The sequence below is a fragment of the Camellia sinensis genome, chromosome 15 (assembly GCF_055761805.1).
Source record: "Camellia sinensis isolate YWXY chromosome 15, ASM5576180v1, whole genome shotgun sequence".
Lineage (NCBI taxonomy): Eukaryota > Viridiplantae > Streptophyta > Magnoliopsida > Ericales > Theaceae > Camellia > Camellia sinensis.
The window spans coordinates 139,140,448-139,212,536 of record NC_138975.1 but is presented as its reverse complement, the minus strand read 5'-3'; the positions used below and the strand labels follow the sequence as shown (position 1 = coordinate 139,212,536).

The following is a 72,089-nucleotide window of genomic DNA, read 5'->3' as shown; positions in this document are numbered from 1 at the left end:
CTTAAATTCACCCTTTGGACTCAATTGACTAAAGAATGGTAGGTAAACTAAAATGAAGTAATAAAATTGAGATTAAAAAAGGTGCGAGATAATAACTTGTTTGGGTTCAATCGGACGTTAATTGAACCCTTGAGTCTTGAGTCATTTCATACTCATTACTGATGTAAACGGTTCAAGATTCATCGTTAACTATTTCCCTTGATCTTTCATGATAGGGAGGTGGTTTTGAGAGTCTTATTTTGTTGTATTTATTGAGCTTGCACACTTTGGTTCATAGGCCATCATACAATGAAATTGCTTCCATTGATGGTTTGTGAACCAAGCTTACTCCTCATTTGATTTGTTCATGATAAGGAGGGGTAAATTGTGCAAACAAACCCTTGAGAATACACTGTCTCTGCTCTATTTGCTCTCTGTTGTAGCAGGGAAGTTCCATCATCAGTGGCTGGCAGGCTCCTATTGGTGGTCGGCAGGCCATTATCAGTAGACGACAAGCCCTCTGTTGGCTACAAGTGCAAAATTCAGCAGTGTACTACCCCAGCAGAACAGAGTTGATCTGTAAGTGAAAATCAATGCAAGCGTCCTACTATGCAACAGAGACATTTAGCAGCAGAAACAATGCCTTTTTCGACTGGAAATCGCATCCATGCATGAGCCTTCCATCGATCCCCGGGATCCGTGTTGTCTATATTAGCATTGTGCTTAAAATAGTAGTTGTAATTAATTTGTTAGAATAGCTATTTCATTTCATATTGTAATTATTTTAATTAGCTAGAATAGTTAATTAATTCAGTTTGTAATAATTAGTTAAGTAATTTAGCTATTTATTCATTTCGTTTTGTAATAGTTAATTAATTAGTTTAGCTTTAATTAGTTAGCTAGTTAGTTCATTCGGACTTTCCTTCATGAGAGTGCAATGTTGTAATAATGTGTATGCCTTCCAACCTCACTTCTTTCTCCCTTTTATTTACTAGCTTATGATGGTTAGTTTAGGGACATCATGTTTTGTTTAGCATACTTCATGTTTGCATCCAGTTATATTGCATGCACCAAGGCTCGATTCATCATTCTCACTTGCATTGTTAGTTTAACATTATTTGAATATGTGCTTAGACCGCATGCTATCAAATTGTTTCATTTGTCATATTAATAGCCGAGCTTATTAATTGCATATTGCATGTGTTGCATTAGTCATATTGCCTAGTTAAGAATCATGCATTTTTCTATCTTATTTCTCTTTTGGCTTTGAGCACTAGATGAGCCTTTACTCGCTTTAGCATATCGCATGCTTGTGATTGTTTCCCATGTTTAGCATGCTTGCCATGAGGGTAAATGCTTAATTGATAAACTGTTTGAATGCCTGTGGATGAAGGTTGATTGCTTGAATTGGAATAATTTGAGTAATATTCACATGCGATCACTTTTTCAAGTGGTACATATGTGATAACCCTCACCATTGATTAGTGCTAATCTATGATTAAGCATGTTAAGTGACTGATTGACTGAAATTCTGAACTGATTGATTGAGTGTATTAGTTTAAATGCAAATCTATCTGTTTGACTGCTAAATGATCTGTTCATGTTTTATGTTTCAAACTGCAAATTGAAGGCCTTATCGGCTGCCGAATCTGAAATTGATTAGTGTTTCATGTTAATTAGAATTTATGTGATTTTATGGTATGTTTAATTCAAATTTGATTTGGTATGATTAAATTGGATTAAATAGTGTTGAATTACATTAGTTGCATTAATTACCAAAATGCCATCTAGTGGGCCACTTTTATTAACATCTTGAGGCTCAATTCATACACTTAGACATACCATTTCATCATCTCTTCCATTTTGGCAAATTTTGCAAATAGCATTGGGTACTGAACTAAGACTGAGTAGTGCGTACCATCCTCAGACAGATGGCCAGTCAGAAAGAACCATCCAGACTCTTGAGGATTTACTGAGAATGTGTGTCCTTGATTTTCAGGAAAATTAGGAAAGCCACTTACCGTTGGCTGAATTCGCCTACAACAACAGTTTTCATTTAAGCATTAGTATGGCGCCTTTAGAGGCTTTGTATGGCAGAAAATGTCGATCTCTGATTTGCTGGGCAGAAGTTGGAGATGGGCCTTTGCTTAGGCCCGAAATTGTACATGAAACCACTGAAAAAGTGAAACTGATTCAACAGAGACTGAAAACCGCACAAAGCCGACGGAAAAGTTATGCGGATGTCCGAAGGCGAGACAGAGAATATGAAGTAGGTGATCGCGTTTTTGTTAAAGTAACACCGATAAAAGGGCAGACCCGTTTTGGAGTTAAAGGCAAGTTAGCGCCAAGATATGTCGGACCGTACGAGATTATTGAAAAGATTAATCCGGTGGTGTATCAAGTAACGCTTCCTCCTGAAATGGAGCATATGCATAACGTGTTCCATATTTCAATGTTAAGGGATTACCTCTGGGATCCCTTCCACGTGATTGAGCCTACCCGTGTAGTGCTAAGTGACAACTACACTTATGAGGAACGGCCTATTCAGATTGTAAACAGACGGATCAAGAAGTTGAGGAACAAAGAGATTCCGTTAGTCAAAGTTGATTGGCAAAACCATGGTGGTGTATATGCCACTTGGGAAAGGGAAGACGATCTGATCAAGAGATATCCTGAATTGTTCCCACTGAATCTAGCGTTCTTCCAAAATAAAGGTAATTCGAGTTTGGAGGACCAAACTCTTTATAAGGAAGGGAGACTGTGACAACCCTCACCACTGATTAGTGCTAATCTATGATTAAGCATGTTAAGTGACTGATTGACTGAAATTCTGAACTGATTGATTGAGTGTATTAGTTTAAATGCAAATCTATCTGTTTTCACTGCTAAATGATCTGTTCATGTTTTATGTTTCAAACTGCAAATTGAAGGCCTTATCGGCGGCCGAATCTGAAATTGATTAGTGTTTCATGTTAATTAGAACTTATTTGATTTTATGGTATGTTTAATTGAAATTTAATTTGGTATGATTAAATTGGATTAAATAATGTTGAATTACATTAGTTGCATTTATTACCAAAATGCCATCTAGTAGGCCATTTTTATTAACATCTTGAGGCTCAATTCATACACTTAGACATACCATTTCATCATCTCTTCCATTTCACTAGACTCAACCGAAAGAGAGAGAGAGAGAGAGAGAGAGATAGGTGGCAACTTGAGTTCTTCAAAACTGGCTTGGAAAATTAGAAGATTTAAAGGAAATTTGTATACTTGAGCTTTCATTCTTGAAATTGAAGACATAAGGTAGGATATTCATCTTCTTGATTATGAATTCTAGTTGTACCTTGCATGGTTATTGAGTCGTTAGTGATCTAAGTCTAAAATTGGTTCTAACATGTTGAATTGAAGCTTAAATCATGCATGCATGTATACATTGTTGAATTTTGAGGTTGTTTTCTTAGAATCCTCACATGCATGTCCATAATTGGGTTATAGTCCACGAATTCATCATGTTTTGGAGTGAATTGACTCATTTGATCATGCATTGGAAGCTTTGAAGTTGATTAAATTCATGCATGTTGCATGTTCATCATGTTCTTGATGTTTATTTGAAAATGGGTTCAATTGAACTACCTTTGGGCCTTGATTTTGTAAATTGATCTTTGAAACATGTCATATTATGAGTTTTAAAGTGTTTTCCAGAAAATTAGCCCAAAAGGATCGAATTTGATGATTTAAATGTTGAGTTTCATGCTTGGAGACAAATCTAGAAATTCTAGATTTTGGATCCACGCTCGAGCGTACACTCTGAGTTCATGCAGTCCGCTCGAGCGAGTAAAGTAACGCTCGAGCATGGAATGCGTATATCCAGTACTTCGCATGTGTTTACATTCTGCTCGAACGAGGGAATACACGCTCGAGCGAGGACTTGTGTCTCACGCTCAAGCGGGGGTCGAGCGCCCGTCGAGCGTGAATTTCTTGCATCTAGTACTTTTGCAGTCCGCTCGAGCGAGGAAAGTCACGCTTGAGCTGAGCTCTTTTGTCTACATGTCCGCTCGAGCGTAGAAAGCCACGCTCGAGCGAGACCCCTGTTTTCTGAAAATTCTGAAAAGTGTTGTAAAGTGCATCTTTGCATCCTCATTCCATCCTAGGCATTCCTAGGCCTCGTTTAAGGCATCTTAATGAGGATAATGCTATAGAACCACACCGAGTCAAGATAGGGACTAAGTCATTGATTCCCAAGTGTGTAACATAGTGTGTGTTCGTTCTGTAACTGTGTAGGGTTGGCATCCAAGGATGCTCACTAGCCTATTGTAGACACCCCATTTTTGACCGACCTTAAGACTCAGACGTCACCGATTGAGCGCTTAGTGATGTTGCATAATGTGCTCGTTCAGAAGTTTCAGAGTCGCGGCTGTGAGCCTTGCCTCCGGACTTTCGAACCCTCTTCTGTGCCTTGCCTCGGTTTGCGAACCAGACTCGGCTTTCTCTGTTTCTTTTCCTGAGGGGAGGGAGAGGTCCGGTAGATCATCTCTCAGTGGCCGTAGGCTACATTCTGTGGCTGTAGGCCATTTTGCCCATTTCGGAGTCCGGTTTCCGGTTTTTCGGGACCGTTGGCCGTGTGCCTCGGTTCGGGAGCACCTAACCATCTCCGTTTGTTCTGATTTCTGGCATACTTCCTTTTTACTCCCTTTTGAGGAACACTGGGGTCTCAGAAACCCACTTCGTGGCCGAATGCCACTTTCGGTGCTTGACGACTCATTTTCGGGATCCCGAACTGCGTGTTTTGGTCCCCGAACATTCGTTTTGCATCGGTTTTTGTTCATTTTTGGCAGGTACCTCTGTTTTATCACCGGGAAGGCCGTAGAAGGGTGGGAGGCTAGCAATTATCTTGGCAACCAGTTATGTTCCATTTTCGCCCTCCGACACCCGTTTTTCGCACTTCCGAGCCAATGTTGAACACCTTGGAGCCATTTTCTTCAAACCCAAACCACATACTTGTGATGTACACACATGGGAGGACCCTAAAAGTTCATGGCCGGCCACTAATGTTTCTTGACCCTTTTGAACCCCACCTTCCGGGCCAATGTTGAACACCCTTGGGCCACTTTCTTGAACTTTGAACAACATATTTGTATTGTACACACATGGGAGGACCCTAAAAGTTGGTGGCCGGCCATTAATTCCATTTGAACCTTTTGAACCCCTCATCAAAATGGCTTGTTCTCTCTCCTGTTTTAGAGTTTCCAAATTCGAACCACAGGGTTGTGAAGATAAGACCTGGAAGGCCACCAATATGTGGTGGCCGGCCACTAAAGCCACTTGGCCTTTTTGACCCTTGGCCGGCCGGCTAGGGGTGGTGGCCGGCCGGCCACCTGCAACAAAAATAATGGGCTGGCCATGTTCCTCTCTCTGCACACTTTACAGCTGTACAGCTGTTTCCCCCCAGAAAATATCTATATCCGGGGGATATTTTGTGGGGGAACAAGAGCCTCAATTCCCTTGACTTTGGCCTAGAGTCTTCTCTCCCTCTCTTACAGAGATTGCTGGCCTCCCAACTCAAGAAAGAGGGTTAGAAGGATTGGTTGGAGCACATACATACATATCACCCCATTTGCTTCAAGTTTTGGGCTCCATTTCTTCATCATCTTCAAGCTCTACCATCACCACTCCATTTCAGCAGCAAGGGGAGGAACTCCAGCAGCTTAGAGTCATCAAAGTTGGTCCAAGAAGCAACAAAAGCATTGGTCTTCAAGGGTGAGTAGCATTCCCCCCCATTTTGGTCCATTTCTTGCACCATTTATAAGCCATACATGCTTATTGATTTGAACTCTGACCAAAACTGAAAAGGTCATTTTTTTGAGCTCATTTTCTTGTTTCATTAAGGGCTCAACCCGGTTTGAGCCCTCCATATTGCACTTGCTTCAATATCCTCCTTGAATGCTATTTTCTTGCATGCTTTGGCAGCCTATCATGCTTCTGTTTTTGGTCTTTTTACAGGCCTAGAAATAGTCTTATTTTGACCTTCTTAACATGTTTCATTAAGGGTCTTTGGCTGTTTGATGAATATTTTGCATACTTTGTGTTATAGCCACTTTTGAGCCTCATTTTGCATTGCATTTCTAGCATGTTTGTATACTGTTTTGGAGTTTTTACAGTTCTGTAAATAGTCATATTTTTGGTCCCTCTTCAATGTTGTAGAAGGGAATTTTTCAGTTTGGGCTTTGCATATACCACTTGCCTCTTTGGCCACCTTTTGGCCCTTTTTCTTGCATGGGAGTGCAGCCATACCTGTGTTTGTTTTTGGGGTTTTTACAGTTCTGGAAAACATCATATTTTGGGCCCTTCTTCAACTTTGTTGAAGGGCCCTAACCTGTTTGAGGACAGCAGCTGTGAGTTGCTTCTTAATCTCATGTTTAGGGCCATTTCTTGCATGCTAGTTTTGCACTGTTTTTGCTTGCTATTTGGCCATGTTTTGAACTGGAAAAATGCTTATCTTGGGATTTCCTCGCTTCTGTATTTTCATTGCATGTCCATATTGTGCATGTTTGGTATAGCTGTAGGCCATTTCGGGTGCCAAAATTCATATTTCGGGACTACTCCATGCATCGGGTGTACTTTCGCCTCGTTTCGGGGCTGTTTTCCCCCACATTTCAGTGCTTAAATTCCATTAGCATGTTTGCATGCCATTTCCATGCTATTGCATTGCATATACCATTGCCTCGGTTTGCGTGCCCGTGTGCACGCATTTCGAGGCACTTCATTTTCATTCACCGGCCTCTTATGTGAGTGCGGCTGAGGCTCTCTCATGTTAGTATAAGTCCATGTTGCATTCTATATGCCATTTTAGCCATTATTGCATTACATATGTCATTGCCTCGATTTGCGTGCCCGTGTGCACGCGTTTCGAGGCACTTCATTTTCATTCATCAGCCTCTTATGTGAGTGTGGCTGAGGCTCTCTCATGTTATTATAAGTCCATGTTGCATTTTCCATGCCATCTTAGCCATATTGCATTGCGTATGCCATTGTCTCGGTTTGCGTGCCCGTGTGCACGCATTTCGAGGCACTTCATTTTCATCCACCGGCCTCTTATGTGAATGTGGCTGAGGCTCTCTCATGTTAGTGTAAACCCATATCACATTTCCATGTCATTTACATTGCGTATGTCATTTTCTCGGTTTGCGTGCCCGTGTGCACACATTTCGAGGTATCTCATTTTCATAGCATTGTGCATACTAGGCTGTATCTTAGTTGCATTCATGCATGTCATGCATATTGCATCGTGTTCGGGATAGGAGTCAGCCCGGGCACGGGAAACGAGGTGCGTTTCATACTCCGAGTGACGGAACGTGTCTCAATTCCCAGTCACCGACACTCCGGATTACCCATGATGGAGTTAGGTTTTGTTGTGTTTTCATGTGCATTCATCCTATATTGAATTGTGCAATTCGACTCCTCGGCCATCATGCCTCGGTATGCGTGATTGGTGGCACGAGGATCGAGGCATGCATATATTTGTGAAAATACATTGCTTTGCCCCTTTCCTGCTCTCTGTTGCAGCAAAATGAAGAATTAGCAAATTTTCGGAGTCTGGCACGCTTTCCAAGAATAACTGCTAAACAGAGGCTAATTGGGGCATCCCAGTGGATTTCCGCACAAGGCAGCCTAAACATACAACATTCATCAGAAGCAAGGCAGTCCCCTGGCTTGCATGCCAATTTTACAGCTTTCTTAGTTAATTTGTTAATTAATTAGGAATTTGTATATTATTTGGACTGTAATATTTGGACTGTATTATTTTTTTTTTATTCGAGACTGTAATTATTTATTCGGGACTGTATATTTATTCGGACCCTCTGCGCGAGGGCACAACTGTAATAAGTGTGCGTGCGTGTGTTGTATGTCTTCCAACCCCACGTCTTTCTCCCTTTTATTTATCCGCTTATGATGGTTAGATTAGGGCATGTTTTAATTAGCATACAGTATGATAGCATGTTTGCATTCATTCATCTGTTGTGCATGCACCGGGCTCGGCGCACCATACTAACCGCATTGTATTTTCAATTCCAAATTGAATACATGTTAGTTGTAGCATTCCATATGCCATGATTAGAATAGCCGAGCCTGCTATAGTTGCATTCTGTATATGTTGCATTAGGCATTTCTGTATGCTTAGGATCATGCATGATTTCTAATATAGTTTTTGTTTTGGCTTGGAGTACCCGGTAAGCTTTATGCTTTAGCATCCTTGCATGCGTGTGAGTGAACGCCATGAATAGCATGCTTACCATGAGGCTAATTGCTTATGTGATATAACTGCCTGAATGCCTGTGGGTGAAGGTTGAGTTATTTGGATTGGAGCAAATCATTGACTGTGAGTTTTAAAGCCCACTAGATAGTGGCAAAACCATCTTTTCTAAGCCCACCTGAGGGTGGCAAAATCTGCATTTTAAGCCTACTTGCGAGTAGCAAACCATCTTTCAAAAATAAACATGAAATGTTTTGTTCCAATTCGGGCGACCCAGTCTATACTTGTATGCTGTGCGCATCACATAGTAACCTAGGCTAATAACCGGAATAAGAACACACAATGTTTTCAAAAATAGATATCATGGTTAGTAGAGGCCGATCTTTGATCGGGCGAGCGGGGGTGCTCATGAAGTGACCTTCCCCAATCGTACCCAAGTTCCCGAGCCGAGGCAACTTTGGTGATGACGGACACGCGGCCTTTGGCACCGAGTCAGGGTTTCCTAAATTTCCCATTAAAAAACATTTAGGTGGCGACTCTGTATCTGGCAAAGCAGTCCATGTTTGGCACTTCTTTCAAAATCTGTTTTCTCAAAACGATTTGCCGGATTTGGACTCTTTGGTTCAGACTTAGGACCGTGACTACAAATCGAGTCCGAGCTGTAGCGAGGTCCCCCGCGGGCTTGTTACAGTTTCTGGCGACTCTGATGGGGATTTAGAGAACTTGACTCGAACTCATGATATCTGTTTTTTACCACACTTGTGTGTTTCTTTGCATTGCATTTGCATTGATGCGCCTAGGACACCGTGTTTGCCATCTGCTATTCCTGAACGGTTTGCCGGAGGCTTGTCTTGTCAAGGCATGACCATAAGGCTGACCGGTTGTGGGCTCTGCCAGTATGGGAACACAAACCCCGGTTTTACCGGGGCACCTTCTTTGACCATTCGACCTAGTGCATATTCGGATCCATAGAGACCATTCCAAACTTGGACAGGTTGCTTACCCGTTTATAGGTTGTTTGAAACCGCTGTGTGCGTAGTGAAACCCTAGCTCCTGACAAAATAGGACAGGGAAACCCTACCCCCAACATAGGGGTGTTTTGGCTCTCACTTATCTGTTATGTGCTTTAGAGTGCGTCTCTACGGGAATGCATGTATCAGTGTTTTAGTTTGGGCATCAGGCCTGCGGGCGCCAGTTCAGTATTTTGGGTATTAGGCTTTCGGGCACCAGTTCAGTATTTTCGGAAATCAGTTATATCTGCGGGTATCAAGTTCAGTTTTGGGGACAGTAATTTTGGGAACAGTGATCAGTGGTCGAATACAGTTATTCAGTTATATTCATGCCTGTATTGGTGGGATTGGGCTGAGATGCTGCATATTTTCTCTTTCAGTTCAAAGACTCGGTTCAGAGCAACCAGTGTTCCCCTTTGTTGAGGCAAGACAGGAAAAGGCTCACCGGTTCTTCAGATTCATTAGTCACCAACCCGGTCCATCTGATCCGTCAGTCACCAGTCACATCACCTCTGTTCAGTTCAGCAAAACTCGTGATGGCACAAAATTCGGAAGAAATTGTGGTTATGGCAGCCACATTGGACCAAGGAATCACATTGCAAGGTTATACCGATGGTAAAGTGCCACACCCACCCAGGTCACCTGCCGCACATCCGATCTGGGAACCCCAGTTATTTCCAACCCATGAACCCACCACGTTCGAGTTGATACGAATGATTGGTGACCTTCAAAGATCCGTGGCGGATTTAGCCTGCGGAATGTCGGTTCCGCCGCCAAATGCATCGTATGCTGGAAATTTCATACCGCAGGAGCCCCCGCTACTAGGACGAATTGTAATCGAACTTAGTCAACCTGAAGCCATCCCAAGTTCCGGCAATGGCATGTCGACAACAACGGGGCTCCGCTCTGATGTAGCAACTCAAACCTTCTACCAAGCCGAGGCGAGTGGTAAGAACAAGATGAAGGTGGACACCGATCCCTACGAACAACTCCTGTGGGCTGTTGAGGCTTTGAAAGCCGGAGGATTAAATAAACAGCAGGTGTTCGCTGTTGCTGTGAAAACTGTAGACGACATCTTCCCCACTCAGGCCAAGAGCAGTTTAAGCCAGAGGGAAAATCAAGATGGGGACCGTCGTGCCAGAGCAGTTCCTTCCAATCCTAACCCTGCACCTAGAAGAGATCAGAGAGCCAAGGCAGCACCTGCCGACCCTTTTTCGAGTGCGTCCAGCAAAAGTCAGCAAGCCTCGAATTGTCCGTCCCGAGGTCGCAGAGTCTTCCATGCCCTCTATATGCCTTTGTCTAAGGCCCTTCAAATCCTCGTCAAAAAAGGGCATCTCAAACCCCTCGAGCCTCGGCCTCTCCCGAGTCCTCTTCCAGCTAAGCATGATGGTACCCAGTACTGTGCATACCATCAGCAAACCGGTCACAGCACCGACAATTGCTTCCGTCTTCGCCACGAAGTGCAAGATTTGATTGAAAATGAAGTTATCCTCCCTCCAAGCTTGGCAAGATCTGTCACCACCGGGTTGGTGGATTTCGAGGGTAATGCAAGTATGTGATCAAGGGGTTGAACCACCTGCGGGCGGCACGCGGTTTACCTCGGATGTGGTGTATGGCACGCACTGTTTTGAGCATTTGTGAATGCTAGTTTTTGTACATGTTGACTTGGGTATTGGGTCAGTTTTGTTGTTTTGTTGTTTTGTTTTGAGTCTGTCTTTTGTTTCGAGTCAGTCTCTTTTGTTTCGGGTCTGTCTTATCGTATCGAGTCAGTCCTGTTGTATAGGAGTCGAGTGATTCCGGGGGGTGTTACCTCGGGCGTCACCATTTTGTTTTATGTTTGTCTTTTCGTTTCGTTTTGAGTCTGTTTCTGCCGTGGAGCCAGTTACACCAACAGATTTGAATGAAATAGCAGTGGTTTTTCATGCTCTTGTGTTTGCCTCGGCCATGTGCCAATTGTGCCAGAAAGTTTGAATGAAACGGCAGTACTTTTCGCCTACTCTTCTGCACCCCGAAATCATTGCATTGACCTAAGTTTTTCAAAGCTTTTTTAAAAAAAAACACCGCGGTGAAAACAAAGAGGAATGAATTCCTCGGGATTTGCAAAACTTTGATCAATTGAGAGAAAGAGAGGCATGCTAAGCCCTTAATGATGGAATCATGCGTGTTAGCGTGAATACTGAGAAGGACCCTGGCTTGATCCAGACTGGTTTCACACTATCTTCAGCGCGAGTGATTTGTCGCTTTTCTTAAAAATTTTCAAAAACAAAATATTTTGCGTGGTCCCGCGAAGACTTGTGTGGAATCGCTCTTGAGATTGTGCAGCTTAGGATCGCTCTCAGCCTCGAGACTTGAGTCCTTGCTTTCAAACCTTGGGCCCATTCAGAACGTTCAACGGTCAACTACAATGTGAGGCCTGTGTGGCTGGATTTGAAGCAGCCCTCGAACAAGAGGCCAGGAAAGTCAGGTCAAGAAGATCAGATCTCATCAGAAGAAGCTTACAAAGCAAAACAGCAGCCATTCTCCTAGATTCAGATGACTTCGGGATCTCAAAACCATTTGGCATGGACAAAGCTAAACTTTTACCCTTGAGAGGCTCGCTGGGCCGAAAACCCGGAAAGGCAACCCAGGCAAAAGTTAGAGCAAGAGAAAAATACAAAGAAAAGAACAAAAAAGAAGAAAAATGCAAAGAAAAGAACAAGAAAAAAAAGGAAAAGAAATGAAAAGAATTGAAAAGAAAGAAGAACAAAGCTCGCAAGGTCGAAAACCCGCAACGGGCGCCTTGGCAAAAGTTAGAGCCTAAAAAGGAGAGGTTAATACCCGAGTGTACCTTAACCCCGAACTACGTGAGGCTTGATTCCCATCTTTGGGATACGTAGGCAACTTCATTCTGAAGTCCAGCCGTAAAACAATTCGATTGTGTCCATGTAACGGTTTTGATCATCTTTGCCTTCTCTGTATCCGAGAGTCGGGTTGTGTTCGTCACTCTGAGGACTGCCGACAATGCGCTGCGGTGCCATTCACACAAGGGGCAACTTTCCGTTGCCATTCAATGCACCGCGGTGCCATCCAAACAAGGGGCAACTTTCCGTTGCCTACAATGCGCTGCGGTGCCATCCAAACAAGGGGCAACTTTCCGTCGCCATTCAATGCGCTGCAGTGCCGTTCAAACAAGGGGCAACTTTCCGTTGCCATGCAGTTCCCTTCAAGCAAGGGGCAATCTTCCTTCGAATCCGAGGTTGTGCATCTCGAGAGTAGGTTCCGTGCTCGTTGAGCAGTGGTCGTTTGCAAAAATAGTTTTTGAGAATTTTTACTGAGGTTGACTAACCTTTTCGAAAAGTATTCCATTTTCAAAACTGGACCATTTCTTGGACCCAAAAGAGGAAAATTTTCAGTGCTCATAGCCCAATTTGCATGATTTTAAATCAGAAAATTGAACAAGCATGTTAATCTAATTCTCATTTTGGTCAAAATTTTTTAGGAGAAAACTAAAACGAAAAAATGGTCAAAATGATGAACTAGGGGCACATTTGAGTCAGGCTTCCTGACTTTCCCATTGTCAACATACTTGCCAAGAAGGGCACTCTACCCGCCAGAAAAGGGGATAACTGAAGTTAACAACACAGGGTTGAAAGCTCTTGCATCCTCCAAGCAGCGAGGTATCAAGCCGAGTGCGAAACACGAATTGGAATGGATCGAGATGCCCCGTTCCCTCATCCGACGCATCGACAGATGTCACCAGAGGAAATAGCCGCGAGCTAATTATGTTGGGTGTGAGCCCGCAACTTCCTGTTCATCCATCAACCACCTAGGGGAGGGATAAAAAATGAGAGATTAAAGAATAGAGAGATGTGCGCTGAGAGAAAAAGTGAGGAAAAGGGCTTTTTCAGCAAAAACAGAGCTTGAGGGCCGAGTGATGTGAGAATCACAATTGAGAAAGGGTGGGAAACAATACCCGGAGAAACTGGCTCCTCGCGTACTGAGAGGTCTCTCGTCTTTGTAACACGTCTGTGTGTCGTGTCTTTTGTTTTGTTTGTCTCGATTCCTGCTTTGAGTCATTCCGAGTGTGTCTCGATGCGTTTAGGTTGTTTACCTTTTCTTTTCCATTGTTCAATCTTTTTCGCTGTGTTCAGTCGTAGGCTCAATGCCCAGTTAAGAACAAATTTCTTAATTTCAAAAAATTGTCTTGCGCTCATAGTGCCGTGTTGTTCTCCACATTGTGCAAAACAAGATTTTGTTCTTTCAAAAACCGCAGGGTTCAACCTGAGTCATGTGGGAACAGTAAAGCTAGAACCCATCTGAAGCTATATAAGTTCCAAACTTCGAAGCAAAAGGAAAAGAGAAAGATGTCGGACATCTGAGTTTGTTTCAACTTTTGCAAGTTCTGTCATCGCATCCTGTAGGTTCAGAATGAGCTGTGTGTTCAAAATTAAAAGACTACTCAATTTGGGCTGCGTGTTCAACTTTCAACTATCAAACTGTAGGCTGCGTGTTCACCTATCAATCTGGGCTGCGTGTTCAGGGAATTAAAGTTTGGGCTGCGTGTTCAACTTTCAACTATCAAACTGTGGGCTGCGTGTTCACCTATCAATCTGGGCTGCGTATTCAGGGAATTAAAGTTTGGGCTGCGTGTTTAACTTTCAACTATCAAACTGTGGGCTGCGTGTTCACCTATCAATCTGGGCTGCGTGTTCAAGAAATTAAAGTTTGGGCTGCGTGTTCAACTTTCAACTTTCAAACTGTGGGCTGCGTGTTCACCTATCAATCTGGGCTGCGTGTTCAGGAAATTAAAGTTTGGGCTGCGTGTTCAACTTTCAAACTGTGGGCTGCGTGTTCAGGAAATTAAAGTTTGGGCTGCGTGTTCAACTTTCAATCAAACTGTGGGCTGCGTGTTCACCTATCAATCTGGGCTGCGTGTTCAGGGAATTAAAGTTTGGGCTGCGTGTTCAATTTTCAATCAGAGTGGGCTGCGTGTTCACCTATCAATCTGGGCTGCGTGTTCAACTTTCAATCAAACTGTGGGCTGCGTGTTCACCTTCAATTCGAGCTGCGCGTTCGGAAAATCAAAAGTTTGGGCTGCGTGTTCAACTTTCAATCAAACTGTGGGCTGCGTGTTCACCTATCAATCTGGGCTGCGTGTTCAAGAAATTAAAGTTTGGGCTGCGTGTTCAACTTTCAATCAAACTGTGGGCTGTGTGTTCACCTATCAATCTGGGCTGCGTGTTCAGGGAATTAAAGTTTGGGCTGCGTGTTCAACTTTCAATCAGAGTGGGCTGCGTGTTCACCTATCAATCTGGGCTGCGTGTTCAGGAAATTAAAGTTTGGGCTGCGTATTCAACTCTTGATCAGTGTGGGCTGTGTGATCACGACAAAGAGTACGAGCTGCGTGTTCAGAAATTCAAGTGCTTGAGTTGTGTGTTCAAAAATGTAAACCGAAATGAGCTGTGTGCTCGGAGTCGAGCTGTGTGCCCGAAAACGAGCTGTGTGCCCAAAATAAGCTGCGTGCTCGAAATGAGCTGTGTGCCCAGATTAAACAGAGTATTGTGTTTCGAGCCACGTGCCAAACGAACAAAGTGTTGTGTTGTGAGCTGTGTGCCAATTGAATGGAATGCTATGTCGTAAGCTGTGTGCTGAGTCTTGCATTGTGCATGCATCTCCTCGCGCTATCTCGCGCACCTCACCTGTATCACACTGTCTTGTGCACTCACCTGGTCTAGGAGACCTTAAATCCTCTAAAGGTGCAATTCATTTGGTGTTTGTCGTGCCTGAACGACTTCCGGTGGTCTGGTATAGCCACCTGCCTGTGTTCGCGGTGAGTTCCTAGGAGACCAACTGAGACGGTGGAAACTAGAGTTCGAATGGCTTATGCCTAGAACGCAAAGGTTCGGGATTTCCGAGATTAAAGTCTGGTTTAAATACTCAGGGGTATATCCTCGGCTTGAAATCTGTATGGCAGCCCCATAGATTGAGATAGCATCTGTATGCACCTCAATTCTGGATACTGATCCAACCTAGTCTGTCACCCTGTTGGAGAATAGGGAAAGCTGCGACCATAGTCAGGGAGAAAAGTAGTACCTGTAGTTCAACCAAGAAGAAGCGAAAGATCCCCAGCAGCATGAGGTAAGTCATTGCCAATTGCTCCTGTAAGGTACCTTTACCTCTTAGCCATTATATTGTATTTTAGCCACTACATTACAGTGCATTGCATGAATCCTCAATTTTCAAACCGGCTTCGCGTAGCGTATAAGTCCAATTTTCAAAACCGGTTTCGCGTAGCGTATAAGTCCAATCTTCAAAATCTTCTTGCATATCATTTTGCATTTTGCCCCCTTTGCCTGCGGGCATGCCTGCGAGCACATCTCTGTTTATCTTGTATGTTTGTCTAAGTCTTCGGCCTTGTCAAAAATGAGTCGTCTCTGGGCTTTGACATTCACTCCCGTCACTTGTGACTTCCGAGTTCTGTCAAAGAGGGGCAACTGTAGACACCCCATTTTTGACCGACCTTAAGACTCAGACGTCACCGATTGAGCGCTTGGTGATGTTGCATAATGTGCTCGTTCAGAAGTTTCAGAGTCGCGGCCATGAGCCTTGCCTCCGGACTTCCGAACCCTCTTCTATGCCTTGCCTCGGTTTACGAACCAGACTCGATTTTATCTGTTTCCTTTCCTGAGGGGAGGGAGAGGTCCGGTAGATCATCTCTCAGTGGCCGTAGGCTACATTCTGTGGCCGTAGGCCATTTTGCCCATTTCGGAGTCCGGTTTCCGGTTTTTCGGGACCGTTGGCCGTGTGTCTCGGTTCGGGACCACCTAACCATCTCCGTTTGTTCTGATTTTTGGCATACTTCCTTTTTACTCCCTTTTGAGGAACACTGGGGTCTCAGAAACCCACTTCGTGGCCGAATGCCACTTTTGGTGCTTGACGACTCATTTTCGGGATCCCGAACTGCGTGTTTTGGTCCCCGAACATTCGTTTTGCATCGGTTTTTGTTCATTTTTGGCAGGTACCTCTGTTTTATCACCGAGAAGGCCGTAGAAGGGTGGGAGGCCAGCAATTATCTTGGCAACCAGTTATGTTCCATTTTCGCCCTCCGACACCCGTTTTTCGCACTTCCGAGCCAATGTTGAACACCTTGGAGCCATTTTCTTCAAACCCAAACCACATACTTGTGATGTACACACATGGGAGGACCTAAAAGTTCATGGCCGGCCACTAATGTTTCTTGACCCTTTTGAACCCCTCCTTCCGGGCCAATGTTGAACACCCTTGGGCCACTTTCTTGAACTTTGAACCACATATTTGTGTTGTACACACATGGGAGGACCCTAAAAGTTGGTGGCCGGCCATTAATTCCATTTGAACCTTTTGAACCCCTCCTCAAAATGGCTTGTTCTCTCTCCTGTTTTAGAGTTTCCAAATTCGAACCACAGGGTTGTGAAGAGGAGACCTGGGAGGCCACCAATATGTGGTGGCCGGCCACTAAAGCCACTTGGCCTTTTTGACCCTTGGCCGGCCGGCTAGGGGTGGTGGCCAGCCGGCCACCTGCAACAAAAATAATGGGCCGGCCATGTTCCTCTCTCTGCACACTTTACAGCTGTACAGCTGTTTCCCCCAGAAAATATCTATACCCGGGGGATATTTTGTGGGGGAACAAGAGCCTCAATTCCCTTGACTTTGGCCTAGAGTCTTCTCTCCCTCTCTTACAGAGATTGCTGGCCTCCCAACTCAAGAAAGAGGGTTAGAAGGATTGGTTGGAGCACATACATACATATCACCCCATTTCCTTCAAGTTTTGGGCTCCATTTCTTCATCATCTTCAAGCTCTACCATCACCACTCCATTTCAGCAGCAAGGGGAGGAACTCCAGTAGCTTAGAGTCATCAAAGTTGGTCCAAGAAGCAACAAAAGCATTGGTCTTCAAGGGTGAGTAGCATTCCCCCCCATTTTTGGTCCATTTCTTGCACCATTTATAAGCCATACATGCTTATTGATTTGAATTCCGACCAAAACTGAAAAGGTCATTTTTTTGAGCTTATTTTCTTGTTTCATTAAGGGCTCAACCCGGTTTGAGCCCTCCATATTGCACTTGCTTCAATATCCTCCTTGAATGCCATTTTCTTGCATGCTTTGGCAGCCTATCATGCTTCTGTTTTTGGTCTTTTTACAGGCCTAGAAATAGTCCTATTTTGACCTTCTTAACATGTTTCATTAAGGGTCTTTGGCTGTTTGATGAATATTTTGCATACTTTGTGTTATAGCCACTTTTGAGCCTCATTTTGCATTGCATTTCTAGCATGTTTGTATACTGTTTTGGAGTTTTTACAGTTCTGTAAATAGTCATATTTTTGGTCCCTCTTCAATGTTTTAGAAGGGAATTTTTCAGTTTGGGCTTTGCATATACCACTTGCCTCTTTGGCCACCTTTTGGCCCTTTTTCTTGCATGGGAGTGCAGCCATACCTGTGTTTGTTTTTGGGGTTTTTACAGTTCTGGAAAACATCATATTTTGGGCCCCTATTCAACTTTTTTGAAGGGCCCTAACCTGTTTGAGGACAACAGCTGTGAGTTGCTTCTTAATCTCATGTTTAGGGCCATTTCTTGCATGCTAGTTTTGCACTGTTTTTGCTTGCTATTTGGCCATGTTTTGAACTGGAAAAATGCTTATCTTGGGATTGCCTCGCTTCTTTATTTTCATTGCATGTCCATATTGTGCATGTTTGGTATAGCTGTAGGCCATTTCGGGTGCCAAAATTCATATTTCGGGACTACTCCATGCATCGGGTGTACTTTCGCCTCGTTTCAGGGATGTTTTCCCCCACATTTCAGTGCTTAAATTCCATTAGCATGTTTGCATGCCATTTCCATGCTATTGCATTGCATATACCATTGCCTCGGTTTGCGTGCCCGTGTGCACGCATTTCGAGGCACTTCATTTTCATTCACCGGCCTCTTATGTGAGTGCAGCTGAGGCTCTCTCATGTTAGTATAAGTCCATGTTGCATTCTATATGCCATTTTAGCCATTATTGCATTACATATGTCATTGTCTCGATTTGCGTGCCCGTGTGCACGCGTTTCGAGGCACTTCATTTTCATTCATCGGCCTCTTATGTGAGTGTGGCTGAGGCTCTCTCATGTTAGTATAAGTCCATGTTGCATTTTCCATGCCATCTTAGCCATATTGCATTGCGTATGCCATTGTCTCGGTTTGCGTGCCCGTGTGCACGCATTTCGAGGCACTTCATTTTCATCCACCAGCCTCTTATGTGAATCTGGCTGAGGCTCTTTCATGTTAGTGTAAACCCATATCACATTTCCATGTCATTTACATTACGTATGTCATTTTCTCGGTTTGCGTGCCCGTGTGCACGTATTTCGAGGCATCTCATTTTCATAGCGTTGTGCATACTAGGCTGTATCTTAGTTGCATTCATGCATGTCATGCATATTGCATCGTGTTCGGGATAGGAGTCAGCCCGGGCACGGGAAACGAGGTGCGTTTCGTACTCCGAGTGACGGAACGTGTCTCAATTCCCAGTCACCGACACTCCGGATTACCCATGATGGAGTTAGGTTTTGTTGTGTTTTCATGTGCATTCATCCTATATTGAATTGTGCAATTCGACTCCTCGGCCATCATACCTCGGTATGCGTGATTGGTGGCACGAGGATCGAGGCATGCATATATTTGTGAAAATACATTGCTATGCCCCTTTCCTGCTCTCTGTTGCAGCAAAATGAAGAATTAGCAAATTTTCAGAGTCTGGCACGCTTTCCAAGAATAACTGCTAAACAGAGGCTAATTGGGGCATCCCAGTGGATTTCTGCACAAGGCAGCCTAAACATACAGCATTCATCAGAAGCAAGGCAGTCCCCTGGCTTGCATGCCAATTTTACAGCTTTCTTAGTTAATTTGTTAATTAATTAGGAATTTGTATATTATTTGGACTGTAATATTTGGACTGTATTATTTTTTTTTATTCGAGACTGTAATTATTTATTCGGGACTGTATATTTATTCGGACCCTCTGCGCGAGGGCACAACTGTAATAAGTGTGCGTGCGTGTGTTGTATGTCTTCCAACCCCACGTCTTTCTCCCTTTTATTTATCCGCTTATGATGGTTAGATTAGGGCATGTTTTAATTAGCATACAGTATGATAGCATGTTTGCATTCATTCATCTGTTGTGCATGCACCGGGCTCGGCGCACCATACTAACCGCATTGTATTTTCAATTCCAAATTGAATACATGTTAGCTGTAGCATTCCATATGCCATGATTAGAATAGCCGAGCCTGCTATAGTTGCATTCTGTATATGTTGCATTAGGCATTTCTGTATGCTTAGGATCATGCATGATTTCTAATATAGTTTTTGTTTTGGCTTGGAGTACCCGGTAAGCTTTATGCTTTAGCATCCTTGCATGCGTGTGAGTGAATGCCATGAATAGCATGCTTACCATGAGGCTAATTGCTTATGTGATATAACTGCCTGAATGCCTGTGGGTGAAGGTTGAGTTATTTGGATTGGAGCAAATCATTGACTGTGAGTTTTAAAGCCCACTAGATAGTGGCAAAACCATCTTTTCTAAGCCCACCTGAGGGTGGCAAAATCTGCATTTTAAGCCTACATGCGAGTAGCAAACCATCTTTCAAAAATAAACATGAAATGTTTTGTTCCAATTCGGGCGACCCAGTCTATACTTGTATGCTGTGCGCATCACATAGTAACCTAGGCTAATAGCCGGAATAAGAACACACAATGTTTTCAAAAATAGATATCATGGTTAGTAGAGGCCGATCTTTGATCGGGCGAGCGGGGGTGCTCACGAAGTGACCTTCCCCAATCGTACCCAAGTTCCCGAGCCGAGGCAACTTTGGTGATGACGGACACGTGGCCTTTGGCACCGAGTCAGGGTTTCCTAAATTTCCCATTAAAAAACATTTAGGTGGCGACTCTGTATCTGGCAAAGCAGTCCATGTTTGGCACTTCTTTCAAAATCTGTTTTCTCAAAACGATTTGCCGGATTTGGACTCTTTGGTTCAGACTTAGGACCGTGACTACAAATCGAGTCCGAGTTCTAGCGAGGTCCCCCGCGGGCTTGTTACACCTATCTGTAACCCAGAACTCTGTGAGTAACAATGTTGTAAAGATATGTTCAATCATGAATATTTTCTGAATGATCAACTATGCTGCTTTCTGAAATGATATTTCGTACTGAATGAATGCTTGTCCTATTTGCGAACTGTATTCGTGGCATCCATAGCAATTTACTGTTACTGTACTGTACTGCTACTGTTACAGAGATCTCTGTCGGTTCCCATGTTTGGAACCACTACTGTTTACTAATATGATGGCCATCAACTGACTGTTCGGTCTGTTAAGACCTACTGTACTGTTTGCTATTGGATATACCACTTATGACTGCTATGATCGAATAACTGATATACTATTCAAATGACTGTTTTAAATACTGAAAGGACATTCATTCCTAACCTCTTTGCGCATATGTTATTCACTGGGCTTTAGCTTACTATTTATATATATATATATATATATATATGTAGGTGTCCAGGCACCGGACCAGAGCTAGGAACGGTGGGTTTAACTCCCTTTTTGTCAAGCCAACCACTGTGCCTCACTGAGAGGTTCCAAGTCCTTCAAGCTAGGGCTGCTTCGGGGTGTTTTAGATTCCCCCTTTCTGTCTCTGTTTTGTATAGGCTGTATAGACTTATACTGTACTGTTATGGTAAGGATTTGGTCCCTAACCCGAATGCCTGTATATGTGTATGTACATACTGTTTTTGTTCTGATTATGAATGTATTATGAAAAGTCTTTTTGTATATGGACTGTCACAGTTCATTGGACATCTTTTATTACTGTTTTGGCTTCCGTCAGCCCCTGTACTCTGTATTACTGTCTTTACTGTTAAGCAGGCCTTCGGTAATCACGGATTACTGGCTGGTTACAGTGCTAAACCCGTAGGGGCGGGTTTGGGTCGTGACAACATATTACGAAATAATTTTCAAAAACAAACATGAGCCAAATGTTCTAATTCTTGCAAATTAGTAATAAATCGGAACAAGAGCATATAATGTAAATAAGATTCATATCATGATTAGTAGAGGTCGATCTTTGATCGGGTGAGCGGGGGTGCTCAATTCATGACCTTCCTCTCTCGTACCCAAGTTGCCGAGCCGAGACAATCTTGGTGATGACAAACACGTGGCCTTTAGCAAATGTCATGGGTTTCCTAAACTTCCCCCAAAAAAATTTAGGTGGAAACTTTGTATCTGGCAAAGCATTCCATTTTTGACAATTTGATTCAAAATCAATTTTCCAAAAGATTTGCCGGATTGGGACTCTTTGGTGTTTATTTATTTCACATTGCACTTGTGAGATTAGATTCAGAACCGTAGGAGTCCGATACTGTAGGGCTTATTCGTCTTCCGAAATGAGGCACGAAAAGTCGAGCTACAGTTTCTGGCGACTCTACTAGGGAATTAGAGAACTTGACTTGAACTTCATGATATTAAATTTTATCTACACTTATATGTTTCTTTGCATTTGCATTTACATTGGTGCGAAGTCACTGTTTTTGCCATCTGCTATTCCTAGAAGGTTTGTAGGAGGCTTGCCCGAAAAGCTTGCTAAAAAGCTGACCGGTCACGGGCTCTGCCATGATGGGAACACAACCCTTGGATCTGGACTACCGCTCTACCGTTTGATCCTCCTTTCACTTCTCGATGTTAGGTGTGAGAGGTATATTAGGTCGTCTTGCTGAGGTACTCTTCTAACCATATGGCCTAGTTACATATCGAAAAGCCATAGAGACTATTCCAAACTAGGATAGGATGCTTACCCGAATACAGGATTGCGTGAAACCGCTTTGTTTGAATAGTGAACCCTAGTTCCTGACAAAACTAGGACAGGGTAACTTTACCCCCTCGTAGAGGTATTTTAGCTCTCACTTAACTGGTATGTGCTTTACAGTGAAACTGTACAGGAATGTGCATATCAGTTGCAAGTTTGGAATGCATTTTTGGGGGCAGAATTCAATATTGAGTGTAGTCCTATAGCTTTGATTACATTTGTGTGTTGTTAACATCAGTAGATGAGGTGTTATACGATTTCTGATTACTGTTTTCTTTTTGCTAGGTAGTATAATACCATTGCTTCGGAAAGTTCGGATATCCCCCAAGTGCTCTAGACCCGAGTCAGAAGGCTTTGCAATGCCGGAGATCATGTTAGGGGACAACCCGTGTTTACTTCACTCATGCCGGTTACAAGACAGAGGAGAGTTAGGCAGAGTTTACCAGTCCAATTTTTACAGCATTCACCCCTCAATTCACCTGCATCCAGTCAGGCTCAAGGACAGTATTCTACATCTAGTGCAGTACGAGATCACTCGCCAATTCCGATGACACAATATCCCCAAGTCAATATGGAGGAATCGGTCCATCACCTTTAGCAAACAGTTGAAACCTTACAGCAAGATGTTGCTCGACAGGTCGAGGTCACAACCCCGTCAGGTTGAAGTAATAAATAGGCTACAACAACAACAACCACAGCCGGCAGCGTCTTCTGCATCTCATGCACCTCCTACAGGTATCCCAGCACTCGGAGTCACTACCCATACAGCTAATGCCCAAGAGAATTAGGGTAATCCGGCAGAGCCGATCCCACCATAAGCCTCCAAAACACATGTGTATCAAACTGAGGCTACGTTTGAGTTTGAGGTCGACCCGATTGTGCTTAAGGTCAACAAGCTGGAGGAGCTATTCAAGAGAGCACAAGGTGTTAATTCCATCCCCGACATAAAAGATGGGTATACCGACTCTGCAGTGACATTGCCAGATCAGTTCAAAATGCTGCACATCGATAGATTCGACGGCTCTAGGGATTCCATGGTTCATCTACGGTTGTTTTCAGACATCCTGCAGCCGATGGGCTTGACCAGATTACAAAAATTGTCTCTCTTTGGCCGGACCATGTCAGGAATAGCAGCCCTATGGTATGCGAAGTTGGAGGATTCTATGAAGCGGAACTGGGAGGAAATGGCCGAGGCCTTTATTTCTCAGTACTCGTACAACACGCAGATCGAGGTCATAACTAGTGATCTTAAGGCAACGCGCCAAGAGCCGAAGGAGGGCTTTTCAGAATTTGTGACGAGGTGATGGCTAAAGCTTTAATGATGACTACAAGGCCTTCCGAGAAAGATCAGATAAGGATGGTGGTCCGCAATCTACACGAGAAGTTGTTTCAAAAAATGATCGTCCTACCTCTATTCACATTCACCGTGCTCCACGAGATGGGGGTTCAGATTGAAGACGCCATGAAACAAGGGCTGATTACTGATGAGAAAGAGCAGGCAACGAAGCCTTTTGTGCATAGTTCTAATGTAACCACTAGTAGTGGCGTAGCTGCGAGGTTGTCGGATGTGAGCATTGTGACCACCATAACTAAGACCGCCAATCCCTTTGCCAATATAGCTCCACAAACTTTAGCCAACCCTACTCGATCGCAGAGGACCTTCACCCAACTCTACATGACCTTATCTCAAGCCATGAAAGTGTTGGTCATAAAAGGGCACCTCAAACCATTAGAGCCTCGCCCATTACCTGATCCTCTTCCACCTAAACATAACCCAGCAAAGTACTGTGCGTTTCACCAGCAGCATGGTCATGACACCGACCAATGCTTCAGACTGCGTCATGAGATACAAGACCTCATTGACAACAAGGTGATTGCACCATGCCAGAAACCAAATGTAACTACCAACCCTTTCCCAACCCACAATCAAGTTCCCTCACCTCAAAATCTAAACCTAATCCATACATTGGCCATCTTCTATGACCCCAACGTATATATTACCCCTTCCCACCTACCGAGACCGATGGTGTTCATTCCTAAAAGCACAGATTTTTGCATGATGGACATGTCCGTACTTCAACCTAAACCTGTGGTGGTGACAGTTGCAGTAGAACGAAGGTTGGCCTTAGAGAAAGGTATAAGTCTGTTACTGGAGAGCTTTAAGGACTTGCCTTAGAGGATACACGATCTAAGCTGTTACATTGTGTCGATTGATCAAGTCAAGTCAGAATTAGTGTTGCCAACTCTGGTGGAAGTTAATGTGGTTAAGGAAGATGGCCCTAGCCAAAGTTTGGATGATCTGGCGAAACTAGAGGAGGGCTTAGACAACCTCCAGTTCCTTAACGAACAGGATCAAGGGGATGTACAGATTGCCTGGTTCGATTTGAATGGATCAACCGATAACTCTGGGTGGCTGAGTGATGAGCCGGATAAGGAAGAAGGAACTGAAATGAAACCTGAGGAAAATGAAGCAGGAATTGCTGTAGTGGCCAGAAGGGCCGATGAAAAGGGAAAACTACCGGAGAACACCGGCGTGGAAAAATTAGCTCAGGAATTGGGCACTGTGAGCACTGTGGACACAAAACAGGAAACTGCGTTGAAACAGTTTGCACAAGAAATGGTTAAAGACAATCAAAAAGCTGTAATGGCCTAATACCCTGCGGGGGATACTTGTGAGGTAAAAGTGATCCGAACGGAGCTGGACAACTGTTTGTCAGCTGCCGAAGGTGTATGGTAGGATAATGATGATCTACATCTCACTCACGCCGACGAAGATTGGAGTGAGTGCCTTCTAGACAACACGTGGTACGCAGACAAAATAGATCACATGACAAGAAGTGGACGGTATTTTAAGCCACTGCACTTAGAACAAGTTGAGGCATCTAGGAAAAATAGAGAGGTTGAGAAACAGAAAATGAAGCAGTCAGAAGAAGAGGCAATGTTGAAGCAACTGAAGAAAATTCAAGCTGACATCTCAATCTGGGGTCTTCTTGTTGCCTCCTCGACGCATCAACAGACAGTACTGTCAGCAATAGACAAAGCTAAATTGTCCATCGACACTACCCCTGAACAACTTATAGGATTGGTCTTCCCAGGTGGTGTTGGGCCAACCCTAACCTTTTCTGACAAAGAACTATCGCCAGAAGACTCAGCTCACAACAAAACCTTATACATATCTGTTGAATGCAAGGAAAAATTGGTACCAGTGGTGTTGATGGACACTGGTTCGGCTATTCGATGTTTGTCCTTTCCGCACAGTTTATGCAATCGGCCTTAGGCCGGTAGACTTTGTGCCCACAGCCCAAGTAATTCAGGCATATGATAATACAAGCAGGGAGGTCATGGGCACAGTACAAATCGGAGTCCAAGTGGGCCCAGCTCAGCAAGATGTCGAGTTCCATGTCCTGGATGTGTCGGCCACTTTTAACTTACTACTAGAGAGGCCCTGGCTACATCTGGTGAAAGTTGTCTCCTCCACCCTCCACCAAATGCTGAAGTACCCTAACGAGAAATGAGTGGCTATTATTTTCGAGAATTCATCCATCCATCTCCCGCCAGAGGTAACTATACCAGTGTTGGAGATCACTCATGGTAAGGAAGATATATTCCTTTTAGGGTTCACTCTGGTTGAGGCCCGGGTAGTGCAGAACATTTTGGCCGTTGTTAAGAGCATGTATGTCAGTGCCCAATCTATTTATTTCATGAACAAACTACAGCATGCACCAAGAATGGGACTTGGAAGAAGTGGCCGAAAAGGCGTCGCAACATTAATAGATGTGCCGCATAATCCACATGCCTTTGGTCTGGGTTATGTACCCACCAAAGAGGATTGGGTCAGGAAAGGAGAAGAAATCAGGGGCAGAGCCAAAGCCAAGCAGGCCGGGAAACACTATGAACTTAGCCACAAGCCAATCCGGGAAACGCTGAATGGCCACTTTGTTCGGGAGGGAGAAGATTTTCCTTTTTGCTGTTTTCCCGAGCCCTGGATGAATTCTACAAAGCTGTGTATCCCCGGATTTGAAATCTTCTTCGACCTGCAGCTGCAAGATAGTGATGCCGAGAAAAAGGCTAAACCAAGTACTGAAGCTGAACAGAGCATGGAAAATGACTCAGATAACAACGAACTTGGAGTAGGAGCAGCACTGGCATGTCTCTTTACAGATCCTACGGCTGACTTAGAGAACTTGGGGGATAACCTTACCATTTCCATGATCAGGGACCAACTGGGTGTGAGCCCATCCAGCAGCATTTTGGATATATCAAAAGCACCATCTTTTATTTGGCAACTGGAGGAGGGCTACTTGTCTAGTTCTGAGTCGGGTAATGAACTAGAATCTGATTCCATGGTCTATGGAGTCGGAATCAGATTTCGATTCTTCTAAGTCTGAGTCTGGTATTCCCGGGGGTGATAACCTGGATGTTATGGTCTTGTCCAGGATCTCTTTTTCTTTTGCTTTTGAGTCAGTTGTAACTGAAGATCTGGATCTTATGAATGAGAACGCTGCCAATTCTGAGTACTTCTCTGTGCCGTTTATTTATTGTATTGACCAAGATTTTCAAAATTTTTATGAAAAAGACGAGGAAGGAATTCCTCTGGTTTTGAAAAAATTGATTAATCGAGAGAAGGAGAGGTTTGCAAGACCCTGTGCTGATGAAATCTTTGTTATTAATGTGGGTACTGAGAAGGATCCGCGTCTGGTCCAGATCAGGTCCACGTTATCTTCGGAGGAGCGCGAGCGCTTAGTCTCTTTATTAAAAGATTTCAAAGTTGTTTTCGCGTGATCCTACGAAGACATGTCTAGAATCGATCCTGAGATTACACAGCATCGGATCCCTTTCGACCCTGAGGCCTAACCCGTCAAGTAGAAGTTGCGTAGATTCTATCCAGATTGGGTGTTGAAAATCAAGGAAGAAGTCACCAAGCAGATCGAAGCAGGTTTCTTGTTAGTATCTGAATATCCGACTTGGTTGGCCAACATTATCCCAGTGCTGAAAAAGGATGGTAGAATTCAGGTATGTATAGACTTCCGGGATTTGAATAGAGCCAGACTTTCCTTTGCCGCACATTGATGAGTTAGTGGATTTCACTGCGGGCCATGCATTGCTATCCTTTATGGACGGATTTTCTGGGTACAACCACATTCTGATGGCACCAGAGGACAGAGAGAAAACTTTATTCACTACGCCATGGGGTACCTACTGCTACCGGGTTATGCCATTTGGGCTAAAGAATGTTGGGGCTACTTATCAGAGGGCTGCAACCACCATTCTGCATGATATGATCCACAAAAAGGTCAAGGTGTATGTGGATGACATGATTGTCAAGTCCAAAGAAAGAGAGGGCCACTACACCACATTGAAGAAATTCTTTCAATGGATTAGAGAATACATATTGAGGTTGAACTCGCAGAAGTGCACCTTCGACGTAACAGGAAGGAAAATGCTTGGCTTTTTGATCACACAGAGGGGTATCGAAGTAGATCCTTCCAAAATCAAGGTTATCCTAGAAATGCCACCACCAAGGACTGAAAAAAAGGTGCGAGACTTTCTGGATAAAGTGCAATTCATAAGACGGTTTATTTCTAAATTAACCTTGATTTGTGAACCACTTTTTGGTCTCCTGAAGAAAATGAAGAAATTCCGATGGAATGATCGATGTTAGTTTGCCTTTGAGCAGGTTAAGTAGTACCTACAGAATCGACCTATGTTATCGCTGCCAGAACCGAGAAAGCCTTTGATTCTGTACCTGTCAGTGACAGATACGACTATAGGATGCATGCTTGCTCAAGAATCTGAGAATAGGGTGGAGAAAACCATCTACTATTTGAGCAAGAAAATGCTGGAATACGAGACCCTATAGGCTACCAGGAAGTTGAGGCACTACTTGTTAGCTCACTCTATAATCTTGGTTTCAAGATTAGATCCCATCAACTATCTCTTTAAGAAACCAGCACTTACGGTAGGCTAGCCCGTTGGTTGCTTCTTCTCTCCGAATTTGATCTCAAATATTCCACCCGCAAGTCGGTCAAGAGAAAATCTGTAGCGGAGTTCCTAGCAGATCACTCGGTAGAAGGAGATGAGGCGGTGGAATACTTGTTCCCAGATGAAGCCATTCTGCAAGTTGAGGAGGAGACTTGGACGATGTACTTTGATGGAGCGTCCAATTAGTATGGTTATGGGATATGTGTGTTACTGATAACACTCGACAATTCTCATATACCTTTAGCCTTCAAAATCCAGTTCAAGGTGTCCAATAATAAAGCAGAATATGAAGCATGTATCGTTGGTTTAGAAACCGCCCTAGAACTAGAAGCAAAAAGATTGGATGTCATCGGGGACTTGAACTTAGTTGTTTCTCAAGAAAATGGAGACTGGAAAATCAAAGAAGAAAAGATGAAGGTTTATCACCAAACCTTGGATGTTCTGATTCCTAGGTTTGAAAAGCTAACTTTCACGCATCTATTGAGAGAGAACAACAGGTTCGCTGATGCTTTAGCAACTCCATCTTCTATGGTAGACATTCCACTTAGAGTCCAGATGTGTCCGATTATCATTAAGCAGAAATACACGTCGGCCTATGAAACTATCGCCGTAATAGATGAAGCGTAAGACAAAAACCCTTGGTACTATGATATTTGGAACTTCTTAGAAAAGGAGATTTATCCACCAAGGACAAATGCCAAGGACAAAAGGGAAATACGGTGAATAGCCGTCCAATTTATCATCTGTGGAGGTAATCTGTGTAAAAGAGGTCATCTGGGAATGCACAAGTTGTGTGTCAAAGAAGAGGAATCAAAGCACCTGATAGAGGCCATTTATGGAGTAGAGTGCGGAGCGCACATGAACGGAGTGATGTTGGCCCGAAAGATTCTCAGGCAAGGTTACTACTAGTCCACCATGGAGGAGGATTGTATTGGTTTTGTTCGGTAATGTCACAAACGCCAAATTCATGCCAATCGCATAAATATCCCGCCATCAAAACTGTATAACATAACTTCGCCATGGCCTTTCTCAGTCTGGGAAATCGATGTTATCGGTGCAGTCATGCCAGAAGGATCGAATGGGCATGAATACATCTTGGTGGCAATTGATTACTTTACAAAGTGGGTGGAAGCTTAGTCCTATGCAGTGTTGAAACATCGCATTTGGCCAAGTTCATCAAAAATAATATCATTTGTCGATATGGAGTCCCAAATGAGATTATATCAGATAATGGCTCCCACTTCAAGAAAGAGGTGATAGACTTGTTGGAGAAATACAATGTGGCTTTCCATAAGTCGTCTACATACAGGCCGCAAACCAATAGAGCTGTTGAGGCCACCAATAAGAACATCAAGAATATCTTGCAGAAGATGGTTGAGACTTACAGGGACTGGCCAAATAAATTGCCATTCGCACTCTGTAGCTATAGAACTTCAATCCGGACGTCTACAGAGGCAACTCTTTATTCTCTTGTCTACATGATGGAGACTGTTTTGCCAATTGAAATAGAAGTCCCGTCGCAGCAAGTTATGATTGAGTGGCAGATAATAGATGTGGATTGGCAACAGAGCAAATTTAAAGAGTTGATACTATTTGATGAGAGAATGCTAAAAGCATTGTATCACGTTCAGGGTTACCAGCGCAGGATTTCCAGGGCTTTTAATAAGAAAGTTAAGTCCCTGAATCTCAAAGAGGGAGATATGGTGCTGAAAGACAACCGAGCTCCCATTCATGACCCTAGGGGCAAGTTCAGACCCAATTGGACTGGTCCTTACATCATCAAAGCTATCTGGTCGGGTGGAGCTATTATTCTCATGGACTTAGATGGCCTGGAATTTTCACAACCGATCAATATGGACAAGTTGAAGAAATATTATCCCTGAGAGGCTTGCTAGGCCGAAAATCAAAAAGGGCGACCTAGGCAAAAGTTAGAGCATGAAAAATTAGAAATAAAGAAAAACTGAGCTCGCAAGGTTAAAAATCCTAAAGGGCAACTTTGGCAAAAGTTGGAGCGCAAAAGGAGAGAGTTAATACTCGAGTGTACCTAAACCAAACTACGTAAGGCCTGATTTCCATCTTCGGGATACGTAGGCAACTTCATCCTGAAGTTCGGTCGTAATCACCTCCAACTCAACTGTCCTGTCCATGTGTCTGATCAGGTCATCTTTGTCTATCCTTTACCTAAGAGTTCGGTTATGATATTTACTCTGAGAGAAGAGCTGGTTAAAATGCAGAGCAGTGGTGTTCAATCAGGGGCATTTTTTATCTTTTGATTCGAGATTGTACATCTTGAGGATTAATTTCGTGCATGTCAAGTGGTGATCCTTCTCGAAAATAGTTTTGAAAAGTTTTAATAAAAGTTGATTTTGTTCAAATTTTACCATTTACAACTTAGACCATTTTTGGACCAAAAAAAAAAATTTCAATGCTCACAACTTTAATTTTATTGATTTCAACATAAAGTTCTCTAACTCTCTGATACAAATCAAAGTTACTTTTATTACATTGAAAAAACTTGAAAAGAAAAGTCAAAGCAATAAATTAGGGGCATAGGTGAGTCAGGTGCTCCTGCGTCTCCTGCTCGTGCTTATGGAAACTTTTGAAGCCAAAGACAGCCCGGTTTGTGCCTCATCCTTAAGCCAAGCCAAGGCAAGCATTTACCAGAAAGGGCATAATTGAAACTAGAGGTAGGGGCCAAAAGCTCTCTTGTCCTCCAAGTAGTGAGGTACCTAGCCAAGTGTGAACCACAAATGGGAAATGAAACTAGGTACTCTACCCCCTCTTCTAGGTAGGTCTGATCGTGCCCAAATTAACGTCTGAACCAGAAAGGGAAATATAAAATGTAGTACATGAGGCCGATCAACTATATGCCAGGTTGTCGAGCCATGCTGTAACTCATCTTGGTCAGATTAAGACAGGAGCAATGCCAAGCTATGTCAGCAGCAGACCTGTTGCATATCCAGTTGCACTACCATTCCTCATTCGAAAAATCCACTAGCCAAATAGCCTTGAGCTGAGTACTCATGGCAAGAGTCCACTACCTTCAACTTATCCATAAGCCACACTTGGGAAAGGATGAAAGAAAATAGAGATTAAAGAATAAAGAGATGTACGTTGAGAGAAAAGTGAGAAAAGGGCCTTGAAAGAAAAATAGGGCATGAGTGCCGAGGGATGTGAGAAACACATATGAAAAATGGTGGGGAAACAATACCTAAAGAAGTAGTAGACTCCCCGTGAATCTGGTAGTCTCTCGCCGATGAAAAGCGTTGAAGCCCATCAAAGTCTCAGCCAGCTCCAAGCCAATGCAACTCTTGCCTTCTTTCAGACCTTGAGTCACTTCGATTAACCGAATGCTGGACCCGCTAAAGCTAGGGGCAAGAAAAAAATGTGCAAGTGTACATAAGCAAAGGGCATGTTGCCGAAAATCTTGCCAGAGAAGGTCGCCTCTATCACCGATATCGAAAAATCGATGAATCAAGCTGGGAATATCCAGCTCTTCGTTGTGGGCCAAAGATCGAGCCTCGTGTAGAGTGAGTCCACACATTTACCCAAAGCTTTGGCATGGCCAAAACAGGACTGATGCATGATATCTTCATCGCGCTGGGATTCTATTAGTGTCTAAAATTCTTTAATTGTTGGGCATATTTCTTGTCCACGAAGTGAAAGACGTGTGTAATTAGGTCCCAGTATCGAGCCGCGGCATGGAGGAACGAAAAACAGAGTGGAGTACGGCTCAACAGAAAAAGTGCATTTATGCCAAAATCCCAGAAATTTACCTTTTCTGTGCCATCTAAAGTCGCTAACCAATTCAAGAGCTTTTCGGCAAAAAATGGCTCCATTTGTGGAAGAAATTGCAACTGAAATGAAGTTTCAAAGAAGAAATCACGAAGCTGAACCTTTTGTAGAAGATAAGGCTGTGAGTGGAAGCCAACTGTCAACAATCTAAAGGTCGCTCACATTAGTGGCCGGCAGGCCACCTCCTTTGGCTGGCAGACCGCTCCCACTGTCCGGCAACTTCCCTCTGTAGCCGGCAGTCTCTCTCTCTGGCCTGCAGGTGGCCTGCCGTCCATCTATGTGCTGAGCAATGCTGAAAGCTTGTGTTTTGTCTTGATCTTTGAGTATTTTAAGGTCTTGTTTTGAGTCTTTTTGGTTTTAGCAAGTTTGTTTATTTGTATTTGAGTTGTTTTTGCTTTGTTTCTTGAGTTGTATGTTGTATTTTGTATTTCAATTGTTGGTCGGCTCATTTCCCGATTAAGAACATTGTTTCAATCAAGCTCTCTCTTGGCTAACTCGATTCCATGTCCGTTTTTATGCAAATATTGTGCTCATGATGCAAAAATGACAACACTTTTCATAAAAACTGCGAGTTTTTATTGCGATCATGTTTTTTTTACAAAAGAGGCGTACAAGTTTCAAAAGCAAAAATAAAACTTATCTAAAGCTTTACATGTGCTAATGCTACTAAACAAAAAGAATCTAACCAAAAAGTACCCAAAAAAAATCAACACCAGTCACCTCAGGTCTGAGAGGCCCTTTTTGTCCTCTTCCTCGGAAGGGAGGACTCGGGGGCACTATCTCTATCGGCGCCGCTGTTCGGATCAATCTCTAAACCTAAGCCGGTATCGTCTCCACTCTCTGCCTCAGAGTCCGCAGCATCGTCACCTCCACTCTCAGACCCTGAGCCAGCATCATCGTCTCCACTCTCGGATGACTCAGAATACCGACTCGCTGCCTTCTCATAGTCACTAGTCTCAGCATTGTCATCCCTCAAGATGGGCTCTAAAAGACTACTCTGGCCTCGGGTGCCCTTATCTCCGTGACTCACATCTCGGCCGCTAGCAGGAGCCTGTCTCTCTCTCTCTTTCCTCCCTATTACTAGAGGATGTACTGCCGGAGCTGGTGTTGCTGCCATCGGTGTAGGTGGAATATGAAAAAAGAGTCGTCAATATATCAGTTACAATGGGTGTGGTAGATGCAAGCATAGTATGTAGAATAAGTGGTATGCAGAAATCAGATACAGTATAAGTATAGTGTATGTGTACAGTGTGCCAATGCAATGTATCAGTGCAGTTTGGGAAAGACTACAGTTGAAATGCTAGTATATCATGGAAATATGATTGCATGAAGCGCAAACTGAAGGAAATTACCTAAATGCCATAGAGACCAAGTAGCGTCTCTCTTCTCTGCACCATACCCATTAAGGAAGCTACCAACTCGAGGAGGCTCCCTGTATACTGTATGGATGCCTGCACATGCATTAGGGTGATCAATATCTCGAATAAACATATCTGAAATGGAAATGTGGGGTGCAAATGGTAAAGTGTGGTCCATACCTAGGATGAGCCTCGAACTCCGACAAGTTCGTGCCCAGCCTCTGTAGGCTTAATCGGGATCTGATAAGTAGTCCTTGTATGGAGCCAGCATATGAGCGCGGTGGAAAGCTCAGGCCATTGCTCAATAGGGGGAGCCCCTCTTGTATGGGCCCTAGTCGCCCGAGTCGCCTATCTCGCCGCAAGAGCTCTCGCCCCCTCGCCTGCATGAGCCCCAGTCAAAGGAGGCATAAGGTGGGTCTGAATGAAGGTCATGTAATCGCCCTCTCCTCTGAAGAAATCAGCTTCCAGACCCATCATGAACTAAATGACTGCATCAACAGATAGGTTGTCTGTTGTCCTCATAGACTCCGAAGGTGACATCGGAATGACCGGATCCAGCAAGCCCACGGTCTGGCGAATGAATCTCTCGCTCAAGAACTAGGCCCGGCAGACTGGGCCTTCCAACAGGATAGATTATTAGTTGCCGTCAGTTGCCAAAGTGTGAATCAGAATAGTTGTAAAGTAACGAGGACTATGTTTTGGGTTACCTCGTGGGCGGACACAGTGTCAAAGTAATGGTGGAAGAAGGCAAAGGACTCGTGACTCCGGTGCTGACACCGGCTATCGTATCGCCTCAAGTAGAGAACCATCGGGGGATAGCTCCTCCATGGGCTCTAGAGCGAGGGCTGGAAAATATGCATACACTTATAGCTGTAAGTAAAGCGTAGTGACATGAGTACAAAGCATGAACGAATACAGAAAATGCAAAGCAGAAAGCACACAACATGAACAGATATAGAAAGTGCAAAGCAAAAAGCACAGGCATGAACAGATACAGAAAGTGCAAAGCAAAAAGCACAGGTATTGAACAGATATAAAGCAAAAAATATAAAGTAGAAAGTGTAAAGTGCAAAGAGGAAACTGAAATGCATACCTCCCAAGCTCACCAGTAGCCTCCGATCCACTCTCCCCTTAGGCGGGAAGTAGAGCTCATATAGCCATACAGGGTGGAGAGGCCAACTTTGCCTTAGTCATAGAAGCGTACCCGAAAAAGGGTCACCAGGGCACTCAATAGATATAAGCTCACAGTGTTCCACCTGTTCGAAAACAAGGTGGTACCAAGGACAAACATCAGGAAGCCCCGGGCATACCGCTCCATCTCCTTCAGCATCTCAGGCTCACTCCCGCAGAACTGTTTAGCAAACCAGCTATATCTCGCCATGGATGGCCAGTACAAAGGTGGGCGTGCTCCCAACAGATCGATCCAGGCAGCCTCCCACTCCCCCATGTCTATGTCAAAAGGGATTGGATCACCATCTACTCCTAAGTTTGTGATCAAGGCAAAGTCATAGGGAGTCATCGCCATCTCTCCAGTAGTAGAGAGATGAAAGGAGTTGGTGGTGTCCCACCACTTCTCCACTAGCGCTCTTAGAAGAGAATGGCTCACAATGACACGTGTCAAGCCATAACAGAAGAGGCCAAAGCCAGTCTCGTCGATGATGTCGCAGACTCTGGTAGGGAGCTCGTCATACCAATCTCTCGTTGTCGTAGCTCCGTACCCCCTATAGGCACGGGACTCTCCCTAGTGGTAAAGAATAGATGAATCAGATAAAAGGCAGTGATGAAAGTACAGTCAGATGAAAGGCAGTGCAAGAAATGAAGTTAAAAGAAAGGCAGGAATGCATGAAAATAGAATTCATACCTCAGTAACGCTAGGTGAAAGGTGGGAAGCCGACTGTCTTAACAGGAGGTCCTCTGGTACACCGCGAGCAAATTGCTGAAGCGCCTAATGCCTCCAGGTGGCAATATGTGCATGCAGGGATGATATCTTGTTGGGTCGAAAGGTCGCACTCTCAATGGTAGCGGCTCTGGCTCAAACTCGGGCTAAAACTCCGTCTCAAGGTTGGCCTTAATGCCCTCAGCCGCCTCACCAGCCTCGGCAACTATTGGCTCCTCTACCTCGGGAACAAGTGGAAATGCAGGCGGAACCCCTAGAGCCCCGTCGCATGGAATCTCATCTGCCATCCGGAAAATTGGTGAAAAGTGGGTGAAAATGAAGAAAAATGGAAAAAATAGGGCAAACTTGGAAAAAATCAACCCTAAGAGGAAGAGAATGGAAGAAAAAGTCAAAGCACGGAAAAGTTCACGAAACCCGAGAGAAACTTGAGGGAAATAAGCCAAAAGTGGTGGAAATCCAAAAAAAATGACGAAATCAAAATCTAATCAGTTCAAAATGTAGAGAACTTAGAGGGTTTTGCGAAAAAAATGTGCGTAGGGCGTTGGAAAACACGTATAAAGCACGGATCTAGAGAGAGAAAGTGTCTAGAGAGAGAGGGAGAGAAATTTCGGCCTTGGAGAAGTGAGGAAATGAACCCTTGAGGCTTGAACTTAAAGACCCAAAGCAAAATGACAAGATTGCCCCGAATCTGCCATGGGTGGCCGGCAAGGTGTTTTAATGGCCGATAGAATCTTCTAGTGGCCGGCAGGTGGTCGATGGCTCTCAGGTGGGTCCTGGTGCTGTTCTAAGCTTCTTCTTCCCGAATGGTTTGTGGATTGCAAGCTTATAGCTGCGTTCCGATGCGAACGTGTCCCACTTTCCATTCTGAACGAGGTGTTTCCTTTTGAGCATGTTGTAATTCCTCCGAGAGGTAAATCGGAATGTGCCACTGAATATCGTTTTATTTATCTTGTCAAATTACGCTTTGTTCTTTTCCTTTGCATAGTGTATGCATTTCACATATATCTATGTTGTGCACATGTCTTGCATCAATTATGATTCATGCATAGAACACATTGTCAATTTTTTGCATAGAATATGCTCTTATGGAATGCATAGAATATGCTTTTGTTTCTTGCATAGAACATGCCTTTAATTAACATCATACGTCGGTTGTCCATCATATGCGCTATCACTGAATTGACTTGTTCACTTTGTCTATCTATTGCACACGTTCCCTTTGTGCATTTATTGCATTTGTTCACTTTTGTGCATCTATCGCACACCTCTCTGTTTTATCTTTGGGCGTGAAGCGCAAGCCCGAGCGATTTCTCTTGTATCTTAGGACGCGTGACGCGCGGCTCTAAGCGTGTTTTATCTCGGGATGTGTGAAGCGTGAGCCTGAGCAGTTTTTCTCCTCTTCTCACGATTTTAGCGTGATTAGAGTATCTCAAGATGCCTGACGTGTGGCTCTAGGCATGTTTTATCTCTGGACGCGTAAAGCGTGAGCCCGTGCAATTTTTCTCCTCTTCTCACGATTTCAACGTAATTAAAGTATCTCAGGGCGCGTGATGCGCAGCTCTAGATGTGTTTTATCTCAAGACGCGTGAAGCGTGAGCCCGAGCGATTTTTCTCATCTTTTCATAATTTCAGCGTGATTAGAGTATCTCAGGACGCGTGACGCACGGCTCTGGGCGTGTTTTATCTTGGGACGCGTGAAGTGCGAGCCCAAGTGATTTTTCTCCTCTTCTCACGATTTTAGCATGATTAGAGTATCTCAAGACGCGTGACATGCAGCTCTAGGTGTGTTTTATCTAGGGATGCGTAAAGCACAAACCCGAGTGATTTTTCTTGTTTCTCGGGAAACTCGAGCCTGAACAATTTTTCTTGTTTCTCAGGATGTGTGAAACACGACCCCAAGCGATTTTCGTTTCTTTGGTTCTTGGGACGTATAAAACAAGACCCTGAGCAGTTTTCATTTCTTTGGTTCTCGGGATGTATAAAACACGACCCCGAGTGGTTTTTGTTTCTCAGTTTCTCAAGATGTGTGGGGCACAACCCTGAGCTATGTTTTCTTTCCTCATCTCTTGTTTTGGCGTAGTCAGTGTTTCAGATCTTTTTGCATAGAACCTGTGTTGGTTTTCAGCTAGAAGCTACTCATTCATATGTTATTGCTTATTGTATCATCTTGCATGATCGTAAGTTTTCAAAATAGCCGGCATCACGGAGCGTGTGAGTCCAGTTTTCAAAGTTGTATTATGCATATCATTTGCATCTTGCCCTAGAACTACGTTGGTTTGATTCCTTGCAAAGGGATACGTAGGCAGCCTACGGGCACAACCATTTATTTATGTCTTGATTGTTTGTCCAATTCTTACGGCCTTATCAAAATGGGTTATTTTCGAGCTTTGACATTCACTCACGTCATTGCTTCGGGCAACTGTAAACACCCCATTTTTAACGGCCCTTACGACTTGGACGTCATCGCTTGCACATCCAATGATGAGTCTGTATGCTTGCCAAGTGCTCAAAGTCCACAGCGGAATGCCACAACTTTGAGCCTTTCAAACCTTGCACTCCTTTTGCTTTGTTTTGGACCCAAACCCAGTGATCTTCAAGCCTGTAACCTCTGGTGGCTTGCCGGCTACCCCTATTGGCTGCTAGCCATTGCTCTTGGTTGTCGGCCACTGATGTGGCCTGCCGGCCACCAGTGGTGGCCAATGTCTTTTGTAGATATTTTTGTAACAACTGTGCCAACTGTTTGCACAGATGCATACATCTGCTCCCATGTGTACGGTTGGATGTTTTTGAGGGAATTACATGTTTATCTATATATAGAAGACCTCCCTTCTTGCCATGGGGTTAGAAAAATTTTGTGGAGCAAAATTTTTCCTCTCTCTCTTACAAATTTCTACACATTTGCCTCTACACTCTACACCTTTGCCTATATACTTTTAACCTTGAGCCTTGTTTGAGCTCTTGAGGATGTGTTTGCTTTGTTTTGTTGCCTTGAATTGGTTCTCCTCTTCAAGGTATAAGGCTTTGCCTCTTTACTTTCTTTATCTACTCTTTTTCCTCCTATTTTCCAACTGTTTTGGGGCTATAAAAACTCTGTACTTTTGGGCTAAAACTTGGGTTTTAAAGCCAATAAAGGTTGAGGGGTGGCTCACACTTCTTTACACCTTGCTTTCAAGGCCTTTACCCTTGTATTTCCCACATTTGCACTATTTTTTTTTAAGCTTTTAAATACTGATTTTCAGAGCTATTTTAGTGGCTAAAATCATGGTTTGAAGTCCAAAATTAGAGGGGTTAGCCTCCCCTCCTTATGTTTTGCTTACTAGTCTAGCATGATCTATATTTTAACTTAGTAATCTAACCATTTTTGTCTTAATTCCAACATGTTTTAGGATTGTTTTTAGACTGTTTTAGCGCTATTTTTAGGTGTTTGTTGCATTTGAGATTTGTATTGCATACTTGTAGTGTAATTGTCCTCATAAGTTTGGTGTTTTAGGCATTAGATGTCATCTTGTTTGAGTTGATAGCATTTATTTATGGCTTTTCATACTTGTGATCACTCCTAATCACCTTTGCTTTGAAAGTGATTTCAAACTACTTGTTCGTTTAAGCATGAGATTGAGATGTCATGCTTAATGGTTTAATCTTTTTAGGGGTTCATTACCAACGGTATGATGTCTCTTTCATGCCCAAAGCAATGCTTGGTTTGAGCCTTCTTCCCATTAGGGGACTTAAATTCACCCTTTGGACTCAATTGACTAAAGAATGGTTGGTAAACTAAATGAAGTAATAAAATTGAGATTAAAAAAGGTGAAAGATAATAACTTGTTTGGCTTCAATCGGACGTTAATTAAACTCTTGAGTCTTGAGGCATTTTATACTCATTAGTGATGTAAATAGTTCAAGATTTATCGTCAACTATTTCCCTTGATCTTTCATGATAGGGATGTGGTTTTGAGTTTTTTTTTGTTACATTTATTGAGCTTGCACACTTTGGTTTATAGGCCATCATGCAATGAAATTGCTTTCATTGATGGTTTGTGAACTAAGCTTACTACTCCTTTGATCTGTTCATGATAAGGAGGGATAAATTATGCAAACAAATCCTTGAGAATACACTGTCTCTGCTCTATTTGCTCTCTGTTGCAGCAGGGAAGTTCCATCATCAGTGGCCGGCAAGCCATCATCAGTGGACGACAGGTACTCTGTTGGCCACAAGTGCAAAATTCAGCAGTGTACTGCCCCAGCAGAACAGAGTTGGTCTAGAAGTGGAAATCAAGCGTCCTACTGTGCAACAGAGACATTCAACAGCAGAAACAATGTCTTTTTCGGGTGGAAAGCGCATCCATGCATGAGCCTTCCATCGATCCTCGGGATCCGTGTTGCCTATATTAGCATTGTGCTTAAAATAGTAGTTGTAATTAATTGGTTAGAATAATTATTTCATTTCATATTGTAATTATTTTAATTTGCTAGAATAGTTAATTAATTCGGCTTGTAATAATTAGTTAAGTAGTTTAGCTATTTATTCATTTCGTTTTTTTATAGTTAATTAATTAGTTTAACTTTAATTAGTTAGCTCGTTAGTTCATTTGGACTCTCTTTCGTGAGAGTGCAATGTTGTAATAATGTGTATGTTTTCCAACCTCACGTCTTTCTCCCTTTTATTTACTAGCTTATAATGGTTAGTTTAGGGACATCATGTTTTGTTTAGCATACTTCATGTTTGTATCCAATTGTATTGCATGCACCGAGACTCGGTTCATCATTCTAACTTGCATTGTTAGTTTAACATTCTTTGAATACGTGCCTAGACCGCATGCTATCAAATTGTTTCATTTGTCATATTAGTAGCTGAGCCTATTAATTACATATCGCATGTATTGCATTAGTCATATTTTCTAACTCATTTCTCTTTTGGCTTGAAGTACTAGGTGAGCCTTTACTCGCTTTAGCATATCGTATGTATGTGATTGTTTCCCAAGTTTAGCATGCTTGCCATGAGACTAAATGCTTAATTGATAAGCTACTTGAATGCCTGTGGATGAAGGTTGATTGCTTAAATTAGAATAATTTAAGTAATGTTCATATGTAATCACTTTTTCAAGTGGTACATATTTCGAAACAATTTTCAAAAACAAACATGAGCCAAATGTTTAATTTTTTTCAAATTAGTCTATAATAATGTGTATACGCATCATATAGTAATGTTAGCCTAATAAATCGGAATAAAAACATATAATATTGAAAAGATTCATATCATGATTAATAGAGGCCGATCTTTAATCGGGCGAGCGGAGGTGCTCAATTCATGACCTTCCCCTCTCGTATCTAAGTTCCTGAGCAGAGATAATCTTGGTGATGACGGACACATGACCTTTGACACAAGTCATGGGTTTCCTAAGTTTCCTCAAAAAAAATTTAGGTGGTGACTCTGTATTTGGCAAAGCAGTCCATTTTTTGCAATTTGATTCAAATTCGATTTTTCAAAAGATTTGTCGAATTGAGACTCTTTGGTATTTATCTATTTCACATTGCACTTGTGAGATCATATTCAAAACTGTGAGAGTCTGATACTGTAGGGCTTATTCGTCTTTCGAAAAGGGACATAAAAAGGCGAATTACAACAAGGTGTCGGGAGTACTCAATAATTAACCCCTAACTCGTACAGCTTCTTATGGCCCTCTCAAATTGCCAATCCAAGATAGGGAAATCACCACTTCAATGGCACACAAAACCAACCTCATTTCAGGCCTTAAATTGATAGCCTATTAGAGGCCCAAATTTTACTTTATAAAGCCCCATACTACCCATAAAAGAGGCTCAATATGATTGTTTCATTTTAGACTTTACTGGCCCATGAACTAGCCTCTTAAGGTCACTAATTTAAGCCCAAAAAAACTCCTTTATGCCGAAAGTTGGGTGCTGCCAATTGCTAGAAAATATGGAAAATGTTTTGGTTTCAATTTTTTGAATTTAATTTTTTTTAAATTTAGTTTTTTTTTTCGTATTTTTTTGTTCTTAGTGAATATTTTTAAAATTTTATGTAATTTTTTTACTTTTTTAAATGTACCTTATTTAAAAAGTAAAATATTTATAAAAAAATATTTTAAAAATTAATAAATACACAAAAATAAGAAAAATATATTGAATTCTCTTTTTTTTTGTATTTTTGATATTTATTGAATTTTCTATAATTTTTTTTCACAAATATTATACTTTTTAAGTGTATTTATATTTGGTATATCTAAAAATTAAAAAAAAAATTATGTAGAATATTAAAAAAATTTAGTGAAAAAAATATACGAAAAATAAAAAATTTCAATATTCTAAAAATTCAAATCAAACAAGCTGATTTTTTTTTCAAATTATATTTTCTTATCTCTATACATAAGTGGGTGAATTCATAGACATTATTAATTTGAGTCCCATTACATTGTGTTTAGGAGTTTAAAAAAAAAAAAAAATTAAATATGAGATTATATGTAGTATTACTCAAAAAAATGTCACCTAAGGCCCACAGATTCATAACCATGTTGACCTTGACTCCTGAGCTCTTAAATCTCTTCTAAGTCTATTTTAAGTTTAATTGCCACTGTTAAAGTGGTCAAAAAAAAGTTCAATGTGGATTACATTTATTAAAATTAATAATTTTGACAAGTCAAAATTTAAACATTTCTTTTATCTAAATTTATTAAGTTCTTTTTTGAATTACAATGTATATGTAAGGAACTCACTTAAACGGGTGTATTCATAACCTGTGTAAACTTAAATGTTCATGCAAATGAAATATTGGAATTCTTTGGTGTATTTTATAGAATTGCTTATAATTTTTTTATTGAAAAAATTTATGTCAAAGTAGTGTTTGGTATATCTTCTATTTATAGTTTATGAGGTAAAAATAACTAAAATAAATAAGAAAAATTAATTATTGCAAAGTATGAAATGATATACTTTTAACTTTTGTTGTTTTATTACCAACTTCCAACTTATTAGAAATTGTACCAAACAAACCTATTGAATCATACAACCATTCTATTAAGCGTTTTCATTTATTTTCAAAACAAATTTTGTCTCTCCTTCCTTTCCCATCACCTTTCACCATTCACCATCATCTGCCACTACAAATGAGCTCAAGACATGTTTTTGCTAGTTTTACGTGATTGGATAGTCATTAGCCACGACTTCCGAACACATTATTGTGACATTTTAACTACCCTCAACATATTATGATATCACCTTTGACCACCCCACAACCAACCACCACCGCCATTTTTTTTTATTTTTGTATGTGTATGCACACACTAAACAAATCTTTTGTTTTTTCTTTTTAGAAAATAGAAGATTGACAACATTCTCAGTTAAATAATGAAAATATCATTAGAATGTTGAATTTAAATTAGGGACGAAATTGCAATTGGACAGTACAATCAATCACAATGGGGCCAACCATGAAGCCATCTTTCAACAAGCATCTCCAATTTTTAATAATATTATAATAATATATATTAAAATGCAATGGATCTAGAGATACTTTCGAGGTGTGGTTCTTTCATTTGACTTTGCCACATTTCAGTGACAATGGCTTCTCTGGATCGAGACTAGTGTTTCGCATGTTCCGTGCAATTTTTATTTTTATTTTTTAAATATTTTTATTCTCATGTTTAGATAATTAATATTTTTAGTAGATTTAAATTATTTTTATTTTATAAGTTATAATCAAAATTATATTAATCTTCTTAATTAAATCTCTTTGGTACGGTTGATTAAAATGAATAAAATGATAAAAAGTGACACTGATTAAAAATAAAATGAAAAAGAAATTTATTTTTTATGTAGTTTTTTAAATTAAAATCAAATTAACATGTTACATTGTTAACATAAGTTGTTGTGAGGGGCGATTTTGTGATACTCGTTCACTTCAAATAAGCTCTTGAAAGATCATTGTTTTACTACCTGAAATAGAAAAACACTTCGGTCGAGAGTATCGAAATTAGCACTGATGAGCAAGTAGTCTTTTTTGAAGAGAGGAAAAAGTTCTCGAATTTCTTGAAGTGCAAATTATTAGAACATGCCTTCTCATTTATCATTACCTTCTTTTTATAAAGTCATTCTTCATAGATATTTTCTTCTGTAGCCTAACCCTTGATCATTGTCATGTCAGAACCTATTTCCCTAGTACACTTTTAGAAAAGGACAACTCGGGCCCACTTAAAGTGGATTGTCATGCTAACTTACCCGATATACTTGGCCCAGACATATGATCGAGGCACCTTTCACTCAGCACATTCAACCCATTTAAATTTACTCAGCAATAACTTGTTTGAGTCTAGTGGGTTTTGGCTAAATCTGGTCCATCAAGGATGGGCTTGGATGTGTCATATTTGTTGATTAGGAATTCCATTTATTCGGCTCCCACAGTTGTATAAGAATTTTATTTTATATTTTTTAAAGTTTTCATTTGTTAAACAAATGCTAAAAAAATAAAAATAGAAAATTCTTTTTTTTCTTGTGCTTTGCCCAACTTTCAACTTCGGCGAAGTCAGTCTAACGCTGTGGATTTTGACAAGCAGTTATTTTTAGAAACTTCTCATATGTACATACCTGTGGTAGTTGGTGGCTAGTGAGAAAATAATTAAAAAGGAGTATATATCTATTGTTTAAAATATTTTTTAAAAATAAAGAATTAATAAAGTGATTTTTTTTTTTATAAAAAATAAAATAAAATTATGAAGTCATTCTATTATGTATTTGGTTCCCTAAATCCAGTCTTATACCAAAGGGACTGGCAGGCTGGCCTAATGTCCTTGTTCATTACAAATGCCAACATTGTGGTTAATATTTCCAAATAATAATAATAATAAATTGTGAGTAATTTAAACTTATTGTATTGAGTATTGGAAAATTCTACAATATACATCTTTTACCATATATACTCTTAATTATGTCATTTTCTTATTTAGTTATGACTAATATTCTTTTTTAATTATGATATTATTTTGAATCTTTGTTATGTCTCATGTAGCGTTTGGTTATAACTTTTTTTTTTTTTTTAGTTATGATTGAAAAAATATGAAATTATTCATTTTCTTTTTTTATTATAAGTTACATATGATATACACCCTTTAAAAGAGAATGTGCCATATTCTTTCCTTGAGTATTATGTTTAATGTGATGTATAATAGGATATTAATCACATCATTTAATAAATTCTACCAATATACAATAATATAAAGGTTATTAATTGAGTCGAAGGTATGAGGCCCGCGTGACTTATTAAACTTTTACACGGTTTAAACCCAAAGGCCATGTTTGTTTGGATGGATATGAGCTTGGGATTGGACTAATAGTCCAATAAAATTATTAATCTGATATTTGGTTAAACAATTGAAGTACGGATTAATTATTTTAAACTTGACTATTAGTTAAGATAGGATACATAATCCAACGGATTTGTAGTCTTAGGACTATTAGTCATGGGAATGCTAATCCAGTCCGTCCAAACAAACATGGCCAAAGTGGATTAACTTGGCCTAGATAAGGATTGAGTTAGGCTTAGACTTAGGTTTGAAACTCAACTCCATCCGTTGATCCATGAGAACCAAAAAGAAAATATGAAAAAATTCAAAATTTCAAAAATATAAGCCTAAAACTTACCCACCGACTAGCCCATGAGAGATGGAGGCTTGACCTGCGAGCTTGTCTAGGCTAATTCAATTATGTAAGACTTAAGCTTAAGATTTTGAATCATAACTCAATTGGTAAGAAGAAAAAACTTGTTTGGTGAATTTTTTTTTTAACAATAGAGATTTTCATTAAAGTAAGTCAAACAATACTTACAAAAAAACCTATCTAACAAAATAAAATTTACACCAAACAAAATAAAAATCATCAAAAGAAGTACTAAGAAGAAAACTATAAAATATCAAGATGTAAAACCCGTACTACAAAAGAGACGTTGATCATAAGAATTCTGCGATAGAGCAAGTTTGGAATAAAAACATAGGTTACAATCGCAGAGAGCATAAGTTACAATCACAGCACAGATGGACTCCTAATCATACAACCAAATATCAAACAAACAAGACAAATAGTAAAAAAGAACCAGACCTTAGTCCCCACAAGCAATGGAAAAGTGGCGACGGATCCGGTGGGGTTGTGTTTGCGGAGGCAGCATATCTAGTGCATGGTGACAAATCTTGTGGTGGCACCAATGTGAGGTAGAGGAGAAGAGAGATGGTGGATTCGATGAAAGCCACTGCTAGGGTAAGGCGTAGGAAGAAAGGAGAGGATAAATAAAGAGAGATTCCACCAAGAGGGACTACACTATACCAGCATGATTTTTTAAAAAAAATTTAAGAATTTTTTTATTTTTTTAAATACACCCGACTTAAAAATAATATTTATGAAAAAGAAAATCCATCAGATACAAAAAAATATAAAAATTTAATACATTTTCGTATTCTTGTATATTTATTAAAAATTTAAATATTTTTTTATAAATATTTTACTTTTTAAGTACATCTAAATTATGTGTTTTTAAAAAATAAAAAATTTATTTAAAATATTTAAAATTAAAAAATTAAAAAAATTAAAAAATTTATCAAAATCAAATAAAGTGATTAATATTTATAGAGCAAGGAACAAGTCAAAAACTTGGTTGGCCGATTGCTAGTAATTCAAAATCGAACAAATGAAATGAATTTAAAATTTTAAATTTTAGTCAGACGATCCCTGACGTATTTGCCTACTTGGAGGGCACAAACAAAAATGCTTTAGAACACAGCTGTCATGGAATTAGTTACCTCGGGAAGGTTTTATCCATATCATGAGCAAATTTCATATAACTTGGACTTTAATTTATTTTTTTGACAGATTATATTCTAGACTGTTTAATATGATCTTTTTTTTGTGTCAATTTAATTTAATATAATGGGTAAATTATGCTATTAATTCTTATACTTTATTTCTTATGTTTTTTTGATTTCTATAATTTCATTTAGATTAATTCTGACATTAAAATTTTAATTTTATTTCAAATTGATCTAATTGATTCTAACAGTCAATATTTTTTTTATGGTAAATACACATATGAGCGACATATTTCATACTTTTAGGAATAAAATTATAAATATAATTAATTCGGTGACTTATTAATCTCAACCAATTCTATAAAAAAAATTATCAAAAATCTCAATAATATTATCAATTGAACTAAACTGACACAAAATTTATAATCAATGGTAAAAAATTGAATCAATTGAAATTGTAGGACTTATATAACACATGCGACAAAATGTAGAAATTACCGATATAGTTTGTCTTAATCCAATTAATAACATCTGTCATTAAATTGGGCAAAATCAAGAACAAAATGATTGATTCAATAAACAATTCACTTTTTAAATTAGATTTCAATCCCTTGATTGTTTTTAAAATATTAAATGAATTAAATTGACACAAAATTAAAATTAAAACTATAAAGACTTAAATAACACATGTGACAAAATGTAGAGATTAGCCAAGTAGTTTGTCATCCAATTAATAGCATCAGTCATTAAATTGGGCAAAATCAAGAATAAAATGATTGATTCAATAAACAATTGACTTTTTAAATTAGATTTTAAAAATGTTAGAAATCAAAAAAATTTATCAAAATTTTTACTAAATGTCTCACACAGATGTAGGTCTCACATCCATATAAGACATTTGATTGAATTTTCGATAAAATTTTTGAAATCTCTAACATTACTCGTTAGATTTCAATTCTTTAATTGTTTTGAGCAAATTAAATGAATTATTTTATCCATTAATTTTAGTTTAACTTTTGAAATAGCATTATCAATTAACATAAATTGACTCAATATAAAAATTTAAAGATAAAACTTATGCAATTAATAATACAAAAAATCAATTACAAGAATTACAGTATATATATATATATATATATTTTTTTGGATATGTGATGGGACTTGGAGTTTGTGTGACTGCACTGACCGAAAGTAGTTTGGATAACACGTTTAGAATTAGCTATCCAGGGAAGGGTCACATGGTATAGCGTGTCCAAACAAGGAAAATCTGCCCTGGATTCTGTGGGCAAATAACTAGTATTTAAAGGATGAGTTGGAAAGGCCATTTCATCATCCACCTTGTACTTGCCACACGCCTCTTATTTACTTCTAATTCTTCTCTTTTTATCTTATTCAGTTTCTTTCTCTCTTTCCAAGGTATGCATGATAATATAGTTCTGCTAATTACAGAATCAGTCACAAAATATGTAATATATTTTATAATTTTTTTTTTTTGATAATTTAGGGTGTTGGAGCCAGCTTACGCTGACATTTAATATATTTTATAATTAATTTTTATATTTTTACATTTATTCATTTAATAATCTAAATTATTCATTTGATAATCTATATTTCTCTCATTGGTTTCTAATAATAACAAAAATGTTTAAGCTCCCCACCTCCCCACACGTTTATCAAAAAGTTTACTCCTAAATTTCACAGGTAATTATTATATAGTTTTAGAATATTATGGGAGCATTACTCAAGTGATACTCTAAACTAATTGATCTATGCTATAGTTACAAACTAAATTAACAATTATTTTATCAACTACACTCACATGCGTTTGGCACCTACACGCATATGGGGTCTACGAAATTATTTAGAATGATTTAAATAAGTATATTTTTTAAATTTTTACGATAAGATATATAAAAAAATAAAGAGATGACGTGACTCAAATAAGTGTATTTTTGTGAACAAGTACATTTATTTAGGGAAAGCCAAACAAGTTCTACATACATGTCACTAATTGATGAAATAGTTAATTATTTAGTTTGTATCTATATCATTTTTTTAACTAATTATGTAGCATAAAATTTTATGACTGAGACATGCTGACTCACTTTTCTTAAGTAGTTAGGAGACAAAAAATAATTTAGTTAATATGTGTTGACTCACTTTTCTTAAGTAGTTAGGAGACAAAAAATAATTTAGTTAATATGTGTTGCAATTTCTCATTAATCAAGAGTATTCCATAAATAATATCACAGTATAATCAGATCAGAGTATCTAACAATTTATACCATCTCTCACCCTGCTCCCCAAATTTGATAATCAACATTGATTATGAGATGAATTTATACTTTCTATCCCAAAAAACAAATTACAGACACTCCCATTTTTGTGAGGTTTTATATTACGTGGAAGCTACATATATGTGAGTGTGTGAGTATCGTTTATTTTTGTTTTAATAACACTTTGTAGTTTTGCTTCAAAACCTATACTGACTTTCTGCATGAATAGGGGACTTGAGAATGATGAAGATTAAAATTTTCAGAGCATTCCATTTTCTGCTCACCATAATAAGTTGCAGTGTGTCGGCCGCGGCACAATCACCAGCAGCTCCACCGCCGGTGACAGCAGCAACACTTCAGCAAGTAGCAGCTTCTCTGCAAATGTATGTGGAAAAACTCCCTGAGATGCCTAAGCTCTATGGCTACACCACAAACCCCACTGGTTCACCCATTCCTGCCAACCTCACCATTGGCATGTACGAAACTCAATGGGTATGTACTTTCATTTTTAGTTCGATTTTTAAAAATGTTATTTTACTAAAAAAATTAATATAAATGGTATGACATTGACATCATTAAAATGATAACATTTAAATGTGTTATATCATTCTATATAGATTTTTTTGTATAAAATTTCTATATGCATATCAAATCAACCAAATACAAGGCCTACGGTCCAACACTGAACATGGAGTCCACCTAGTGACAGAGCCAAAAAAAATTGGTCCAGAAGGAGCATTTATTAATTACAACCTTAATTTTTTTTTTGTATTCAATAATAAGATAGAAATATTTTTTTGAGCTGATATTAATCATAATTCTTTCTTATTATTGAATACAAAAGAAAAAAAAAATTAAGTGGTGACACTACAAGAAAATGCACTTTTGGCGACTAAAGTTTTGGTCGCCAAAAACAAGGTTTTTAATCACCAAAGCCTTTTCCCGACTAAATATTTTGGTCGCTAGATTTGTCGCGGGAAAACGGTCGGGGAAGGTTTTGGCGACTGAAAAAAATTTACTCGCCAAAAGTCCTATAAATGGCTACTAATGTCTTAGTAGGGAAAAGTACGAGGTATTGGCGACTAAATATTTTTTAGTAGCCAAGAGTCATAAATTGACGACTAAATATTTAGTCGCCAAAAGTTTTCAAATAAAATTAAATTTCATTTTCAGCGACTAAAACTTTTAGTCGCCCAAAGTATCATTTATTATTAGCTACTAAATATTTAGTCGCCAAAAAAAATTAATTTTCATATTTTTTTTTAGCTACTAAACTATTTAGTCGCCTAAAGTCTCATATATTTTTTAGGGGTTTTTTTTTTAAGGTCCTTGATATTATGATTTTATAGCATAAAGGACATCAAATATTTTTATGATGTCTAAGGTCCATCAACAATATTTTCATAATGTCTAAGGTCCCTCAACCTTGATCCAGAGAAATTTCAGTCCAGAGAAAATTGGTCCAGAGAAATTTCAATCCAGAGAAAATTGGTGCAGAGAAATTTCAGTCCAGAGAAAATTGGTCCAGAGAAATTTCAATCCAGAGAAAATTGGTCCAGAGAAATTTCAGTCCAGAGAAAATTGGTGCAGAGAAATTTCAGTCCAGAGAAAATTGGTCCAGAGAAATTTCAGTCCAAATTTCTCTGGAAAATCTAATTATTCTCAGAAAATTTTCAGATCTGCTACTACTTTTAGTACTCTTTCTCTCTTGCAGTTTTCCCCCCTTGTCTTAAGTTTATGTCCAGAGAAAATTGGTTCAGAAAAAATTAGTCCAGAAAAAATTCATATCACAGAGAAATTTGGTTCAGAGAAATTCTTCTCTGGACTTTCCAGAGAAATTTTAAAAAAGTTTTTGATTTAAGAAAGGAAAAATTAGAATAGAATGGTTGAGAAGTTAGGTCAAAATTCACGAAGTCAAAAATTTTACAACTTAGCCTAGAGTCAAAAATCTTGGTATGCCGGCGTAATTCAAAGCACATCAACACCACGCCGAAAGTTTTGTTTTCCTTTTTAACGGTAAATAATATGTGAAAAATGAAGGTTACGAAGATGAGTAAGTACCTTACTGGTTGCGACATCGACGCATCTCTTGACGATGTTGAGTTCTTCGGCCATTGGAAGAAGATCTTCGCACGACTTCAAGACAACGACAGCGCCGGAGAGGCTGCTGAGGGCGACTTGGGAGAGAAATTCTTCGGTTCGGCCGGCGAGGTTGCCGTTGGAGTATTTATCTGCCATTTGCAGATACTCAGCGGCGCAACGAAGAGCTGCGACGTTGTGAACTGTGATCTCGAAGTTGACGCCGTAGCAGAACTTGGCCGCTTTCTCGAAGATCTCGGGGCCTCCAGGAATGTCCGAGAGATCGATTCTTGCCAAATCAGGTTCTTTCGATTCTAGTATTAATTTTCTCATGTAGTTACTCTTCGCAACAAGCATGAGCTGTCACACCACAAATGAAATTGGAATTAACGCAAATGAACACGGAGATTAGAAGTTAAACCAGTATATGAACACTTTTCATACCTTGTGAAGATTATCCGGAAGCTTAATTCTATAATTTGTTGGGTATGGGGGTGAGGGACCTTAGACTACAAAAGAATATATTGTGGACCTAATCCATTACTAAAAGGTGGATAGGGACCTTAGACCGATTTTCCCTATTTTTTACTACTAAATTTTTAGTTGCCAAAAAATCTTTGATTTGTTTTTGGCTACTAAATTTTTAGTAGCCAACAAGTTTTATTTTGTTTTTTTGGCTATTAAACATTTAGTCACCAAAAACTCTATTTAGTGTTATTATTATTATTATTATTATTATTATTATTATTATTATTATTATTATTATTATTATTATTAATTTCTGCACAACCTGTATTTATTTTGTGCAACCTGCACCCTGTATATAAACAAAACAATACATATGTCTATTTCTATTTCACTTTCAACCTTCCAAAAATTTGGTCTTGGAACATCAAATTCTATACAAACCAAATATAATCCAACCCAAATAATAATTCCATATAAACAGATAATCACACAAAAATGATGCCCTCTGTACACAAAAAAGAAATATCCATTAGTAATCTATACCACTAGAAAATAACTTCATCTCTGTTGGATCAACAACTATTACAGTAATTGGTAGTGGAAAAGCTCGAGTTTGTAAAAGTCTTCCAGTAACAAGGTTCCATACCTACAATACGAAAATAAGTCATTTCGAGAAACAAAAATACTCATGCCAGGAAGATATTATTATGAAACATTTAACATAATTAAGTAACCTTGCATGTGCCATCAAGCGAGCTTGATAAAAAAAATTGAACTTGAGCTTGATAAAACATTTAACCAAAGAAGTTGTATGAGAAATCAGCAACTTTTAACTGCGATGAACGACACAAACCAGTAGTGTTCCGACTTGAGGCAAACCTATAACAGAAATAAACCATGTCAATTTTAAGAAAATCAATACATTCAAATCATCTAAATAATGCTATTTTTCATTATTATACAACAACATTCATAACATTATCAACTTTTAATATTCTTTTCACTATCTTACATTATTTGACTCATTAATGCTTGATTAGCATTGACAGAACATTATTATAATTAGAATCAGGATACCTTTATGCAAATATAATGGGAAATCAATACTAATAAAAAAGCAGGTAATCAAGAAAAATCTAAGGAAACATGACATTCAAAACAGGAATTTCTCCCATACTCCCTATCATATTTGCTTTTTCCATTCTGTTTTCTTGGTAGCCAACCAGCGGGAAATAATTTCCTTTATACTTTCTTTTTCTTACCTTTACTAAATCCATGAATTAGCCAGCATTTTAGTATTTAGCTAAGCATAAAGCACACAACTAGTAGTGTTATATTATGGATCTGTAGATTGTATTGATCAGTTCATCAATATTCTAGCTAACAGACAAGCTCTATATAGGTAAACGAAGTGTGCGATTATATACATCTTTATTTTCTACTTAAAAACACATTCAAGTCGAAATACACGCTACAAGAAACTATTTCAGTGAAAGCACACAAAAACTTTAAAAAGTCCAATGCAAGAATTTTCTACTTACATCCCATGACTGGTGGATGTAAAATCTGAATTGTTACTTCCAGGAACAAATCCTTGAAGCTTATTCCTATCTAGTTGAAGTTCCTCGAGGTACTTCAAATTGCCAAGCTCAGGAGGGAGTGTCCCCATCAATCCATTGGATTGCAGATTTCTACAGAAAAACAAGTAAAAAATGAGAAAGAAAGCAAAGCGGAATGAGACATAAAGTCGATTGAAGAAACAAAAATGTCAAATTCCATTTACATTTTCATGAGGATGGTCAAATTCCCAATTTCAGAAGGAATTGGACCCGATAGCCCATTCATTCCCAAATCCAAGACCCTCAGGTATTTCAACATGCAAATTTCTTTGGGTATTACACCAATCAAATTGTTTCCGTGCAAAACTCTGTAAATCATCAGGATATCAAATTAAGCTTCAATCATTGTGTTCTATTTGACAAATAATTAAATAAAACAAGAAAACAGAATCGTTATATAGTTTGATTAGAAGGAAAGCATACAGTTCTCTCAAGGAAGAGAGTAAGCCCAATTCTGGAGCAAGAAAACCTTTCAATGATGACCCAGAAATGTTTCTGCAAAACAGAGTTTCCACCACAAATGGACAACAACAATTAGCCTTTAATTTTATGCTATTAATTCTCAATTGCAATAACCTTAAAGAAATGTACTTGTTACTGCTACACAAGATATCCAAAAAAAAACCGAGAATCGAACTAATCCGACCTCTACAAGTTGGGTTGGTTTGATTTTTTTTCAATACATTGGTTCGATTCTAGGTCTAAAAATAACGAACCCAGTCACAACATAGATATAAACATGAGTGTATGTGATTAAGACCATATATCATACATCTTCAAGACATGATCTTGAGCCATAGAACAGGAAATGCCAGACACTACTGGTTTGGGGGCTGTTTTCAATTTTCGCCTCTGAAACGCCCTTTTTCAACTAAGTTTTGGGCGTATTCGGCTCTAAATCCCAACATATGGGTCCAAATAACATTCCGTCAGTTGTAACAAGTCATATTTGGCATGGGGAAGTTGTTCGTGTCGGCCACACGGCGGATCAAGGGCTGTTTTGAATTTTCACCCCCAAAACGTCATTTTTCGACTATGTTTTGGGCGTATTCGTCTCTAAATCCCAACCTACGGGTCCGAATAACATTCTGTCATTTGTCACAAGTCCTATTTGGCATGGGAAAGGAGTTTGTGTCGGCCACACAGCGGCTCGGGGGCTGTTTTCAATTTTCGCCCCCGAAACGTCCTTTTCCAACTAAGCTTTGGGCATATCTGGCTTTAAATCCCAACATATGGGTCCAAATAACATTCCGTCAGTTGTAACAAGTCATATTTGACATGGGGAAGTTGTTCGTGTCGGCATCAAATGTAGAAAAAGAGTAAAACTCTAAAATGATTTTATCAAAATCCTACAGCATCAAAAATAAAATAAAACCCTAGATCCGAGATGGTGAAATAGGGAAATAGAGGAAGAGAGAGAGAAAGAGAGAGAGAGAGAGAGAGAGAGAGAGAGAGAGAGAGAGAGAGAGAAACCTGAATGTGGCTGGGAGGGGGGCCGCGATGGTGAGCGACGGTCGCGAGAGCCGCGATGGTAAGCGGCGGTAGCGAGAGCCGTGATGGTCGGTGGTGGAAGTTCGATGGTAACTGTTAGCAGGGATGGTGAGTCAGGATGGTGAGGGTGAGGTTTGCTAGTGTTTGACACAGAAGTGTATATCGTGTATCTGTGTGTGTAAGAGACAAAACAGAGTATAAATAGATCGGGCGCCAAAAATAATTTGTTTCCCTCTAAAACAAATATCACAACCTTTAGCGACTAAATATATTTTTGGTTGCCAAATAACAATAAAATTCTTTTTTGGCGACTAAAAATTTTTTTGTCGCTGAAAATAAACTTTTGGCGACTAAAATTTTGGTCACCAAAGGTAAAAAAATAATTTTTTATTTTTCATTTGGCGACTAAATGGTTTAGTAGCCAAAACTCAACATACAGCGACTTAGACTCTTTTTTATCGCTGAAATTTTTTTTTAATTTTGGTCGCTAAAGGTAAAAAATTAATTTTTTATTTTTCTTTCAGCGACAAAATGATTTTAGTAGCTAAAACTTAATATACAACGACTAAAATTTTTTTTGGTCACCAATTCTAACATTTTTAGCGACTAAAATTTTTTTAGTCGCCAAAAACCAATATACCCCAACTAAAAATATTAGTAGCTAAAAAAATACACTTTTGGCGACTAAAAAAATTAGTTAGTCGCCAATTTCATAGCTTTTGGCAACTAAATTTTATTTAGTCGCCAATTTTAGTCGCTAAATGTGCATTTGTTTGTAGTGTGATCCCGGTTACAATGTGCACCCATTTAAAGTTGCACATCATGTACACTTTAATGTTATACTTTTTGTAAGTGTTGTTATATATTTTGTTAGCGAAATTATGATTTTTTGTGTCTTTGAAAAAAAATTGTGAAAATTTTGAATGCTATAGTTTTATGAGTGGGGCTCTACATTTCGTGAAGGAAATTAGAAAAATTGTGAAAACTCGAATGTTATACCTTTTGTGAGTGGTCTTATATATTTTATGATCGAAATTACAATTTTTTGTGTCTTCAAAGAAAAATTGTGAAAATTTAAAAGTTATTCTTTTTGTGAGTGGTGTTTTATATTTCCTAAAGTTAAAATTTTTAAGGACATTTACTAGTCAATTTTATTAACTAAACTTATTTATTTATAGATCCTGACTGATAAATTTATTACTGTAAATTTATTTATAAAAATTAAATAGAACTTAATGAGTAATAAATCTTAACAGTAAAACTATCTATTGTCATAAGAAAATAGTAAGTCTATATATACAAACGCAAGTCTCTTACAAGAGTTAAGATCCACATAAACCCACCCCTTATATGAAAATTGTGTTTCATTTTTGTGTTTCATTTTTATATTCCCATCATTATTGAATAAGAAAGTGATGGTGAGAGTTGGGGGTTGGGGCACATCTTGTATTGAAGAAAGTGACAGCTACCAAGCTCGTCTAGAAGGTGAAAAGAAACAAATTCAGAAGTCAAGGAGGGCATTGCTCAATCCGTCCCTTAGTAATAAATTATTTTGATATTATATATTTTTATTTTAGCTAACTCAAAACAGGTCTTTAATAATTTATTTTGATTTTATTTTTCAAAAAATGAATAAAATTAATTTTTATATAAAATAATAATAATATAATATACATTAATTCCTCATAGTTTAAAACTACATTACAAGCATTGGTTTGAAAAGTTGGGTTGAGATGAGTAGTGGTTAAAATAGTTATAAAACGATAAAATAGACTTTTTAGTCTTAGGTTAAATAATATCATAAATAAATCATAATTATTATTTTTTTTAAAAAAATAAAAAAAGTCAAAAAATTTATCCTAGATGAGACTTTTAATCCGAAACTAAAATAGCTAAAAAACTAAAAGATCAACTCAAATCGCAAAAAAAACTAAAAAATGAAAAACTCTATTCACACAAAAACTACATACAAAAAATATTTCAAAAATAATGTAGAATGCAATATTTGTAAATAATATTTATAATCATGATGCATCTCTTTAAAAATGAAACACTAAACCAATTCTAATGGACTAAAAATTTAAAAAAAAAAAAAAAAAAAAAAAAAAACAATCACATCACATCACATCACGAGAAGACGAGTTCATTAGAACTACGCCTAAGCTCAAGGACCTCCCAAACATTTTTATATAATATTTATCTTTTATGACTTCAACCAAACTTTTAACATTCTTCCAATCTTGTACAGAAATTCCACCGCAATTTACCTGCAACAATAGTGTTCGCCTACGGAACATCCGCCTTAACCGCCACCGTGCCGGGACCAACAATCGAGGCACTCCACGGCGTAACCACCTACGTCACATGGCAAAACCACCTCCCTCAATCCCACATCCTCCCTTTCGACACCACCATCGCCACCGCCATCCCATCCCACGGCGGCGTCCCCACCGTCGTCCACCTCCACGGCGGCATCCACCCACCCCAAAGCGACGGCAACCCGTTCGCCTGGTTCACCGCCGGTTTTCGCGACACGGGCTCAGCATGGACCGAATCAACATACTTATACCCTAATGTCCAACATGCAGGGAATCTATGGTACCATGATCACGCTCTCGGCCTCACACGTGTCAATCTCCTAGCGGGCCTGATTGGTTCTTATGTGATCAGAGACCCCACGGAAGATTCAACGTTGGATCTTCCGAGGGGAGAATTCGATCGCCACTTGATGGTGTTTGATCGAAGTTTTTACAAAGATGGATCATTGTACATGAATTACACAGGAGATAATCCAACAATTCATCCACAATGGCAACCCGAGTATTTCGGAGATGCCATTATTGTTAACGGAAAGGCGTGGCCGTACCTTCGGGTACAGCGAAGAAAGTACCGGTTTCGAATCATTAATTCTTCGAATGCAAGGTACTTTCGGTTTTCGCTAACGAATGGTCTCTCATTCGTTCAAGTAGGATCAGATGCTTCGTTTTTACGGTCCCCGGTCACCACGCGGAGCATTTTGCTAGCGCCCTCGGAGATTGCTGATGTTGTTATTGATTTTTCGACGACGAGTGCTAATCAATCTGAGCTCACTAATGATGCTCCGTTTCCCTACCCTACTGGTAGCGCTGTCGATCAGTTGAATAGTAAAGTCATGAAGTTTATCATCATTCCAAGTGCTTCAATTTTACCCGATAAATCGACAGTTCCATCAATTCTAAAGAACTATCCAACCCCCACTACTGCCGGAGCAAGCACGACACGGTACATCGTGCTCTACGAATACGAGAGCGCAACTGGGAACCCGACACATCTCTACATTAACGGAAAGAGTTTCTTTGCCCCGGTAACAGAGACGCCGAAATCGGGAACTACAGAGGTGTGGGAAGTGATCAATCTGACTCAAGACAACCACCCTTTGCATATCCACTTGGCGGAGTTTCAGGCAATTAAGGTTCAGCAGATCGTGGATTTGGCTGGGTTTACGTCGTGTATGAAGACGATGAATGATGCCATTGCTTGCAATGTGACTGGACATGTGACTGGAAATTTGCTGAGTGTACCGGATTACGAGAAGACGTGGAAGAATGTGGTGAAGATTGAACCGGGAAATCAAACTACGGTGGTGGTTAAGTTTAACCTCATTGACAATGATGCACCTTATCCCTTTGATGCTACTGCACAACCCGGTTATGTCTACCATTGCCATGTAAGTTTAACTTCATTTTCCAAAGAATTCGACTACCAAATAATTTTCTCATATAGGGTGAGAATTATGGTACTGACCTGATATGAAATGATATTGTATCTAGAATTCTCTGACTGAATTCATGTTATGTTTGATTTATTGAAATAAAAGTAGAATATATAAATTATGTTTTTTCGATGATAAGTGATCACTCATTCTATGTCAATGTTTATGCAGATTTTAGATCATGAAGATAACGAGATGATTCGCCCATTGAAGCTTGTTGCTTGACAGATCGTCACATACACGAATGAAGTCTTTTTTCTTTTTTTTTTCCCTCTATATTTATGTGATTTTTGTACTTTTGTTCTTTTATTTTGGGTCAAGTTAATAAGGCATAATGAGTGTGAGCCAAAAGAGTTGTAATCAACTAAGCTGTACTGAAAGGAGACATTGAGTGAGTTGGATATATTCTAAATTTCTGTTATCGTTTTGTAATTATTCAAATAAATTTGTCTATGCTTTTAGGAATCGAAGTCTGAAAGTGCGAAAGGAATCCCATTACATTACATTACATTATTTTATTTGGTTTAGAAGCCAAGTAGAAGATACCATCATTGCTAATCACATTCCTTTTAAATAACTAATATTTAAAAAATAAATAAAATATAATTGTATTTCACATATGTTTTATACATCTTCTTTTTTAATTATTATTCAAATTCATAAACCAAATACAGAAAAAATAAATAAATAAATAAATCAATCACATTCTTATTCTCATTCTCATTTCACTTTAAAATTTCTATCAGTTAAATTCTAAATTTAAGTGCTTAGGTCCTGTTTGTTTACTATATATATAAGGGCCGGATATAAGGGTGGGCCAAATATATGAGGTGAATCCCATATTTTTTTTGTCCCCTTATATCTCGTGTTTGGTTGTTTCAGATATAGAGAATCCAGATAATATATGATGCAAAATGAGAGATATGCAATACCACCCATGTCTCATGGCCCACCATCCGATATGATTCATGTTTCATCCAAAGGTAAAAAATAATCACTCTTCTTTTATTTCATTCACAATATATATAATTCATCTTATATCTTAAAATATATTATATCCCATCATATATCTTTAGGTATTATATATCATACTCAAACCCTTACATCTAATCTGGACAATCAAAAGGACCTCAAAGGCTGCCTCTCCTTCCAACATCAGTTATCTTAATGGTTAATAATAGGGACAATTACAAGTAAATGTGAGTTTTTAAAAATAATTTAAAATTAATGGTAAATTTTATAAAAATTAATAATTAAAATCTTAAATATTTATATGAAATTATTTTGTGAACACAACACTGAATGTAATTCCCCTTAATAATATAAGCGCTTTCTCAAGTATATTCAATTACTTTATTCCTAATTTTAATCCTATTTGTTTCACTTATATTTTTTTTTTCTTTTTTAAATCTTTACTCAAATTTATGATTCAAACACAGTTTAAAATAACATATTTGATCTCTCTTAAACTTTATCAGTTTCACTCTAAAAAATGTGATATATTTGTCCAACATTTATAATTGAAAATTTAAAATTTTTGATTTTAAAATTAAAAAAAAAATTATATTCACTAATAATTGAGAAAAATGTCCGTATAACTAACTCTTCACTCTTATCTTAAACTTTCACAGAATTTCTTATTCGCTTTTCTTCTAAAACAATGTTGATGGAAACACGCAGAAATTAGAATCATTATTAAGATTCTTTTTCTTTCTCAATCACACGTTGTCATTTTCTTGATTGTCACTACTTTTGCTAAATATAATGCTTTATTTAAATTATTTGATACGTTGAGGTAGCAGTGTGTACACAATCTCATACAAAATTACGTGGTCCTTTAATTTTATGCCAAATCAACTACTATTTTAATGTATTATTTTTATAATACCAATGTTACATTATGAACAAAAACAAGAAAGTCAGTAAAGAAATTTGGTTGGATTGTGGAATTCCTTAATTTATTTTAATGTATCCACCATGTCACCCATCATTGCCTTTCTCCAATTGCATTAATTTTTTTTTTAAATTATTTGATACGTAAAGGTAGCAGTGTGTACACACTCTCATACAAAGTTACGTGGTGGTCCTTTAATTTTACGCCAAATCAACTAGTACTTTAATGTATTATTTTTATAATACCAATGTTACATCACTATGAACAAAAACAAGAAAGTTAAAGAAATTTGGTTGGATCGTCGAATTCCTTAATTTATTTTAATGTATTCACCATGTCACCCATCATTGCCTTTCTCCAATTGCATATTTTCTAGCCATCGTGACCATTTGATTATAATAGTCTATTTTTCATAATTGACCTATTAGAATTGTCTTTTTTTCTTCTTTTTTTTTTTTAACCGAATGATCACCATAGATTAAGAGAGTGAGTGGACTGGTTAATTGTTTAAATTTGATTTAAAAATTATAATGAGTTTTAAAATTTATTTAAACTTAATTCATTAAATTATCGAGTTGATTTGTCCATTTTTTACCATGGATCACTACCTTCAACAACTCAACAAATATGTTTATCTACTTTTATTTTCAAAATATTTGTATATACCAATTAAGTTTTTTCTTTTATTTTTTATGAAAACATACATAAAGTTGTTTTCTGTATATAAAAAAAAATGACAGCGTTAACAAACAATTCCTTAGAGCATCTCCAACGCTCATTCAAATATTTCATCAAATTTGAGTATAAGTTTGATTTGATATGATATGCTTCAATTGTTTCATCAAATATGACTGGTTGTCCGGCTTAGAGTAAATTTTCATCCAAACTTTCTCAATCCGGTTGTCCACCCGGTCGCTCACTGACGGTCTCCTACGAAATTTGATGAAAGGTTAAACTCTCTATTGATTTGATGAAAGTTTTGATTTTGCCTTCATTTAAAATGAAATACGATTGGAGCCCAAAAAGTAAGCACTTCTTTATCAAATTTAAATTTAATGAAATATGTGAGGAAGGATTGGAGATGGTTTTACCTTCAACTATTTGGTCTTAAGGTCCACTTAAATTGCCTATCCAAGATCCGAAATCACAATTTCATTGTCGGCAAAAAATTACCCTTTTTTCACTGTTACTAATAGCCCAATTTTTATGTTTTAAACCCCCAAGAAATTCTACTTATAAAAAGGCCCAATATGATTTTTTTTTTTTTTTTTGTGAATAAGTCATAAAACCAAAACAATGAAATTTACATGTTTACGAGGGCATACTCCAGGCACGCCCAACAACAAATAAAAAAAAGGTTACAAAGCTACCACTGCACACCCCCCTAAGAAAAAGGGCGGGTAAATACAAGAACAACCGAAAAACAAAATAACCCAACTTTGTTCATATATCCTTTTTATCTCCAAGTAACCCCTACCATCAGAGATTAGAGATGGAAACTTGAGGTGAATATATAGACAAAGATACAAATAAACACCAGAACGCATAATAAAACACACCAGACGGCCCAATATGATATGAACATAGTTTAAGCCCAAAACTAACTTCTTTCAGCTACCAATGGCTGAAAAAAAAATAATAATAATAAAGTTAATCTTGGGGTCTAAAAAGTCTTCTTTCTAAAAATAAAAATAAAAAAATCAAAGTGGATTACTTCTATCTATTCCAAAGTTCTGTCTTAAATGATGGTTGACTAAATTCCAATTTATACCTGTTTTCCAATTTGGATACAAAGGCAAACCTACTTAATTGGGTGCACTTATAATCATTGTGAATTCAAATGTTTATCCAAACAAAAACTTGGGTCATTCACTCATTCTAATCAAAAACTAAAGTTCTAATCATTTGAATTTGGCTTGTTTCCTTATTTAGAAATATGTATGTAATCCACTCAAATTGATGCAGCCATAAATTTTGTGAATTTAAATTTTAGGATTTAGGTCATTTATCCATTTAAATAATAAATCGCCCATCTATTAAAAGTAAACTAAAATAAAATTTCAAATTTGATGGGTTTATATTCATCAAACCCAAAAATAATCAGGAGAAACCCTTCTTTCTTTCTTTTTTGTTGTTTTTTTGTTCATGAGGATGTTCAGAACCTTGCTCAAACTAATCGTTAGTCACATGTAGCGCACTTGTTCTACATATACTATGTAGCTTAAACTTGGAAATAGATTTAAAGAATATAGAAGAATAAAATTCTTAACATTAATTTGTCTGTTAAAAATTCGAATATAGGACAACCCACATGGTTAACTTCTCTCTTTCTATTTTTTAGACCAAATCATGTGCACTTTTCTGAATATTGTTTTTTTGGATGCATAATATATTTACTCAATATAGGACATTGTCTATTTGAAGCCCTAATTAAAAAACAAAAACAAAAACAAAAATTTAAACTTGGTTTGGTAATATTTCGTTTTCTTTTTTTATTTTGTACTTTTAGAAATTAAAAACGAAAACTTGTTTAGTATGGTGTTTTTGTTTTCAAAAACCAAAATTGATACCCAGATTTTTAATAAATTGTCACATTAAAAATTAACCCAAATAATAAATAAATAAATAAAAACGCTTAACAATATAAAGTAAAGTAATGAAACAAAATGTGCAAAGAGAAGAGAAAACAAATTCAACGATTTATAGTGGTTCGGCTTAATCCAAGCTTACATCTACTTCCCAAGTATCATCATTAGGAACTATTCTTCAAATAGTAATATACATCACTGGCTTCACGAATACTAGCGAACCTTTACAACAAATGACGACTAATTTAGAATCCACTGCCTAATCACACCTAACAAAGTGATTTTATCCCAAAAATCAATCGCGAAAATAACCCTACTAATTTTGAATCTGGGGCCTAGTCACACCTAATCCAAGTGATTTTATCTCGAAAAATCACTCACAAAAACTCCCTCTTTTACAAGAATAATAAGAAGGGTGTGAAAACCCTTTTACAATTTTTGTTCAAAACTTAAAGAAACACAATACAACTTAAATGTCACAAATATAATCACTTCTCCTCTTCTATTCTCTTCTCTACTCCATTCTTCAACCAAAAAACATCTTATATATATCAAAAATATATTCGTTGGAGGAGGAGAGATGCTCCTCTGCTGGGCTACTCGGATCACGTGGAGACAAAATGCCTAATGCTTCTTTTTTTGTATTTTTCTTCGAGCACTCAGACTTTGAAATTATAGAACAGATATTGCTTTCGATGAATAGTAAAATACTATTTGCACAATACTTAATCGACTGATTTTCAAAAAGTAAATAGTAAAGTACTATTTGAACAATAACTTTTCTATTAAACTATTATATAGTAAAGTAGTATTTGCACAATTAATTTTCAAAAAGTAAATAGTGAAGTACTATTTGAACAACAATTTTTCTATTAAACTATTATATGATACATAGAAAAATTTATTTAAATAATATTTAGATTTGAATACATCATATATATACAAACATATAGCACAACAGATAATATTTTGTGTCAAATAATGTAAAGTGTGTATCATATAAAATTATAATATATCTAATGTATGTTAGACATCACCAAAATCAAACAGTATGATTAACAACTGGTTATGACCTTCGATCACCTTCATTAACCCTGTGAGTCTGTCACTACCTATGGCCTCCAGCGACACTCTAATGACCAATTCCGATAGCCACATCTAACAACTCACCTAATATGTTTTTTTTCTTTTTTTTTTTTATAAATTTTATTTTCATTTATTTTTGAAACATTTGCGTAAATAAGTTTTGTTTTTTTTCTTATTAATAAATTTTAACAGAAAATTGACAAAAGTCCCCAATTAAAAAATGGAAACATTGTCAAAATGTTGAATTAGAAACTGAAACGATAGAATGCAATTGGATAGAAACAATCACAGTGGGGGTAAATCTTGAAGCCATATTTCAACAAGTATCTCCAATTTTAATTTGATATTACAATGCAATGGATCTAGAGACAATTTTTGAGTTGTGGTTCTTTGATTTGGCTTTGCCACATTTTCTGTGAGAAAGACTTCTGTGTCCATAATAGTCATTGATCTTTCTCAGTGAAAAATATGACAAAAAGTGAAAATGCTTAGAAAGTAAAGTGGAAGAAAAATAAGTAAAAAAAAATTTAATAAACATTTGATTAAGATGAAAATTTTGAAAGAACGTTAAAAGAGTTATCTACTTTTATGTGAAAATAAATTTTCATGTATTTTTTTAAGAAATTGAAAGGCTAGTTACGAAGTTAATATAGATTGAACAAGATATTTAATTTTCTTTCATTTTCTAACAACAAGTTAAACAAATGCAGAGAAAGTCAGAAGTTTTTATTTTTTTCTTGCACTTTTCATGACTTTCGCCTTAACTAATTGGGGAAATTACGCTCACTTTCCTTCAAGTTTAGGAAAAATATAGTTAGTCCTATATTTTTGACATAATTCCATTGATCTCTTATGAATTTTAATTCACATAACAATTATGCATTTTTTCATCCATACTTCATTAAACATATACGTTGTCATCTCTTTTCTATTAACATGTATAATTATTTTTATTCATGTTAGTATCTACCCATCATCTGCATAAGTTTAAGTCACTTTAACTTTATTAAAAAAATATCAGTATATTTATATTAAAAATGTGGGACTAAAGTGTATTATTTTCAACCCTCAAGGAGGTGAATATAATTTACCCTAACTAATATAAAGTCAGCCTAATCCTGTGGAAATCTTGAACAAAATGTTATTTGTCAACTGAAAGATTTGTTTTCATAGTAAACCACAAAACAGTAATCCTTCCTGGCAATTTCATATCCTTCCTGGCAATTTGATACTTTCAGCTTTTGTGCACCTCATATCATATATATAATTGGTATGTAGTGGATGGATAGACACAAATATATATATATAAAAAGATGTTTTGGCAACATAGGAAAAAGCTAGCATTTTAGTTTTAACTTTTTTTAGATTACACCACTTTTCTACTTTTTTACATAAGAAAAATAAAAAAAAACTAAAAAATCAGTTTTTTATAAACTTCCTAAAAACCCCACATAATTGGTATGTAATATCATTATGTAATAATAAACTATTATGTTATATGATAGTTATTTAATGGAGAAATTATAAATAAATAAAAACTCAGAGTTTAACTTTTGTAATAAAATAAATATTAAAATTTTAATTTTTTCAATTTAAATTTAAATTTTGTAATTTATTTTCAATCAACCATCGGCCTATTTCATTAAATAAAATTTAAGTCAACGAAAATGATTTTTTAGTCATCAAATTCAATGTAAATGTATATAAAATATCTAAAATACTCTTTTAATTGAGTTTAATGACTAAAATATTTATTTTTCACTAATTTTATTTAATAAAATAAGGCACATTCACAGTTTTTATTGTTATAAATGTCACTTAATTATTTAAGTATCTAACAAAAGTGATTATTTTTAATGATATAAATCGATAAATATAACAAATGATATATTAGCTGTCTTGTAAATTCAATCTACTATTCTTAAAACCAAGGTATCAAAGGGACAGGCAGGCTCAACCAATACCAAATGTCAACTTGTGTGATGATTTCTTTTTTTAAATATTTGTGAGTAATTTAAAGTGATTGTATTTTAGTATTATATGGGCAAATTACAAACACCCCTCAAAATTTGGTGAAAATATAGATTTTTCTGAGGTTTGAAAAATTATAAATTATCCCCTAAAGGTCAAATTTGCATAACAAATTAAGGAGAAATCTGCATGAAAATAAAAACTTCAAAGGACAATTTGTTATGAAAATATAAACTTCAAAAAACAATTCGTAATTTCTCAAATTTGAGGAAAAATTTATATTTTTATCAAATTTCGAAGGAGGCGTTTGTAATTTACCCGTATTATACTTGATGTGATGTATAATATTGTTCCCAATTATGTCATTGAACAACTTCCACTAATGTCGGAAAGGCACGTCTAAAATGAGAATCCCATCGTATTAAGGCATGCGGCCTGCTCCACGTGAGGGGTTGGCAATGGATGAAAAAAAATAAAAATAAAAATAAAAATAAAAATAATTTTAGACCAATCAGGAGAGACTCCAGTACTCCCACTGGGGTCTCATGCATTTTCCTTAAGGCATGTCTAAAATAAGAATAACATGATAAGATTAATCACAAGTAAATATAAAGAACATAAATTTTCTTTTTCTCTCAAATTTTATTAAAATCAAAATACAACATCTACTCGTAAGATCAAAAATATATAAAAGGAAAAAAATTAATTATTGCTCATCAATAATATTTAAAAAGTAAAATAAATAAAATACTAAGAAATTAATTATAATTCTAATTAATCAAGTAATCTTAATTCTTATAGAACAAAAAACTAATAAAATAAAAATCTATATATATTAGATTTAAATAAGGGAGAATAATTTTAATCAAAACATAACAACATATTGCTGCTTGCATCATCCACCCATATACATGTATTTTCGTACTCGGGCAAAGAAAAAATAACAAAAATACAGTAAATCATTGCGATTTAGGCCAAGTCGTATGGTTTAATTTGATTTTTTTGCACAATTTGATCTTGATTCTTAATACAATAAGTGATCGTATTTCAAGTTGGGTCCATAGTTTAATAGTTATCGTTCTAATTTTGAACCGAATCAAACTGTTTAAATAAATAGATATGGTTTGTTACTTACATGATTAATACCTATATACATATGTTATTACAAAAATTGTACAGCTTTTGCTGCCTAAAATCATCTAAATTCAAGAAAAATGGATGTGGGCCTGCCGCACCCGTAAATATGTTTTTGTATTGTGGTAGAACTAGGATTGCCTTTGGGTGCTAATCCAAGGAGAAAGAAAACATGGCAACCTGTTGTTGATAAGTTTAAATTGAGACTTGCTGGTTGGAAAAGGAGACTTCTTTCTTTTGCAGGCCGATTAACCTTAGTGAAAGCAGTATTGTCAAGCTTACCTGTGTTCTTCTTGTCTCTATATAGGCTGCCTGAAGGAGTTGCTAAGGAGATAGATAAAATTCAAGCCTCGTTCTTATGGGGAGGCTCAGACTTAAGGCGAAAAATCCACTTAGTGAAATGGTCAGAGGTAACTAAGAGTATAAAGCGGGGTGGTCTGGGCATCAGAAGAGTTAGGGATGTAAATGTGTGCTTACTCCTAAAGTGGTGGTGGAGGTTTGCATCTGAAAATGACTCATTATGGAAGAGAGTCATTTGCAGCAAATACAAATTTCTTGGAGGGAGGTGGTTCCCAAATCTCAGCCCAAGCATCAAATTTTCAAACATTTGGAGTGGCATTGTGACAACAGTGGGAAGGATGGAGCATGGAAGAAATGGTGGTTGGATCCTGGTGGTGAATCAATGGCGAGGAAGTGGATCTAGGGGCTACGAAGTGAGGAATGGTCTGTATACTGTGTTCGTGGACAATATCCCAAGATCTTTGGATGCAAACTCACTGTTAAAACTTTTCAAAAAGTTTGGTGCAGTTAAAGATGTATTCATTCCTTTCAAGAGAAGGAAAACGACAAACTCTAGATTCGGATTTGTGAGATTTGACTGTCATGTTGCATCAGACATAGCAATCCAGAAAGCAAATGGACTTTTGGTGGATGATAAGGTCCTTGCAGTCAAGTATGCCACTCACGATAGGAGCGTGCCCAGCATGAGAAGGCCCCAAGCCAACAGAGAAGCCTTTAACCTGAACAGAGGTACAGGTTCAATCCCATTTACTGGCCACAAATCTTTTGTGGAGGTTCTACAAAGGGACACCGCCATGACTATCAAAGTCAACGAAGATGGGCATGGTTGGCTTTACGAAATCATTATTATCAGGCTCAACTCGGATTTCTACATTAACAGTATCAGATCTGCCTTGAAGGATAATGGGTTAGCTCAAGCTATGGTCAGACAGGAGGGAGGCAGGGATGTAATTTTGACTTTCAAATCCCAAGAGGAGCTCCAATCCAATATCCAGAAGATCAAGGACTTGTTTAAAGATTGGAGCCAGTTTGTTTCGGAATGGAAGTCAGGAGTTCAAATAAAGCAAGAGAGATGTGTTTGGCTGAAATGCTATGGTATTCCTCTAAACCTCTAGAACAGGAACACTCTAAACAACATTGGAGCTTTGTGGGGATCAGTCCTTCATTTGGAGGGTGATCTTAGCCAACCAAAGTCATTCTTCTACTCCAGAATTAAAGTGGTTACAACATGCATGGAGCTTATCAGCAAAACAATAAATCTGGAATGTAAGGGTAAATTACACCCAGTTTTTGTTTGTGAAGATCATTCTGCCAATCCATTGGAGTGTCATGAGTTGAGTAACATTGGGCTGGGTGATAGCAATACCAGCTCCAATGTGGTCTTAAGCAGAGTTAAAGAAAATGTCTTCACAGATAGGGCTTGCAAGAGGAAGGATGAAACTGATACAGTGGGAAATCAGCATGACTGGTCTGGTGCTGCGATCCTTTCCTCCATCAACGTGACGCAAAGGAAGGAACTTTCACAATGCAATAGTAGAGAGGCGGTGGGCACAGTGGTTGAGATTCACTATGCAGCAGACCTACTATAGTAGGGGGGAAAGAAGTAATGATGGAGGAGCGTGCACCCTCTTCAACGTGCGATGAACAGCCATAGAGGTGTGTTGAGCAAGCTTCACCACCTGGTCTGCTCAAAAGTCTGAGCGGGTCCATAGATGAGTTTGGGCCTAGAATTAATTTGGAGGTCAACTTGGGCCATCCGAATAGTGACCATATAGTTCAAGGCCCTATTCCTAGAATTAATGAGGATACAGTGCAAGGCCCTACTCTCTTGCCACTTGAACTTCAAGGTAACAGGTCAAGCAATATTCCTTTATTACCAATTGGGCCTCATCTACCTACTGCTTCTTATGGGTTGGGCACTATGAGTTTACATGCTGAAGGCCCAGTTCGTTATCCCGACCCCATCTTCAACCCCCATAAGTATGCCAAGAAAGTTGGGAAAAAGAAGGTGCACATGGAGGGGTTCTCTCGGTTTGCTCGACTCTATGGCTGTAGACGCGCCCTTGGGCTTCACTACAGTTCGGACTCAATTTGTGTCACGGTCCTATATCTAATCTCGCGGAGTGCAATGCAAGACCGATGAATCATCAAAGAGTCCAAATCCGGCAAATCGTTTTTGAAAACAGATTTTTTTTGAAAGAAGTGCCAAACATGCACTGCTTTGCCAGATACAAAGTCGCCACCTAAATATTTATTTTGGGAGAATTTAGGAAACCCTGACTCGTTGCCTAAGGCCACGTGTCCGTCATCACCAAAGTTGTCTCGGCTCGGGAACTTGGGTACGATTGGGGAAGGTCACTTCGTGAGCACCCCCGCTCGCCCGATCAAAGATCGGCCTCTACTAACCATGATATCTAGTTTTGAAAACATTATGTGTTCTTATTCCGGTTATTAGCCTAGATTTACTATGTGATGCGCACAGCATACAAGTATAGACTGGGTCGCCTGAATTGGAACAAAACATTTCATGTTTGTTTATTTTGAAAATGGTTTGATGATGCTACCCGCAAATAGGCTAAGACGTGGATTTGCCACCCTCAGGTGGGCTTAGAAAACATGATGATTTGCCACTCTCAAGTGGGCTTAAAACTCGCAATTGATGATTTGTTCCAATCTAAATAACTCAACCTTCACCCACAGGCATTCAGGCAGTTTATATCACATAAGCACATAGCCTCATGGTAAGCATGCTATCATGGTAGTCACTCACACACATGCAAGGATGCTAAAGCACAAAACTTACCGAGTACTCCAAGCCAAAACAAAAGCTATGTTAGAAATCCATGCATGATCCTAACTATACAGAAATGCCTAATGCAACACATGCAAGATGCAACTAAGATAGGCTCAGCTATTCTAAAGATGGCATGCAAAATGCTACAGCTAACAAGTATTCAATTTGGAATTGAAATACAAATGCAGTTAGTATGATGCGCCGAGCCCGGTGCATACAATACAGATGAATGAATGCAAACATGCTACCATACTGTATGCTAATTGAAACATGCCCTAATCTAACCATCATAAGCTGGTAAATAAAAGGGAGAAAAACGTGGGGTTGGAAGACATGCATCACACACACGCACACTTATTACAGTTATGCCCTCGCTCGGAGGGTCCGAAAGAATAATACAGTCCGAATGAATAATTACAGTCCGGAATGAATATTTAAATATTACAAAACCCTAATTAATTAACAAATTAATCTAGGAAAGTAGTAAATTGGTACGCAAATCCATGGACTGCCTCAGCTCTGTTCCGAATGATGGATGATGCATGCTTAAGTTGCCTTGCGCGAAAATCCATTGCGATACCCCAGTTCGTCTCTGTTTGCAATTGTTCTCGGGATGCGTGCCAAGCTCCGGAAGGCTATCAATTTCTGATTTGCTGCAGTAGAGAGCAATACAGGGGCATGGCAAAGTATTTTCACATATGTATGCATGACAACTCTTCAGGGAGTGTAGTCCTCGATCCTCGTGTCACCAATCACGCATCTCGATGCATGATGGCCGAGGAGTTGATTTGCACGACTCAATATGAAATGAATGCACATATGGACACAACTAGGCCTAAACTCCATCATGGGTAATCCGGAATGGCGGCGACAGGGAATTGAGACACGTTCCGTCACTCGGAATACGAAACGTCCCTCGTTTCCCGTGCTTGGGCTAACTCCTATCCCAAGCACTATGCAATATGCATGACATGTATGAATGCGATCCTAACATGCATCCTAGCATACACAATGCTATGAAATGGCATATACAATGCACGATGTAACGAGGCATACACAATACTCTAACATACAACCTAGCATACACAATGCTGCGAAATGAAATGGCATATACAATGCATGATGGACTTACACCAACATGAGTGGACCTCAGCCACACTCACATCAGTAGCCACTAGGTGAAAACGAGATCACCGAAATGCGTGCACACATGCACGCAAACCGAGGACCGAACCTAAGACATAACATGTAACTCTGACAAGGCATGGCAAGGGATGCAAGATGGCATGCAAACTCACAAATTCCAGCACTGAAATATGATGCTAAACAGCCCCGAAACATGAAAAAATGGCACCCGATGCATGAGATGAAACCCGAAACTCGAAACTATGCACATGGAATGACTTATAGTTATACAAAGCATGCATTATTTGATCATGAAGTCTAAAGACAGAGCCAAGGCAGTCCCAAAAAATGAACATTTCCAGTTCAAAGCATGGCCAAAAGATACTAGCAAGATGGACTAAAGTAGCATGCAATTGTGACTAGCAAACATGAGTTATATGGTAAGTATAGAATGCACATGGAATCTTACCAAACCAGAAAAAATCAGTGAATAAAACATGTGAAAATATGCCCAAATAACCATGGAGATGCAACCAATACATGCAAAAATGATGAGCTCCTTTAGAGGGCCATGCAATGGATTATTAAGCACATACAAGGTGGACACTTAGCATGGCATAAGAAACTATGAAAATCAAATATGGTAGTCTTAGAACTCACCAAATTGACCCTGGAAAGTAACTTCAAGGCATCCAAGATAGGGTCTCTTTGGAAGGCCAAAAATGACCACCAAACAAGTCAAGGTAAGAGGGGGTCACCCCCCTCTGATTTGGAGGCTCAAAATAGTGTGATAGCCACTGAAAATCCACTCGATTCCAGTGGCTAGAAGGCCAAACCAAGCATGCAACAAGAGCTTAGGTATAAGGCTCAAAATAAGGGACAATCAAGCATATAAGGAAGCATATGACCTCAAACAAGAAAATGTCCTAATAAAACATGAAGATGATGTGAAAAGGAGACTTTTTCCAGATTATAACAAATCTCAAAAGTGAACACAAATAGGGCTAATCTATTATGCAAAAATGGCCCTAAAAGAGAGATTAGAGACAAGGGACAGCAGCTGGCCTCAAACAGAGGAGAGCCCTTCAACAAAGTTGAAGAGGGACTCAAAAAAAGACACTTTACAGTTTATATCAAGTCTCAAAAATAAACACAAGTGAGGCTAAAACAACATGCAAGAAAAAGGCCTAAGAGAGGGATAAAGAGACAAGTGGTAGCAGCTGGCCTCAAACAGAGGAGATCCTTTCAACAAAGTTGAAGAGAGGCTCAAAAAAAGACATTTTACAGTTTATGACCAAGTCCAAAACAGCTCACAAATAAGACTAAAATACCATGCAAAAATAGGCCTAAAAGAGAGATTAAACACAAAGGGTAAGGAGAAGACCTCAAACAGAAAAAAGTCCTTGATAAAACATGAAGAGGAGCTCAAAATATGACTATTTACAGTTTAGGTCGGAGCTCAAAAATGTAAGCAAAAGGGGCTAAGATATAGAATAAAATAAGGCAAGAAAGAGGGAGAAGATGACTCACCCTTGTAGCACAAGTCTTCAGTAGCTTTTGGACCAAG

The 72,089-nt window shown here is 38.6% G+C and overlaps 2 protein-coding genes across 4 annotated transcripts; one reads left to right on the top strand and one right to left on the bottom strand.

The window, feature by feature from the left end:
- Nucleotides 1-47,280: 47,280 nt before the first annotated feature.
- LOC114268891 (multicopper oxidase LPR1 homolog 1) lies at nucleotides 47,281-58,165 on the top strand. Of its 2 annotated transcripts, none has more exons than XM_082908706.1 (4): nucleotides 47,281-47,362; nucleotides 48,452-48,714; nucleotides 56,128-57,585; nucleotides 57,802-58,165. In XM_082908706.1, exons 2-4 carry the CDS (start codon nucleotides 48,463-48,465, stop codon nucleotides 57,853-57,855), a joined length of 1,764 nt encoding a protein of 587 aa, XP_082764832.1. In that variant the 5' UTR covers nucleotides 47,281-47,362; nucleotides 48,452-48,462; the 3' UTR covers nucleotides 57,856-58,165. The 2 variants fall into 2 exon arrangements, with proteins under 2 accessions (XP_082764832.1, XP_082764833.1); XM_082908707.1 differs by having other exon boundaries at nucleotides 47,292-47,362; nucleotides 48,522-48,714.
- LOC114268892 (uncharacterized) lies at nucleotides 51,126-53,803 on the bottom strand. Of its 2 annotated transcripts, XM_082908708.1 has the most exons (5): nucleotides 53,161-53,756; nucleotides 52,812-52,883; nucleotides 52,553-52,696; nucleotides 52,311-52,460; nucleotides 51,126-51,648 (listed from the first exon to the last, which is right to left on the bottom strand). In XM_082908708.1, the coding sequence occupies exons 1-5, from the start codon at nucleotides 53,184-53,186 to the stop codon at nucleotides 51,564-51,566; spliced, it is 477 nt and encodes a 158-aa protein (XP_082764834.1). In that variant the 5' UTR covers nucleotides 53,187-53,756; the 3' UTR covers nucleotides 51,126-51,563. The 2 variants fall into 2 exon arrangements, with proteins under 2 accessions (XP_082764834.1, XP_082764835.1); XM_082908709.1 differs by lacking the exon at nucleotides 52,553-52,696 and having other exon boundaries at nucleotides 53,161-53,803.
- Nucleotides 58,166-72,089: the final 13,924 nt, after the last annotated feature.

Excerpts from the sequence above, each read along its gene's own strand:
- LOC114268891 (XM_082908706.1), top strand. The coding sequence starts at position 48,463 with ATGATGAAGATTAAAATTTTCAGAGCATTCCATTTTCTGCTCACCATA. Across the intron at positions 48,715-56,127 it reads GCATGTACGAAACTCAATGG|AAATTCCACCGCAATTTACC; the intron begins GTATGTACTTTC and ends AATCTTGTACAG. Across the intron at positions 57,586-57,801 it reads GTTATGTCTACCATTGCCAT|ATTTTAGATCATGAAGATAA; the intron begins GTAAGTTTAACT and ends ATGTTTATGCAG.
- LOC114268892 (XM_082908708.1), bottom strand. The coding sequence starts at position 53,186 with ATGGCTCAAGATCATGTCTTGAAGAT. Across the intron at positions 52,884-53,160 it reads CAAGATCATGTCTTGAAGAT|AAACATTTCTGGGTCATCAT; the intron begins GTATGATATATG and ends TCTGTTTTGCAG. Across the intron at positions 52,697-52,811 it reads CTCTCTTCCTTGAGAGAACT|AGTTTTGCACGGAAACAATT; the intron begins GTATGCTTTCCT and ends GATGATTTACAG.